This window comes from Akebia trifoliata, chromosome 7 (assembly GCF_017979445.1).
Source record: "Akebia trifoliata isolate Shusen 1 chromosome 7, ASM1797944v1, whole genome shotgun sequence".
Classification (NCBI taxonomy): domain Eukaryota; kingdom Viridiplantae; phylum Streptophyta; class Magnoliopsida; order Ranunculales; family Lardizabalaceae; genus Akebia; species Akebia trifoliata.
In genome coordinates, this window is record NC_141381.1 from 17993197 (window position 1) to 18065285 (window position 72089).

The following is a 72089-nucleotide window of genomic DNA, read 5'->3' on the forward strand; positions in this document are numbered from 1 at the left end:
TAAAGATTCACATATGTTTTCCATATTCTAGAAAATAACAAAATTTCCAATTAGATTTTGATTCATGTTACCAGTTGATGCAATAGTTCTTTGGGTGCTATGTTAGGGAATTGTTTTAACAACTCTTCAACTTCGCACGGAACCTTAGTGTCTTCACTGCAACAATCAGCCACAAGTGCGTAAATAATTTGTTCGGACTTGCAACACCTCTCAAATTATTTGCGGGACAGCAAGGCAACTGGATTCACTTCAATTTTTGATGGTTTATCTCTTTAAGGCTTTAACACATACTTAACACCACTCTTGAGGATTACATGTGTACTTCTTGCCATCATGTTGCACATTTCTATCAAATTGCCAAGGTCGGCCGAGTAGATGATGACATCCATCCATGGGTAGCACATCAAACCACACTTCATCCTCATATTTTCTAATGGAGAACTTAATCCAACATGGCTTAGTAACAAGCACTTCACTTCCATGTTTGAACCATGACACCTTATAGGACTGAGGGCGATTTTCACATTGCAATTTTAGCTCTTGATCATGACTTGTGAGACCATATTTTCACAGCTGCCTGAATCAACCATAATCTCACATTTTCTTCCACCCGACGTACCATAAGTGCAAAAAATGTTGGTTCACAACCAATGGTCATCATCTTCTTGTTTTGGGGCAGTCAAGACTTGTCTAATAACAAGGCTTTTCGCATCAAGTCAGGGTCACATTGTTCTTCATCAATACATTCTGATTTGGTATCATATTTAGGCTTTTTAAGCTATTCTTTGTCACTTTCTTCTTCAAGCAAATTAACTCGGGGTTCAGTCTTCTTCTTTGGGCATTCATAAGCCCTATGAGAGAGGTCACCACACCTGTAACATCCCGTGTTTGTTGGGTTTTCCTTTCCCCTGTAATTATTATCTCTCTTTTGTTGAGCAACCCATTTCATCTTTTCTTCAGCCTTGAGGGCCAATTGATAAGCCTCTTCAAGAGTATGTAATGTGAGCATCATCAATTCCGAATGCAACCCCGATTTCAGCCCACTAACATAACAGGCTAGCAATTGGTCATCAGACTTATTCGAATCAATCCAATTCAACAACTTGTAAAACATTGTAGTATAAATTTCCACAGATTGATCATGTTTTTGTTTTAATTGATGGAATTTTCGATAAAGATTTTGAACATAATCCAAGGGCAAAATCTTGTCACAAAGTTTAAGCTTCATTTCATCCCACGTTTGGATCTTTTCAATTCCTCTCCGCTCTCAATTCTTTTGGTATTGTCGCCACCAAATTTGAACATGGCCTTTTAACTTAGTTGTAACAAATCAGACTTTTTTTTTCTTCAGAAAATCTTTCCAATCGAAAAAAGCTTCAATGGAAGCAACCCAATCAACATGAACATCTGGGTTTAGGGTACCTTCAAAATCGAGGATGAAGACTTGTATGACATGAGCATTATTCTCTAGTGCACGAGCGAGTCTATCTAATGAATTTGCTTCAGGTGTTCTTCGTCTCATCGGGTCACCATAGTCACTATAGTGCTCAAAATCAGCACGCCCAGTTGCATTTCACGCAACATTTCTTCGAGCATCTCACGATCCTCTTGCTGTGAATGGCACATTTGTTCCATCTTTCTTCTCAATTCGTTCGTCTCCAAAGGTGTTTGTTGTCGTCCTCTGTTTTGTCTTCTTGGAGGCATATTCACAAACAAATTGCAAAGGTTGATAGGGCTGGATTTTATGATGAAAATACAGGCAGAATAGGTTGCTCTGATAAAAAAAACAGAAGAAAAATATGAAGAAAAGTAAAAGATGGATTTGAAGTTATTGTATAAGGGATTAAGATCTGGGAATCACTTAAGCGGAGGGTAGGATTCACTCAACAACCAAGAAGAGAAACACTCAACCTTCAATGGAGGTCTCCTCAATCCACGAGCTTGAAAACCAGGTGTTCAAGCAAGAAAATTTTCTTTATTTTTCCTAAAAGCCAAAAGTCCCTACTTCTCATTCATTTTTCTACATAAGTGGGTTAAGATAATTGGATTATTTTCAAGTTTTTAAAATCTTTAAAATCTTGTGGAGACTTTGGAAGGACTTCAGAGATTGGTGACGTATAAATAAAATTTCCACATTTGCTTTAAGTTGTGATGTTCTCAATCTTTTTGTTGGGCCTTCCTATTGGGCCTATTTGGGATGACTGCAAGGGACAAATAGTTTTCTGGGCTGCTGACTTTTTATATTAATCCTAACTGAGGTACTCATACCAAATTCATTATTATGTCTTAATGCTGAGTTATTTGATTGGTTATGTCATGTTGATGTTGGTATATGTCATCATAATCCAAGCTGTCTTTTATTTAGTGTATCAAGAAAGTAAAGATTGTGGCAGACTTTAGACGTTTTGCGCTCCCAGTGAAAAATGATTTGGCAAATAAAACTTCCCATCTGCTGTGCCTTGGAGATATTTCAGTTTTTGTCCATGAAGCTTTTTTATGGGATTTTTTTTTTTTTCATTTTATCTATGTATATATCTTTAATCATTTAATGGAATATATCCCTATGTAGAGTGGAATGGCTGAACAAGATTTGTGTGACAACCCCATTTGAGAGGCCAATTTGATATTTGACAGAAGGGGTGGCTGAGGTGGAAAGATGGCTTGGACATGCCATGTCTAGGTGGGAAACAAAGATCCACTGAAGCTGGCTCTTTCAGTTAGAGCCATGTTGCCGCATACTATCTATAGGATCATTGTGAAAAAGGAAGAAAGAGGCCAGTTTGTTTCAGTTATTCCAAACTCTGAAGAAGATCGATTCTTGCAAGAGTTTTTGTGACTTATGAACTTTGTAGGGTGTAGTGAGGTGGCACAAGAAGATCCTCCTCAGGTTGGGTAGTTCTTAGCAAGCTAAGAGATGAATCATTTTTAAAATAGGGGCATTTTAGTCTATGAAAGTTGGAAAGGAAGGGTTGTAATTCAAAAGGTTGAGAAGGGTGATGGCAAAAATAAAGGAAACTTTCAAGATATAGCAAATAAAAATTTCAAAACATAAACGATGATCGGGATCATTTTCTTTAGAAAGAAATAACTAGGACCTCATCCATTCTATGTTCAAAACCGATAGCCTGCTTGAATCTCATTGCACTAGGCATTGTTGCAACTTATTTAGTTGGCGATGATGCCCTACAACGAAAAGGATATGCATAAAACTCCACGTGGTTGGATTTAAGAAGGTATATTTATAGGATTATTCCTTTCTAGTGAGATGTTTGGGCTCCTTTTCTTTTGGTGTAAGTTATACTATGAGTTAAGGGGGGTTCCTATTTGAGGAACCTTTTTTTTTTTTTTCTTTTTTTGAGAGCATATGTGCTCTCTAATTGCCTTGAGAATTGGTTGTAAGTGCCTCTAGTCTGTATCTCTTTTCTCTTCTCGCCCTATTTTGGCCAATTCTCTCGATCGCCTTCCCATGGCTGTTTCTTCTTTCTTAATAAATTTTATTTTTCTAAAAAAATTTGGCCACGATAGTATGTAGGGATTTGTCCAACTGTGATGATAAAGATCCAAGTGAAAGCATATTCCACCCATATTTAAATGCATCGATCTTAGGAGGGAAAAATACAAGTTTCCTTTGCCGTTCTCCATATGCAAAGTGTCAAGTGAACTCCAGCATCTAACGAGCTGATGGAAGATGCCTACATTCTAAATGCAGCAACAAATTTTTATGTTTCTATGCTAGGGGAAATGCTCAAAGATCAACTCTTGATGGTCTTAATTCTGATATACTGAGTCATATAATGAGTGGTTTGAAAGGTTAGATCATATAGGAATAGGTTTCAACAACCATTAAGAGCTTAGGTAGAGACTAGACTCCTTGTCCTGATGAATTCCTTAGTTTGTTTGTTGAAAAAATATTGGCATATTGTGAGGAAAGACTTCATGGAAGTGATCCAGATTTTCTGTGAGAAAGGCTTTTTGGATTAGAGGAATAATTTTACTTTTATCAAAGTTAATTCCAACGATAAGGGAGTAAGGAGGTCGAGGAATTGAAAGACTTGAGACCTATTAGCCCTGTGGGTAGTGTATAAAAATTTATCGCCAATACTCTGTTGTCAAGACTCAAAGTAGTCGTTGGTTCGTTCATCTATAGCTTCCAAGGTGCATTCAGGTTCTAGATAGAGTGCTTAGAGTACACGGGTATATATGCTAGGATTTGAAACAAGATCCTAGGGATCATGTGTAAGCTAGACATCAGAAGGCTTACACTCATGCTATTGATCTTTCTTGGATTATAGGATGGGAAGATTTGTATTGGTGACTACTTCATTTAGGTTATTGTAGATGGGTTGCCTGCTATTTTTCTACTTGTTCTCGGGGGTCTTAGACAAGCGAACTCCGTTTCCTCCTTATTCATTATGGTGGTTGAAGTGTTGGACTAGAACAACCAATAGAGTTGTGAGTCTTGTATGATCAAAAGGTTCCAGGTTGCAGAGAGAGCCAATTATCTCTCATCTCCGATTTGTAGATGATACCATCTTCTTTCTAGAGGCTTTCACGAGTTAGTTATTACACCTCATATACCTATGAGATGTTTCGAAGCTGTATTTGAGAAAGAAATGGTGGTTTATGGAATTTCATGGTGGTTGGCCATTATGTCCCTAGATGTGTTCCTCATACATAATGGGTATTGAAAAGGTACTGTCAAGTCTATGCTTCTTGTCAATAATGATCGTTTCTTTGAAGTAGGATTGCGAAGTTCCATCAAATTTTAGAAGAATAGATGGCGCGAGGATTCAACCCTCATACTCAAAATCCCTATCATATTTTCCCAATTAGAATAGGGCTTAAAACATGTTGGATAAGGGCGTTTGTCCGTATCCATATCCAAATTTTTTATTCAGATCCGAATCCGACTTGGATCATACTAAGCTAAAATCGTATCCGAACCATTTTACTTTTATTCAAACCATATCCGGATTCAATCCAATCATATTAATTGGTTCAGGTCAGATAATGTCAAACCGTTTAAGATTATTTCAAATAAAATTATTAAAATGTGACTAAATGGTGATTGACTTCAATACCTATCCATTTTGGTGAGAAGCCTTGACCATTACACCCAATTGTTATTGGTTGATGAAAGATGACTAAAAAAAAATATGAGAATATAACTTGCAAAGTAATATATCATTCAGATCTTGGTGGATATAAGGATGGAACTATATCCGATCCGGATCCGACTCGGATCAAGGGACATCAATCCATATCCGAACAATATTTTAATTCGGATATACTTGATGAAACCAAACCTGCTAAATTCAAATTCGGATCACTTGTATTTTGGATAAAATCCTTACAATTTTAAGTCCTAAGTAAGAATGGAAAAATGTTGATATAAATCATGTGAGATTTGCTAAAGGATTTGGGTTTGTCTTGAAACCTTAATTTTGGAAGAGGCTTTAATGTTCGGGAGAAAGATATTTTTGCTTCCTTCCTCAAAATGATCAACTGGGTGCACTTCATCCTCATAAAGAGGACACAATGCTTTGGACTTGTCTTATAAGGGGAAGTTCTTGGTTTCATTCTACTACATGGCAATTTTCTTGTAAGGACCTCTAGCTCTTCTTGGCTAAATTCTTTTGGAAAACCCTGTCATGTCAAAGATGGTGCTTTTGTCTGGATGGTTATGGTAGAAAAAGTTCCCTCCATATGTCATCGCATTAATCATGGTCACATTATGCCAATAAGTGTCATGTTCAAATCTACAGCTTAATATGCAACTACCTACTTATTTGCTGTATATATGCTCTATTATTTGGGTTAAGTTGGCTTTTTCAATGGAACGATGGACGATGTGGTGGTAGAAAAGTGAGCTATTATATTCCAAGTCCTTTTCTAAGAAGGGCAAGATCTTATGGAGGACCCTTCCCTTCTGATTTTGTTGTCCCATATGCAAAAGAAATGAATAAGATCTTTACAAAAATGAGGGATCAATTGATAGAATGGTTATTGTGGAGAGTAATTCTCGAAGCTATTGACATGTGATAACCAAGAGAAATAATTACCGATCCACCGAGTTATGTGAAAAATGTACCGAGCTTAAAGTGCAGGTCGGATCACTTAGGGCTGACACAACAGGCATGACAGCGCTATCATTGCAGGACAGATGTGAACTCACAGCCTGACAGATCGGGTGCAACTACCCCATACCTGTTAGGGTAGTTGTAGCAACTCCTACAACGGTCAGATTAGAGAGCAGGTGCAACAACTCTAAGAAAAATCACTGAGAATATCTTGAGAAATCCATCAACCAGGACCCCTATAAATATTAAGTTGCAACTCATGTCAAAAGTTAGAAAAAATCTTCTCTGATAACTCTTTACTAATTTGGCATTAATTCTAACTTGATCTTCGGAGTGGTCTTGTTGCAAGCCGCCTACCGAGCTAAGAGCCTTTAAGGGAGATCTCAAGGTAGAGTGAAAAAATGCATCTACAATTATCAAGATTAAAACATCTTTCTTCCTCTGGTCATTAGTCACTCTAGACTTTAGGGGTTGTCACTTCGACGATTTCGTTTTCAGTTGGAATTTCTTTCTCTTGACTGCTATATAACGTCTTCTTTGTATTGGATAGTCATTTCAATAAATGACATTTACCACTAAACATTGGTTGATTTCAGTCTAGTCTTACTTTGTTAATGGATCTTTTATGTTTGTTGGTCAGTGCTTTCTTGAGGAACGTGGTCCATTTAACTGACTCTAAATCTTTGGGATTAGGCTTTGATGATAATGATCAATGCTTTTTGCCTGTATTACCTTTTTAAAGTTTTTTAATTTTTAAGTATTACCATGTTAAAAGATTATGCCTTCTACAATTATCATTAGAGTATCAGACAGGGATGTTGAACTCATTGTCGGGGTGAGAAGAAATGACGAACTGGTCAGTTTATATTAAAATATGAAGGAATGCCGCATTTGTGCGTCATATATTGGTTTTTAAGCAAGATAATGACAGCAATTGTATAACTTGTTGCTGCCTTGAACCGTCAGAAAGGTACTTGTTCCATTCCCTGGGCTCCGTATCTTGCAAAAGAACTTGAACTGATGATAATTTGACTTGATTGTTATTTAAGCACTGCAACTAGGATACAAGGCAAATGGTGCTGTTTATATCCTCAAACGATGCCATACACATTTACATTCTGATTCCCCGTGTGAGGTTATGGTGCGCCTCTTGGATCCATGTACTACTAAAAACCTTTACACGTAGATATCTATGCATACATACATTTTATATTCTAGGTTTATCCAGCAGTGAGCAATATTTGTGCTTCAGTTCCTTTCAGTGGTGCGGCTGTTCATTGTCATCGTAGCTGGCAGCTAGCATATGGAAGGTATCATCTAATTTTCTCTCAGACAGTTCATATGTTGTCAAGCTACTTCGGTTTGAAGAAATAATAAATCTTGAGTAATCAATTTTAATGCTATTGAATATATAAGAATGCCTAAAAGTGCTACAAAAGGTTAAGACAACACCACTCAAAAAATCAGGCAGAACGACGGTAATCCTCTTGTCTAGGGTCTTAGGAGTTTCTTGAACTCTCTGCATTTCTGATTGTTATTTTGGCTTCATAGACCAAGAAACCAGCTCAGAAGTAGGAAGATTGCTCTGGAAGAAGATTCATCTGCCTGAGAACCAAAGCAGCTTTCTTTTTTAGGGCATCTTCCGCAAGAAGTTGGATGAGGATCCTCTCAGACCGTTGACTATGTTGTCTAGTGATGGTGGTATTCTGTAAGATTGTTTGGAAGAGATCAAGGGCTTTGTCTTTGGTGGACAAAGTCCCCCTCTCCAACACCTCTAGAATGGCCGTCACACCTTGATTGTCCACTATGGCTGTAGCTGCGTGTGAGAGTGTGCTGTGGTCTGTCACAAGTGTGTTGAGAGCAATCAAAGCAGCCTCTGCGGCACCGGACTGGGTGTCGCTCAGGGTCTGCAATAGTGGTCTCACTGCGTCAGCCTTGACAAGGCAGAATGTGTATCTTGACGAACAAGCGGAGCCATGAATGGAGCATAGGCTCTTGCTCCGTGCTGTGGGTGAGCAGCACCAAGACATGTTTGAGAAGAGTCTGCTTAGCTGTAGTAATGAGACAGAGTTGTTTTCTTGATTGGATGCGATTGTTACATCCTTTATGGACATATTGCTGGATTGGGATAAATGGGCAAGTGCAATTGCTGTTCGTTGCTTAGCAAGTGAGCTGCCCCTAGAAAGGATACGGACTAGTGATGGGTACAGCTCAAGCTCGCCTACTTGCCTTTGAAGCTCTGGTTTGGTGGGTTGTGTATACAAAAGAAGCGCCGCTAAAGCATTCTCTAATAAGGACTCACCTGGGTCGATGAATGCCCTGATCCCATGGTGTTCATCATCTGTGGCACGGATCACCTCTTGAATGGCTTTCAAGGCTTCCGATTTGAGGAGTATCTCATCAACGATGATGTCATCAGAAGGAAGCCGGCTGATGATTGCTGCAGCACTGGATCTTTCCTTGATGTCGGTTGAACTTGTGAGTATGGACACCAGAGAATTGACGGCATTCTCTTTTGCTGGAGATTTCGGGAGTGGAACCCTAGAAGGATGGTCTTCAGAAATGCAGTATATGAGCTTCATCGCTTGTCGTCTCACCTTGGGTTGGTCCTCATTGAGGGAAGAGAAAAGGTTTGCTACTGCAACTTCATCGGATCGTACCAAGTTTCGAGCTATCTTAGATTTATGGCTTAGTACAAGTAGAAGATTCAAGAATAGTGGCTTTATTCGAGGATCTGAAGTGGCTGCAAGACGCAATAAGTGACTGACATTATGTTGGGATTGTAACTCTTGCAGGTCTGGATGTGTCTGGAAATCAGAGAGCTCGGTGGTTTCAATAAGTGAAATGAGGATCTCCGTGGCTTCCTGTTTCCAGAGTTCTTCGGATTGTACAAACGAGATGAGACCAATCAAGAATGGGATTGTGTTGGTGTCCAAGAACTTTTTGACCATCTCTCGGTAGACCAAAAGCTTCTTGATGCACTTGAGGCAAGCTGTTTTGCAGAATGGTGAGCTTGATGAGAGCATATTGACGAGGTTGTGTATAAATTGCTCATGTTTGAGGTCCTTAATGTTATTGTCACCGAGTTGCATTTCTACCAGAGCTGCTGCCATTGAAGCTCTGGTCTCTGAAGATCCTGTAGAGACTAAGCAACAAATATGATGGATCAGTTTAGGGAACAATTACTTAAGGGTCAGGTTCAAGAGCCAATAATGAAGCCAACAAAATAGTTAACGTGTTTGGTCCTATATGGACTAAAAGTTTCAGAATGAACTGATTTTTTGCAAGGATGATCTCTTCACCAAAGAGGTCATCATCACAAAAAACAGCCCATTCTGAAACTTCTAGCCTATATAGGTCACAATGGACTGGCTACGTTATTGGCTCTTGAACCCGACCCATTACATAAAGGATCGTATATGATTAAATAAATGTATCTTCTTTTTTTCACCTTCATTGAAGCGAGAGATGAATGGTTGGAAGTACCCGGCCTCAGCCATCTTGATGACATAGTGGGTGTTCCAAGATAGGTTGTGCAACACCTGTTGTGCTTTCGACGAGATGTTAGGTTTATTGTTTCGCATCAGGGAGGCCAAGAGAGGGATACAATCTTTGGCATTCCCTATTTTCTCTGCAAGTGCTTCTTTTGTTGACAGCTCCAATAAGATTGCAACTGCGTTTGGTTCTGCTTCAACTCTATATAAATGCTTCACAATGTATCGAATGGCTCCTTCTTTGACAATGGCTTCCTGCAATTACTCCCAAAAAGAAGAACTCACTGAAATTAACAAAACAACATAGAGACAAAAACACAAACTAGAATTTACATGGTTTGGCAGTGTGCCTACGTCCACGGATTAGAACAAGAACAATCACTGTTTTCTCTCAAGTTTTACAGCCCTAGAGATCTCTATTTACAAAACCGAGAGTTACTAAAACATGTAAATCTCCTCAAAATAGAAAACTATTAAAAAAACATTAAAGGATTGACCTTTTCATAACTCTTAAAAATTTGGGGGGCACTGCCCCTGCACCCCTGCAACTCTACGTAATGCACAACAGAATACAAGACATCTCATACACAACACACACAACTCTATGATTTTGAATTAGGGAAAAGAAGATATGTGATTTTGATTAGAAAATACCAATACCTTGTTGTCATCACTGAAGCAAGAGAGCTGGTAAAGACATTTCAGAGCTGCTGTGGTGTTTGGGCCATTATCCTTTAGGACTCTCACCATTCTCGGAATTATCTCTTTCTCTGAAACTAAAACCCTGTATTGGGTAACCTCCATTAGGATTTGCAAATCATCTAAGGCCTTACTCAGTATGTCGTGATCATTGGAGGTGGTGATATCAGAGATTGCACTTTGGAACTTCAAGTACATGTCCCTTTGCTTCCATTCCTCTATAGAGCTCCGAAGAGAAATGTTGGGCGTAAGGTCCATAGATGAAAGCTCCTGTTCACAGGTTGGGCATCTAATCTCACCTCTTATAAAATGCTCTTGGATTGCTTTCCTCTCAAAGCTATGGCCACAAACAATGGCGACGGGGTCTGTCATCAGTTGATGACACAAGGGACATGTAAACGAGGCAATCGAGTTCTGTGGGTAAGTGGGGATTTCCTCTTGTTGTGGACTTGGCACCATATCTGTACTATGCAGTAACTGTATCAGTTGAGATAACTGAAAGGCCTCGGATGCCTTCTTCTGCTCTTCCATATCCTCCTTTTCTTGTTTCAATAGTGCCAACTCGTTTCGTACGAGAGAAGAATTCGCTCTTTCCCCCACAACTTCTCCAATCTTATGAAGTAATTCGACGGTGTGTTCCCGATTTCTTTCATTTTGGTTCATTGATTTTTCAATCTCTGATGCAATGGCCTCGGTTGAAGCGGCAGATCGAAACTCAATCGACCTGAGATTGTTGATAATTTTGTCTGTCTTGGATTTCAAGTCCAAGGCTGTATCTAGATTGGATAACTCCAATAATGAAATGGTTTCGGCAATCTCCTTTGTTATTTCCTTCATCTGCTTGAGCTCAGACTGGGAGTTGAGTACAAGACGAAGTTTGCTCCCAGATTTGTAATCTTTGATGATCTTGGAGGCTTTCGTAAGCTGAGTATACAAAGTCTCTAATGCATCTCTTGTGGGTTTTGAATTCGTGGTGGCCTCCACCCTCTTGTCCTCCAACGCTCGAAAGAGGATATTCAACTCGGCGATGTGCTTCGAAAATTCTTTGAAGCTTTCCTTCTCAAACCCCACGTCTTCCGATTCCTTCACGAGTTTCATCGCCCCCAATGTCACTTTGTTCCATAATTCCTGCACAAGTCCTTGACCAAAATCTTCAAGAGTGACATTGAAAGCCATTGGTTTCTTAGGCCGCAGCTGAGACAGTAGAATTGCAGCAATTCTACTCGATGATGATCGAAGAGCTACCCAATCTGAATTATGAAATCATGTATGGAATTAGTGGTGAGGGGCTCCGATGGTTTTTGGATTGATGAAGGGTGTTGACAAAGATAAGTCTTTCGCTAGTCGCTACTCGTGTTGGCCGGTTTGGGGAGTTGGATGATGTTTTAGACTGAATAAAGACGAAGTCAAGTATTTAAAGAAGACCCAACCGAGTAAAATTAGTGGACCCGTAAGAAAGAATAAATAATAATAATAATAATAATAACCAATGGTAGCTCTTCATGGGACGCGTTCGCTTTTTTGGAAGTTGCTATTGCCATACAAATTTTTACTAACGCCACACCAACTGTGTGCAGATTCTTTCATGATTTATATAGGAATTGATGTGGCAATAGTAGCTCTTCTATTTTATTTGTTCTCTCTCTCTTCAATTACATTTTTTTTTTTTTTTTAATATTTGAAGCTGTTATGTAATGTGCCCAGCACTATAATATTAAAACACTAGACGGTATGGCACGATTGGATTTGCTCTTCGGGTTGTGACTTGGAGTCTCAATATGTCCCTCCACCTAAAGTGACTATTTACTTATTGTAACATGTGACAAGGTTGGATGATGCGTGCAACCCCAAGTAAACTAATCTCACCTAAGGGGGGATTATCCCTGGGCTAAACAAAAAAAAAAAAAAAAGAACTAGAAAGCAAGAAACTCGATCTAGACAAATAACGAGTTGATACGTCTAAGTCATTTCGTCTTGTATGAGATAAGTTGTATAACTTAATTCATAATTACTAATTAAATCTCATCTCATATGAAATAAATTTTATAATTATTATTTAACTAGTTGGTGGCATGTGCAAAGGCACGTGTAGTACAAAAGTTATGATTTAAAATACGATAGGGGCTTTTTAGTGAGTTATAATATTAAATAAAATATATATATATATATATATATACACACACACACACACATATATGGGTATGTTCGGCACCCTACTATTTACCCTACATTTTGCCTTATATATTTTGTCCTATATGGGTTAGAAGTTTTGGAATGAACTGATTTTTTGTGAGAATGATCTCTATGGTGAGGGGATCATCCTCACTAAAAAGCATCACATTCTGAAACTTCTAACCCCATCAAAAATGATTTACAAAAAATGGATGGTCCACGATTTTTTAACTTATAAACATGAGGTTAGAAGTTTTGGAATGGGCTGATTTTGGGTGAGGATGATCTTCTCACCATAAAGATCAACCTCATCAAAAATTAGCCAACTCCAAAACTTCTAACTCATGTAGGACAAAACATGTAGGGCAAATAGTACGGTGTCGAACATTTTTCATATATATATATATATATATATAGGGTGGCGTTTGGAGGCCCTAAAGAAAGCCAAACATTGTGTCAAACATTTTTTCAATGTATAGGTTAGAAGTTTCATAATGGTCTGATATTTTGGGCCCATTTGGTTTGGTTTTGGATATGACCCGTTTAACCTTTTTGTAACCCTAAGTATATAAATGGTAAAAGATGAAACCCTAAAGGATTGGTGAGAGATATACGAGAGATAAAGAGAAATTGTAACATAGTTCTTCTTTGGTTAATATAGTGAAATCGTCATTTTTGTCCGTGCACGTAGGTTAATGCTTTGACCGAATCACGTATATCGTGTGTCTTGTGAGATTCTTATATTCTTGTTGATTTATACTTTTGATCATAGGGTTATTTCTTACAAATTAGTATCAAAGTTATGGTTACGAATTATGATGTCGAGAAATTTGATGGAAGGAGTGATTTTAATCTATGGCGGGTTTGAATGAAAGCTTTGCTTGTTCAGCAAGATTTATTGAATGCGCTGTTGGGAAGCAATAATTTGCCTGAATCGTTGAAACCAAAAAAAAAAAAAGGAGATAATAGAGAAGGCACATAGTGCGATTTTATTGTCTTTGGGGAATGAGGTCCTGTGAGAGGTCGGTGATTCAAACATGGCAGATCTACTATAGACAAAACTAGAAACTTGGTACATGACAAAATCTCTCACAAATCGGTGGTATCTAGAAATGATTTTATACTCTGCGGATGCGAGAAGGTACTTTTATTCCTGATCATCTTGATGAATATAATAGTATTCTTTTGGATTTAAAGAATATTGGTGTTAAAATTGATAAAGAAGATCAGGCCATATTTTTTTTTTGTTCTCTACCACCCTCGTATGAGAATTTTGTTGATGCTCTAATGTATGGTAAAATTACTGTTTCGATTGAGGAGATTAAATTTACTTTAAATTCTAAGGAATTGAAGAAGAAAGTTGATGGAATTACATAAAGCTCAGGTGAAGGTTTGTTTGTTAGAGGGAGATCAAATCATAAAGGGAACCATAATGGAAGAGGACGATATAGATCAAAATAGAATACTAGAAAGTTAAAATGTTTCAATTATCATCAAGAAGGACATTTTAAAAGAGATTGTCTAGAACGTAAAAAGAATGGAAAACAAAATTATAATGACCATGACGCTGGCAATGCAGTAGTGGCAAATAGAAACAGTGATAACAATGATGTACTCTTAGTTTCTACCAATCTCTCATGTGAGGAGTGGATTATTAATTTGGCGTACACCTATTATATATGTCCCAATAAAGATTGGTTCACAACCTATCGGCCTTTTGATGGGGGTGAAGTTCTTAGGAGAAACAATGCTACTTGTAAGGTAGTAGGGATAGGCACAGTTCGGGTAAAGATGTTTGGTGGTATTGTAAGGACATTATCAGATGTCAAGCATGTTTCAGATTTGAAGAAAATTTTGATTTCTTTGGGTATGCTAAACTCAAATGGATGTTATTACAATGCTGGGGGTGAAGTTATTCGGGTTTCTAAGGGTGCTCTTGTGGTAATGAAAGCGCTGAAGAAGAATGGGTTGTATGCATTGCAAGGACAAACAATTACAGGTACGACATCAGTATCAACAGCAGATTTAGACACCACCAGATTGTGGCATATGCACCTCGGGCATATGAGTGAGAGAGGGATGATAATATTGAGCAAACAAGATTTGCTTGACGGAAAGAAAATTGGAAAATTAGACTTCTATAAACATTGTGTTTTCGGTAAGTAGTACAGAGTAAAGTTCAGTACGGTTATTCACAAAACCAAAAGTACTGTGGATTATATTCATTCTGATTTATAGGGTCCATCTCCAGTTATATCACATGGGGAAGGTAGATACATATTGACGTTCATCGATGACTTTTCGATAAAAGTCTGGATATTTATTTTGAAGAGCAAAGATAAAGTTTTTGTCAAATTTAAGTAATGGAAAATACTAATAGAAAAACAAACTGAAAAATAGATCAAGAGATTGAGGACTGATAATGAGGGTATTGTGCGACATCACACAATATAGAAGACACCACAATAGATGGGGTTACAGAAAAAATGAATAGGACTCTATTGAAAAAGGCTCCGTGCATGCAATCAAATTCTGGTTTGCCAAAGTAATTTTGGACTGAAGTTGTTAACACAGCTTGTTATCTGGTGAACAAGTCTCATAACAGTGCTATTGAGTTCAAAACTCCAGAGGATGTGTGGTCGGGGTCTCCTATTACATATTCTAGGTTTAGGATATTTGGGTGTCCAGCATATGCTCATATAAATGATGGTAAGCTTCAACCGAGGATAAAAAAATGCACATTTTTTGGATATCAGGCTGAAGTAAAAGGTTACAAATTATGGTGCCCAAATGCGATAAGGAAAAAATTTCTTATCAGTAGGGATGTGACATTCAATAAGTCTGTCATGTTTAGTGCGAATAAGGTACTCGATACTAAGAGACCTCCTGGTGTCATTGAACAAATAGAGTTAAAGGCTCATGTTTTGGAAAACAATGGTATAGATGATCTAAATTAAGAGGATGAAGAACCATGATAAGATCCTACCATCGGGGATGAGGTTCAGTTACAACAGTATAGCTTGGCTAGAGACAAACAAATGAGGCAGGTTAGGCCACCTCAGAGATTTGTTCATACAGATTTGGTGGCTTATACATTTAGTGTGGCAGAGATTATGGATGATGAGAAGCTATGTACCTATCAGGAGGCTATCACATATGAGGAGTCAACACAATGGTGTGTTGCCATAAGTGAGGAAATCGAGTCTCTTTAAAAGAATTGAACATGAGAGATTGTTAAGAAGCCAAAAGGTCAGAAGATTATGGGATACAAATGGGTTTCCAAGAAAAATGAAGGAATTCCATGTGTTGAAGATGCTAGGTTCAAAGCACGATTGGTGGCAAAGGGTATACGCAGTGGGAAGGTGTAGATTTCACCGAGGTTTTCTTACTTGTGGTGAAACATACTTTTATCAGGGTGTTCCTTGCCATAGTTGCCTTATATAATTTAGAGGTTGAACAACTTGATGTAAATACTACTGTTCTACATTGTGAGTTAGAAGAATAGATTTATATGCATCAGCTAGAGGGATTCATTATTCAAGAGAAGCTTTCATGTATACTTGTTGAAAAAATCTTTATATGACCTGAAGTACTCTCCTAGACAGTAGTATAAGGGATTTGATACTTTTATGGTAGGAAACAGTTATACCAAGAGTAAGTACGATAGTTGTGTTTATTATCGGAGGCTCACAGATGATTCATTTATATACTTACTATTATATATAGATGACATGTTGATTGCATGTAGAGATACATCTAAGATTAGAAGATTAAAGGCTCAACTCAGTAGTGAGTTTGAGATGAAAGACTTAAGAGTTGCAAAGAAGATTTTGGGTATGGAAATTCATAGGAATAAAGAAGTAGGTAGATTGTATGTATCACAAAGAAAATACATTGAGAAGATGTTGGATCACTTTGGGATGCAAGAGTCTAAGTCTATGAGTACTCCTTTAGCAACTCACTTAAGACTCTCAGCTCAAATGTCCCCGCAAACAGAGGAGGAGGTGAAGCACATGTCTCATAGTCCTTATGCTAGTATTGTTGGTAGTCTTATGTATGCCATGGTTTGTACTAAACCTAACATTTCACATGTGGTTATGTAGTCAATAAATACATTGATAAACTTCGAAAAATCCATTGACAAGCAATCAAATAGATATTGAGGTACTTAAAGGATACTGCAAGAGTTAGTTTGCTATATGATAGAAGTAGTGATACTTCTGAGAGTATTGTTGGGTTTGTCGATTCTGATTATACTGGTGATCTAGACAGGAAGATCTTTGACGAGTTACGTTTTCACTCTTTCTTGTAGTACCATCAGTTGGAAGGTAACTTTACAGTCAACAACCGTATTGTCTACCACAAATGCTGAGTATATGGCAGCTACAGAGGCAGTAAATGAAGTAATATGGTTGCAGGGCTTGGTTACTGATTTGGGTTTGGAACAAGGTGTTACTACGGTATTTTGTGACAGCCAGAGTGCCATACATTTGACCAAAAATTAGATGTATTATGAGAGGACCAAGCATATTAATGTTAAATTGCATTTCATCTGAGATGTGGTTGCTCAGGGTGCTATTGTAGTGGAAAAGATTGATACAACGAAGAATCCATCAGATTTAATAACTAAGATCATCATAAGTATTAAGTTTAGAGGTAGCCTAACCTTGATAGATGTTTGCAGTTCTTGAGCCCTTAGTGGGTCGAGGTGAAAGCAATTTTTTTTAAGAATTGAAGCCAAGATAGAGATTTGTTGGATTATGTCTTCTATTCTTATATATGGAGAGTTGTCGTGGATTCAACCTAAATCTTTTGATGATCTATTAACGACCTGCAAGACCCGTTTAATTGGCTTTGTTTAGTTTTGGATCTGGCCCATTTAACCTCTTTGTAACCCTAAGTATATAAAGGATAAAAGATGAAACCCTAAAGGATTGGTAAGAGATATACAAGAGACAGAGAGAAATTGTAACCTAGTTCTTCTTTGCTTAATATAGTGAAATCATCATTTTCGCCCATGAACGTAGGTCGATACTTTGACCAAACCAGTATATCTTGTGTTCTTGTTGATTTATACTTCGGATCATAGGGTTATTTCTTACATTAGGGTTAAAAGTTTTGGAATGAGCTGATTTTTAGTGAGGATGATCTCTTCACCGAAGAGATCATCCTCACAAAAAATCAACCCATTCTAAGACTTTTAACTCCTATTTTCAAAAATGTTTGACTTTCTTTAGGGCCTTAGAACGCTTTCCATATATTTATATATATAGAAAATTAAATAAGTGGGTGTATATGGGTCGTGGGAAAATAGTTTTATATTAGAAATGCATTTTTGAAATGTAAAACATTGATTGAGGAGACTTTTAAAATAACATAATAAAAAGATAGTTTTGTGGCCTTGATTCTGAGGGTTGTGGGAGTGTTATTTTATTGATTTTAACGAATACAAACTTAAAATTACAAGGTTAAATGCAATAGTCGTGATAATATGATTCACCAAGTGGCATGTTCAATCAACTCCCTGACATGGACAAGTTCGAGAACACTAGATCTGTACACCTTGGGATGCATGACACCCTTGAGATACACCTTTTTATGGGGAAGCACAATCATGTATGCCGAGGCATATAGATCTACGGCTCCCAAACTTGTCATGTCATGGAGTCGATTAAGTATGCCACCTGGCGAGTCATATTATCATGACTCTAAATTCAAAATGTGGGGACATTTTTGGTAGACCAAATTATGATCACAACAAACACCTATTTGGCCTTTATTAAACTATAATAGTAAAGAATATTTATGGTTAAGCAATAATAATTTTTTATATAAGGTGGATTAGAAAATGTTCAGATATAAGATCATATTTTTATGAGTGCTGATAATATGACGCAGATTTGGCGAACACCCTTGACGCCAACTGACATGTTTTCTCACAGCCCAACAAACGTTTGACATGTGGTGCGAAAGACATCAACAATAAAAGAGAGCTTCTTTCCCTTGCCCATTGTCCACATATTTATTTTTTTAGATTTCAAATCTTAAAGGGTTGCTAGGCCCACATTGATTACACCTGTACAATCCAACAACACAACCTTCTAGATTTCATGAGAATGTTCCTATTCAAATATATATATATATTTCTAGCTTGATCCAAGTTTCCAAGGTATTGAAAATGGACGGCCAACGAGCACCCAAATTTAAAAATAAAAATAATTTTGTCCTCTTCAACTCCATTGCACGGGATAATGTTTCTGAATGTCACAAGGTGATCATATCATAAAGTTTTCTTTTTTCACTATGGGATAGGAGAGAGAAAAAGGCGTTAGCCAAAAACTGCATCATATTATCAAAATTCTATTTTTATTAGAATATCAAAATTTTAAAATTAAAAAAATAGACATTTATTCTCAAAATATAAAATATATTTTTAAAACATCAGTTGACTCATCTTAGACAAGTAAATATGAACTGCATTTCACATTGATTCTCCCACTGACTCCCTCGAGTGCTCTCCATATTTTGTTATAAGCCCTATATATTATAGATAGATTTATCTCGCAGGCCCAATTGCTACACTTTTATTACAAAAACTCCCTTAAAATTCTAACAACTCGAAGGGAACCTTACTTCATAAAGTTTGTTACTCACAAAATCTCACTTTATCAAGCTTGTTACTGAGCAAATCCTGGAGTGGGGATCCACGACATAAAATTCAAATTTATTAATATACCTTCGAGTGATTCTAAAAGCGTAAATTTGTGGCATCTAAAAATGTGATCTACTGTCACAGGGTTATAAAGGACAAAATGTTAAGAATTTCACAAAAAATTTGAAAAAAAAAAAGTTAACTTTCATCGTTGTATTTTAATTTTAAATTTGGGAGTTCGGTAGCCATCCATTTTCAATACCTACAACTAAGCTTGAATAGATTTTTTTTTCCAATTTTTTCTTTTGAATTTAAGTTTTTTCATGAAACCTAGAAGACTGCGTATTGAATTGCTAATTTGATCATCCATGTGGGCCCAATGACCCTTAGTAAGATTTGAACTCTTACCAAGTTAGTCATGGTACCATGATTCATAAACTAAGGTTTGTTCAAGTAACAAACTTGATAGAGTAAGGGAGCTTTTGTAATAAAATTGGAGCAGATAGGTCTACCCAGTAAATCTCTTTATATTGTATTAAAAACATTACACAGAGGCCATATAAGTCATTTATGTTTGGATTAAGAGAAGTGGAGAGAAGAGAAAAGAAAGAAAATTCAATTTCTCTCCATTATGTTTGAATTGACCAAAGAGAATTTGGGATAATGTTAAAATTTTAAAATATCTTAAAAGTTGAAATTATAAAATATTTTAAAGGATTTTCTCTCTTTTTATCTCCACTTTTGGAGAGAGAAAATTTATTTTTTTCCTTTCTCTTCACATTTAACAATCCAAAGATGAGAAATGGAGAGAAACTGATTTATTTTGTCTTTTCTTCTCTCTATTTCTCGTTAATGTTTGAATGCGTCCAAGTCTTTAGGGTACCATCGTATGAGTGACTAAGTCTTGCGTAGTCACATCTTAGTTTTCACACATATTTCAAGTGGAAGAAAAGAGATTGTTTTCTTATTGTATTTCTAACGCGGCTGGTCTTTAATAACCACAGAAGAAAATAAAATAAAATTTTGACACAAGATACTCTTAAGATTCGACACATGTTGAGTGTTTTATGGTGGATTTAGATCATCATCCTTACCTCCAATGTTATACGCGTGTGTCTTATCAACTTATTCTTTTATACCGATAGAATGAAGAAAGGAAACACTAGCCTCATCCTAGGGTTGACAATCTCTAACAAATAAACGGTTCAGATGCCAGGGATTCTCGTGAAGGAAAAGTTTTCTAACTGTAGGAATCCCTCAAAGACGAGTATGAGCTGTCGCTGTTGGAAAAATATATTTTTTCTCTCGTCTAATTGACTGTTTGATGGAGAATCACGCCTGAAAATTTCTGTCAGTTTGAATTATAACGTTGTATACGAGAAAACGGCTTCATTTAAACGTTTCCGGGTGTACATATTTATGAGTCCGACTAACCTTACTAACTTAAGGAAGATTTTAGTTCTTATTAAGAGTTGTTGAGATCATCTCATGGAATAAATAAACATGATCCGATGCTATAGGATTGTAGAGAAAAAGATTTTATGAACTTTGATTTTTATTTTTCTTTAAAAACCTGTTATTTTTCACTTTTGGATTTTAATTTTAAACTTAGAAGCTTTGTGGAAGTTGGTAACCATCCATTTTCAAAATCACCGATCAAGCCAAAAGAAAAAATATATATTTTTTGAATTTTCCTTTTTTGAATCTGAATTTTCCCATGAAATCTAGAAGACTGTTATTCAATTGTCAATGTGGTAATCCATTTGAGATCAAGGGCCCTTAGTAAGATTTCATATCTTACAAAGTTAGTAAGAAAAATATTTTTCTATGTTTATTAAGACACTCTAATGCTCAAGTAAGCATCTAAATATGAGAACTCAAAGGCAAGAAAAATCATAAAGCAGTGATTGCCTGCACCATGTTCACAATCCTCTACCCATGGAAATAGGGCTCACATTTGATTTAGAAGTATGATTCTTATTAATTAACATCAATTGCTGATTTGAAGTCATTGGTGCAAATCCTTTTTGAATAGGAATCGTATTATCATCGATATGAGGAATTTTCTCATTGAGAGTCACATTAGTAATTTGACTTATGCCCATTAATGAAGAATAAGAACTGGAAATTTGTGGGTGTGATCATAGGATGTGTTTTGGGGATTTTTTCAGCTTCTCCTCTAGCCCTTGAACGATCAATGTTGGATGCTCCGACTACCCTTTGAAGAGAACTTTTTGATGCTCAAATCATTGAATAAATTGACAGAGTAATAATGTGAATAGTAAAAATTGTATACTTTGCCCTCCTTAGAGCTCTTATTTATAAACTCCGGCTCTCCAATCCTTGCAAATTCGGAATCCTTCGCTATGCTAGGAAAAAAAAATCAGTCAATGATCTTCTTTCCTAATTGGGGAGGATTTTCCCTTATCCTGACACGTAATTTATGTGTTGGAAAACGGTCTTTCCAATTTGGCATGCAATCATTCTATGAATTCTGTGATCTAGTATATTCAGAGCAATGGGTTGATGGGAATTTCTATTAATCCCGACAGCTTCCACGATATGTTTCCTTATTCGTTGTCGGGAATTTATTTTCTATCATTACAGCAGCCCCCCATCAAGTCTAGAGCCCTCCATATGCTCCAAGGTTGAGAGTAACTCTTTTAATTTCATAATTGACACATCATTAATTCCTTGGGTTTTCGTGCTGGTGTGATTGATGGATTCATCCTCTCTCACTATTAAGGACGTCCTTAATGTTCAACCTATTGAGTTCATACCTCCAATGATCCTCCCTGACTCTTCCTCTACTCCAATCAAGGGCCGAGGATTGATTTGTGAACAACTAGTACCTTTACACCCTTAATAGGCCCATTTTATGACATTAGATTACCGATTGTTCACCAATAGGGTCTAATATTAATGCTTAGATCTTTCATGACTATTACCTTCCTTAAGTCTAGTTGACGTCCGCTCGGGACCTGGTACTTAAACATTGAGAATTAATTTATTCCTCTCATGATTTTGGGTTAGTCATAGCTTTCCTAGTTACTAGGAGGTTATTTCATGTGATTCTTGAAGTTAATTAAATTAACTCCCTTGGGAGCTAGGGAGTTTATTTTCCTTATTTATTAGCTAGTCTGACCTTGGTTCCTCAAAAATCAGGGAGTTAGCCTTCCCTGATTAGACATTTAGCTTATTTTCTCTTCTGATAATCAGGGATCTTCTCTTTCCTAGTTATCAGGAAGCTTATCTCTTCTTCCTCGAAAATCAAAGAATGCTTCTTCCCTAGCAATTAGGAAGTTCAATTGTTTCCCTCCCGTGGTTAAGGGAGTTAACCAACAAATTTCTCTCCTGGTAGTCATAGAGATTTACTTACCTAGCAATTAGGAAGTCAAGATATTTCTCCCCTTGTAATCGAGGAGTTAATAGAATTTTCCTCTACTAGTCAGGGAGCTTTATGAACAATATGTACTATTAGTTGCATATGCATCGTGTAGATGAACAACAAATAATATAAACCTTAATTGCTTGGAAAATAAGGGTTGAATTCACAGGGACCGTGGGGAATCTCTTAAAATTGAAAACAATTGCAATTGAAGTTTCAAAGAATTTAAAGCCGATTTGAAGATGTTGTTGAGTTACAAACTACATAACAAAAATTAAAGTAGGAAAATAGGAAAATTAAGACATTAGAGAAAAAGAATCCACCAAGAACAATAGAATCCAAGTACCCAATCTCAATCTACTCCAATTTTTCATTTATTTCAATCTAATTAGCCAACAAATGTACCTGGATCGAGAGATAAATTGTCACACCTCAAAATCCAATATGATTCTCAAGGATTCCTATGTTAGATCTCAATGAATGATTAACCATCCTATCCCATGATAACATATAATAATAAGAGAATAGATCCTGATAAACAATTATAAGCAATGAAAATATATAAATAATATCAAAATTAATGGAGTGCGAAAGCTAATATGATCCAAAATCTTTAAATCTCAAAATTATGATCGTTCTGACTAAAACAAAACATAACTAGATGACTGTACTCCATATAAATTGGCACACAACCTAAACATAAGAGTTTCAATCTGAAACATAAAATAAACAACTATTAATACCCTAAGACCAATCAAATTGATGAAGGTAACTGCTCATCCACATATTCAGCCTTGAGTGCCTCCTCATAACCCTTATCCCCAATAAATGGCTCTTCGACAATTGTAAAATCTAAAAGGTAAATGCTAGGGTGAGTAACGGGAGTTATCCAGTAGGACATCTATCATTCTAACAACTAGTTACAACATGCAATTCATAATCATTCTGAAGTTTAAATCATGCAAATTTTTTATATAGTCTAACATTTAAATAAATACTAATTAAAGCAAGAAAAATTAAAGAAATATAATAAGTAATAATCTATCAGTCAAATTATTTAACTAAGTAACCATCTCATCATACTTTCAAAGTAAAATTATCCTTCATCGATATACAATAAGGAAATACATAATACATATACGACAATGTAATCGATAAGAGTGTTGAAGAACATGTTGATATTACCACCTAAGTTATGACAAATCAATATTCTAATACTTAACCCCAAGTGTGGAATCCCATTGTTTTTATCTAATTTTATGGTCGATTTAGCATACTATGGGTGGATGACCATTTATCTGGCTCAGATTGTCCATTGACCAACAATCAAATACTGAGTTCAACTAACGATAAGGTCGATTGTTTGATGACTATAGACTCTTAGTAATCACTAACTAGCTTAGGAGAAATTTTTCGTGTCTAAGCCTATCAAGAGGCAATACATGTGAACTTCATATTATCTCTACACTACACAAAGACTATCTTTATACACAAATGTTCCCTAAGAAAGAGGAGGAAAAATTCCTAGATCTCACGAGCTATACTACTTTCTAAGGTATCGCATGCTACCTAAGATAATAAAACATCAAGTGTTATCCTAAATTGACCCACCGCTTTACTCTTTCTAGGTTTTCTACAATCCTTTTCTAGTAAACAAAAATAATTATATATATATATAAATATATATAGTTTCTTTATATCGAAAATACATCTATCTGTCAATCAACCCATCCATCAATCATATCTCACGTAGTCGTAGGAACGTGAGATATCCATCTATCTATCTATCTTTCATGCACCATGTGACATAACCACTACATAAGTGTAGTAGCACTGTCCCATCAGTTAATCGAGAACATAGAATCTTTTTATCCCTCAATCAAATATATATCTTCCTACGTATCTATCAAAGTATATATTTTCTAGAAAGTGTTTGTGATTCTAAGGCATCAACCAATTCCATATGATGGACTTGGTTGAGTAGAAAAGACTAGAAAAAACGCAATAAGATCATCAATAGTGAAAAAATGTGAAAATTTAGTTAAGTGTTTGAAAAAGTGATTTTTCAAAATTCTCTAAACGTAAAAAGAGTTTTTAGAAATGAAAATCTTAAATAAATGTATTGACATCATGTAATTTTTGTAATTTAATTCAAAGTAATATAAAAGATAATGAATGAGATTTGAAAATCTTACAAAAATGTCATAAATTAAGTTTTATTCTTGGAACAAAAAATTAGATTTTGACAAGTGGAGATTTGAACTTTTAAATCATTCCCATTATTTTCAAATGGGCGGTAATCCCCAAATTTCATTAAAGAACTTAAAATACACATACTAGTAGAGAAAAAATTGTCTTGAAAACAAGCTAGATTGGGCATTTCTACATAAGGTCGGTCGATCGAGCTAGATTGGGCGACCGAACCTAAGAGTTGTTGGGGTGATAGCTTGGGCGACCAAAGTCAGTTGAGTGAATCTGAAAGGAATACATTCTACAATCCTTCGTGGGAACTGAGAGTAATAATTTTTTTCATCTTCTTCTTCGATTTCTCATCAAACTCATCCACAATCCTTTTCAACATTTTCTCAATTAATCATAGTCACAAACTATTCGATCTATTATTTTTAAAATTTTTAACACAAGATTTAGAATTTAAAAACAAAATCAAAAGTTGAAATCATCTAATTATACATAATTTTTTTAAAGAATGTGTCCCTAGATTGAAATCCAAATCTAGTTCTTGTTGGAAATATTAACGGGAGTAATTCGATGAAGGAAGAAAAATAACTTCTAGGCTCGAAAAGATTCAATCTCTTTTAGACAAATATTCTCCCCTACTGGTTGAACCAAAGTACACAAGGGATCGATGAACAAATGCCTTTAGGATACAAAGAAGCCTTACACTCAATTTACTAAATCAGATTATGTACAATCTGATTTAGCCTAGAACACTCGAAAAAATAAGAAACTGATGATGCATAGATCTTAAGCTTAGAGAGAGGAGAACACATAATTTTTCAGTGAAAATATCTGAATTCTGGTTGAGTTTTTATAATCATTTTTGTGTCTGTTGACCAAGAGTCATGATTTAATGTCTCTTGGTCTAATAGCTGTTAAATTGTGTCTTATATGAGATCTAATGATCTAGATTGCACTCTATTGAAGGTATGTATCTCATGCCTTTTAACTAACACCTTTTAGTTAAATATATTCAATCTAGTGGCTTTGATCTAACGGATCTGATCATTCCTGATCGGATACCAATCATGAACCAACACACCTGATCAATTATGATCGGGTACAATCATGAATCAACGCATCTGATCGTTTCTGATCAGGTACTATATCGATCCATCGCACCTGATCATTCTGATCAGGTACTACCTTGATCCAACGCATCGGATCGTTCTCGATCCGATATTATTTTGATCCATCATATCCGATCGATTCCTGATCGGATACTGACTTGATCGTGCGGTGCTGATCGCACCCGATCCATCACATGTGACGGATCAACCACAACCGTTGGATGGTTTCGTATTTTGAAAACTTTAAAGCTCCCCAGCTCCTCGCGACGATGTGTACATGCGAAGTGCAAAGTGCACCTCAAAGTGTCCAATGCGCCCTAAACACCCAATCGCCCTTTCGCACGTCGCACGTGCGCATGCGCGGGTGTTACTTCGCACCACCTCGAAGCACTGGATCAAAGCCTAAAGGTGTGACACAAATACAACTAACTATGTTGGCTATTATTTATAAGGTACACCACTTTCTTACTTGTGAGCGATGTGGGACTAAACCTTATATACATAAAAAACCTCAAAATCTAACTTAAGGAAAAATAAACCAAAAAAACCACAAGATACTTATTTTATTTTCAAAATATTCAACAAATCTCCCACTATTTCAAAATATAAATAGTTAAAAAAAAATATAATATTAAAAACAGCTGTACCACTTAAGTGGCTGCCTACGTACCCAAATAGGGATCAAGCTTCCGTAGTTTTTACAACTAAAAAACGATTAAACGATTACATCATTTTACAAAAATTTTAGGATCATCGTAAAAACTAGTACATAGATAAGAGGTATCTTTTGGATTTGAACATTCACTTAGTGTAAATATTCAGAGCTTTGTCAAGGTGCTATGGTGAACATATCTTGAACCAAGGACCCTTAGAGATGAGTTGGATTCTTCACACATACTTGTCTCCATGAGGTTGAGTGTTCTATATGCTTTGCATATTAATGGCCATGCGCTATATCCTATTTTCATGAGTGCTTTTAGAAACAGTCTAGTTTTCATAGGAAACGACCTGATTTCCTCACTCATATAGGTAAGTTCACTTGAAGTGATTCTGTGAGTCACTAGTCAAAATTTTAGAACTTATTAAGGATTTGCATCCATCATTTATCTTGCAGAAACCAACACTAGATTTAAAAAGTGGGGTAAATTAGTTCTAGTGTCCTACTAAACCACTTATTTGACTTGTTTGTACCCATTGAACCTTGTCCATCTATTTCAAGACAAAGGTTGGGTTCCCACCAAAAGTAATTGATTTATTTCATAGACCTTAGCCTCATTCCTTTAGAAGTTTTAGATATCATATCTCTTGGAAGTCCTTTAGTTAAAGGATCCGCTAAATTCCTATTGGATTCTACATAGTCGGCTGTAATTACTCCACTTTTGAGTAATTGTCTCACAAAATTGTGTCTAAAGCTTATGTCCCTTAATTTTTCATTGTACACTTTATTTTTAACTTTATACAACATTGTCTGGCTATCACAATTGATCATTATAACTGGAGTAGGCTTCTTCCATAATGGTATATCCATTAATAGATTTCTAAGCCACTCTGCCTCTTTACATGAATCTATCAATGCTATCATTTATGATATCATGGTAGAGTCCGAAATACAAGTCTACTTCTTAGATGGCCAAGAAATAGTAGCTCTACCTAACGTAAAGATCCAACCAGTTGTAGACTTTGAATTTGACTCGACATTATTCCAATTTGCATAACTGTACCCTTCAAGTACATTTGGATATCCTTGATAATATAGTCCATAGTCTAAAGTCCCCTTCAAGTACCTTAAAACTCTAGATACAGCATTCCAATGCTTGGTACTGTAGACACCCCATTTTTGCACTTGCCTGATTAATCAACTCGTCAACCTGATCGCAACGGTTCCCAATGATGGATGTTTATTCCAATGCTTTTTTTGTTACTAGATATGTTTCAGAAATCTGGATGAGGCATCTCGAATTGATAAAACTATAGAAACTACGCTACGCTAGGAAAATATGACCCTAGAAACATAGAAATCATCATCTTGTAGATAAAAAAAAGTTTTATGATAAAAATCACAAAAAAAAATGATCAAATTATTAAAATACCCCTAACATCAAAACAACCCTAGAGCCTACATTACGCTTAGAAAAATCCTTTCAAACACATAAAACAACAAATCGAAATCAAATAAATCATTTCGTCAATTTTCACAAAATTTGACAAAATTATGAAAATGCCACTCATAAAGTTCATGACCATTTCGCACGAAAAAAACTTCCTAAATGATACTAACCAATATTCCCATTGAATTCCTTACGAAAAATCAATTCTAAAATATCGTAGAACATCAAAATCGACTTAAAACGCAAAAGTTCTCTTCAGGGGCAAAACGATAATTTTTCAATTAAAAAATTTTAAAATTTCAATATTAATAAATAAAACATTAAATAATGTAAAGTGAAACATTAATAAAATTAATTTAAAATTTTGAATCAAAAAAATCGATCAATCAGGCTCTCAGACAAAATTATTGATGGTTGCCCGGATATTTATTAAAGGACCTCTCCATTTAGGGGCCAAAAGAATTAAAGATATAATAAAGGGGGATTCTCCAAAAAAAAAAATTAAAGTCAATCAAGTAAGATTAAAGTCAATTTTAAAGTCAATCAAGTAAGACTAAAATCAAGATATTAAAGTCAATCAAGTAAGACTAAAATCAAGATATTAAAGTCAACCAAGTAAGACTAAAGTCAAAATCTTAAAGTCAATTAAATGAGAATAAAAGTCAAAACCCTAATAGAGTTCTAATTAAATAATAATTTTATTTAATAGAATTCTAACTAAATAATAACTCTATTTAATAGAATTCTAACTAAATAATAAGTCTCTATAAAAGAATTATAATTAAACATTAACTCTATCTAAAAGGCACTTAAAAAAAATCTATAAATAGGGGTCCCTAAACCCTATTTTCGTATCCAAGAAAAAATCCCAAGAGAAGTAGGTCAAAAAACTTCCCTAGCCTCCCATAAACCCTAATTTTGAAGTCCTAACTCATTACCTAACACCCATTGAAAGTGCCATCGGATTATTACGGTCTAGGAACCAAACTAGGACTCTAAACGGATAAAAACAACTAATTTACTAAAAAATAACTGAGTTCAGAGATCAAGTTACGGGATTAGAAGGTGTTAGGCACCAACCCTGCCCGGCAAACGTCGATCTCTACTAATTTCCAAATAAACTACATTGCTAAAAGACCTAAGTAATAAAAAAATTAAGAAATTTATACCTTTCCGAAGACAACGTTCTCATTCTCTCAGATCTGACAGAGTAACTCTTTGTACAGTACTCCTCGTTTCGTTCTGTCTCCGGATCTGATTTCTGATCTCCGAGGTGAGGTATTTCTTTCTTAGATCTGGATTCTTCATATTTGTTTATGGATATCTGAATGTTTTTTAAGGGCTTCTAGGTATTTTTGGAGCTAAAATCGAAATATGGGTGTTAGGTAAGGAGTTAAGACTTCAAAATTAGGGTTTATGAGAGGTTAAGGAAGTGTTTTGACCTACTTCTCTTAAGGTTTTTTCTTGGATACAAAAATAGGGTATAGAGGCTCCTATTTATAGATTTTTTAAGTATTTGTTTAGATAGAATTAGTGTTTAATTATAATTCTTTTAGTTAGAGTAATATTTTAATTAGAATTATTTTAGGTAGAGTTATATTTTAGTTAAAATTCTATTAAATAGAGTTATTATTTAATTAAGATTGTTAAATAGAATTATTATTTAATTAGAATTCTATTAGGGTTTTGACTTTTGGTCTTATTTGATTGACTTTAAGATTTTGACTTTATTCTTACTTGATTGACTTTAATATCTTGACTTTAGTCTTACTTGATTGACTTTAATTTTGACTTTAATCTTACTTGATTGATTTTAATATCTTGACTTTAGTCTTACTTGATTGACTTTAATGTTTTGGAGAACCTTCCTCTATTATATCTTTAATTCTTTGGACCCCCAAATGGAGGGGTCCTTGAATAAATCTCTTGGTAACCATCAACAATTTTGCCTGAGAGCCTAATTGATCGATTTTTTTGGTACAAATTAATTTTATTAATGTTTCACTTTCATTATTTAATATTTTATTTATTAATTTCGAAATTTTAATTATAAAATTACCGTTTTGCCTTCAGAGAGGACTTTTTGTGTTTCAAGTCAGTTTTTGATGTTCTAAGATGTTTTATAATCGATTTTTCGTAAGAAATTCAATGAAAATATTGGTTTGTGTTATTTATGAAATTTTTTGTGTGGAATGGTCGTGAACTTTATGAGGGGCATTTTCGTAATTTTGTCAAATTCTATGAAAATTGGCGAAATGATTTATTTGATTTCAATTTGTTATTTTATGTGTTTGAATGAATTTTTCTAAGCGTAACGTAGGCTCTAGGGATATTTTAAGTTTAGGGGTATTTTGGTAATTTGATCATTTTTTAGTGATTTTTATCGTGAAGCTTCTTTTTGTTTGAAAAATGATGATTTCTAAGGTTTTGGGGTTATGTTTTCTTAACGTAGCGTGGTTTCTACAGTTTTGTTAATTTGAGATACCTCATTTGGATTTCTGAAACATATCTAGTAACAAATAAAGCATTGGAATGATCATCCATCATTGGGAACCGTTGCGATCAGGTTGACGAGTTGATTAATCAGGCGAATGTAAAAATGGGGTGTCTATACCCATACTTCAATTTTAGCTCGAAAAACACTTAGAAGCCCTTAAAAAACACCCAGAAATCTATAAACAAATCCGAAGAATCCAGATCTAAGAAAGAGATACCTTGCCTCGGAGATCAGAAATCAGATCTGGAGATAGAACGAAGTGAGGAGTACTATACAAGGAGTTACTATATCAGATCTGAGGGAACAAGACCGTTGTCTTCTGAAAGGTATACAAATTTTTTATTTTTTTTATTATTACTGAGGTCTTTTAGTAATGTAGTTTATTGGAAATTAGTAGAGACCGACGTTTGCCGGGTGGGGTTGGTACCTAACACCTTCCAACCCCGTAATTTGATCCCCGAACCTAGTTATTTTTTAAGTAGATTAGTTGTTTTTATCCGTTTAGAGTCGATATTCGATTCCTAGATCGTAATAACTAGGTAGCGACTCCCAAACCTCAAAAGTCAAAAACGGATCCACGCACCCCGCAGATCGAGGGCGCTTTCAGTGGCGACTCTACTGGGGACCATTGAGGATCAGACTTGAAAAACCCCAAGTATGGGAGCATTCTCAGGATGACCTAGTTTTTTTTTATTATTTAGTTCGATTTATTTTATTTGTTTATTTATTTATTTATTTTTGTGACTTGATTGTAGATGATTTTGGGTATTGTATTTTTTTCCAATTAAGGATCAATTTTTGATGATCCTCAAATTGACATATGAAAATGATGGAATGATGAAGGTTAGGATAGTAATGTTAAAATGTTTTTACAGAATATTCTAGTGAGAATTAAGTCTGGGCACCTATTAATAAAACAGATCTCATCGAGTAGATTAATTTAGAACCTGAGTTCACTCAATTTCGTTATCGAAAGCCTTAGATATCATTGATGCAAGTTCAATCTGTAAATCTGAAATTATTGTTGAATGAAGGTTGGGACAACAATGTTAAAACGTTTTTACAGAACATTCTAGTAAAAATTAAGTCTGGTCTACCTCTTAATAAAATATAGATCTCATCGAGTAGATTAATTTAGAACCTGGGTTCACTCAGTTTCATTATCGGGAGCCTTAGATATCATTGATGCAAGTTCAATCTGTAAATCTAGAATTGTTGCTGAATGAAGGTTGGGACAACAATGTTAAAATATTTTTACAGAATATTTCAGTGAGAATTAAGTCTAGAAACTTATTAATAAAATGTAGATCTCATCGATTAGATTAATTTAGAACATGAGTTCACTCAATTATTGGAAGCCTTAGATATCATCGATGTAAGTTCAATCTGTAAATCTGGAATTGTTGCTGAAAGAAGGTTGGGACAATAATGTTAAAACGTTTTTACAGAATATTCTATTGAGAATTAAGTCTAGGCACCTATTAGTAAAACGTAAATCTCATCGAGTAGATTAATTTAGAACCTGAGTTCATTCAATTTCGTTATCAGAAGTCTTAGATATCATCGATGCAAGTTTAATCTGTAAATGGAATTATTACTAAATGAAGGTTGGAATAACAATGTTAAAACGTTTTTGCAGAACATTCTAGTGAGAATTAAGTCTGGGCACCTATTAATAAAATGTATATCTCATCGATTATATTAATTTAGAATCTGATTTCACTCAATTTCGTTATCGAAAGCCTTAGATATCATCGATGCAAGTTCAATTTATAAATCTGGAATTGTTGCTGAATGAAGGTTGGAACAGTAATATTAAAACGTTTTTATAAAACATTCTAGTCAGAATTAGGTCTGGGAACCTATTAATAAAACGTAGATCCCATCGATTAGATTAATTTAGACCTGAATTTACTCAATTTCGTTATCGGGAGCCTTAGATATCATCGATGCAAGTTTAGATTGTATTTTCCTAATTCACCGAAAATCCGAATTTATCTAGTGTTAGCACAGTTAATGTTCCTGAGAGCGAGCTCATTTGGCACTAGGATATTTCTCTTTAATTTTTTTGGGATGTGTTCCTAGTTTTTTCTTTATAATTAAAAAAAAAGGGTTCATCGCTCCTCATCTCAATAATTATCATTTTATCATCAATGTAACATCTATTGGAATCTCGATTTATTTTGGATCACCCAAAAGTGATCATCGATTGGACCTTAAAAATTAGAAAAATTATGCCAATTGCAATGTTTGGGTTTTATCAATTATTATATGCCATGCTCATTAATTAATTTTCCATTGATCTTGAGCAGATATATAGTTGATGTGCTTATTGGTGATCTTAATGATACTATTGGATTGGTATTTATTTTGGTTAATATTCATATAGTATCAATGTGTGATGGTATAATCAGGCCCATGGGCCCATTTTTTTGAAAAGGCCCCGGGCACACCCCACCCTATTTTGCACACACCACATGCACGTTTATTGTTTTACACGTTTGCATGTCCCAATATAACCAACGTGGCACTAGTGAGTGGCCCGGTCTCTTTGGAGATATGACGTCATTCATGAAAACCACAACTCCAGTCACGTACCTGTAGACACCTCATTTTTGCACTCGCCTGATTAATCAACTCGTCAACCCGATCGCAATGATTCCCAATGATGGATGTGTATTCCATTGCTTTATTTTACTACCAGAAGTGTTTCAGAAATCCGGATGAGGTATCTCAAATTGATAAAACTGTAGAAACCACGATACGCTAGGAAAATACAACTCCAGAAACATAGAAATCATCATTTTGTAGACAAAAAAGAAGTTTTACGATAAAAATCATTAAAAAATGACTAAATTACAAAAATACCCTTAACATCAAAATATCCTTAGAGCCTATATTACGCTTAGGGAAACCCATTCAAACATATAAAACAAGAAATCGAAATCAAATAAATTATTTCGTCAATTTTAACAGAATTTGACAAAATTATGAAAATGCCCCTCAGAAAGTTCATGACCATTTCACACAAAAAATTTCATAAATGACACAAGCTAATATTTCCATTGAATTCCTTACGTAAAAATTGATTTTAAAACATCCTAGAACATTAAAAACTGACTTAAAACTTGAAAAGTCCTCTCCGGGGGTAAAACGGTAATTTCACAATTTTCATAATTAAAATTTCAAAATTAATAAATAAAATATTAAATAATTAAAGTTAAACATTAATGAAATTAATTTAAAAATTTGAACCAAAGAAATCGATTAATCAGGCTCTCAAGCAAAATTGTTGAGGGTTCGTGAGATATTTCTTTAAGGACCCTTCCATTTGGGGGTCCAAAGAATTAAAGATATAATAGGGGGGTTCTAAAAAAAATTAAAATTAATCAAGCAAGACTAAAATCAAGGTATTAAAGTCAATCAAGTAAGACTAAAGTCAAAATCTTAAAGTCAATCAATTAAGACTAAAGTCAAAATCTTAAAGTCAATCAAGTAAGACTAAAGTCAAAATCCTAAAGTCAATCAAATAAGACCAAAAGTCAAAATCCTAATAGAGTTCTAATTAAATAATAACTCTACCTAAAAGAATTCTAACTAAAATACAACTCAACCTAAAATAATTCTAACTAAAACATAACTCTATCTAAAATAATTCTAACTAAAACACAACTCTAACTAAAAGAATTTTAATTAAACACTAATTCTATCTAAATCAACCTTTAAAAAAATCTATAAATAGGGGTCCTCACACCCTATTTTCGTATCAAATTATAAATCCTAAGAGAAGTAGGTCAAAAAGCCTCTCTAGTCTCCCACAAACCCTAGTTTTGAAGTCCCAACTCCTTACCTAACACCCATACCTCAATTTTAACTCAAAAAACACCTAGAAGCCCTTCAAAAATACCCCAAAATCCATAGAAAAAATTTAAAGAATCTAGATCTAAGAAAGAGATACCTTGCCTCGGAGATCAAAAATCAGATCCGAAAACAGAACAAAGCGAGAAGTACTACACAAGGAGTTACTCAATCAGATCTGAGGGAACGATAAAGTTATTTTCGGAAAAGTATAATTTCTTAATTTTTTTCTTATCTAGGTTTTTTTTAGCAATGTAATTTATTTGGAAAATTAGTAGAGACCGGCTTTTGTCGGGCGGGGTTGGTGCCTAACACCTTCCAACCCAGTAACGTGATCCCCAGACCCTTTTTTCTTTCGTAGATTAGTAATGTTTGCCTTTTTTTAGAGTCAGTTTGATTCCTAGATCGTAATAACTAGGTGGGGACTCCCAAACCTCAAGGGTCAAAAGCGGATCCGCGCACCCCGCGGATTGAGGGCGCTTTCAGTGGCGACTCCACTGGGAACCTTTGAGGATCAAACTTGAAAAACCCCAAGTATGGGAGCATTGCTAAAACGATCTAGATTTTTTTTATTTTTTATTTTATTTTTAATTGTTAGTTTATTTGTTTATTTATTTGTTAGTTATTCCTATCATTCTTTCAATTATGGATCGTGTGTTTGGGTTGTGAATATTTTACTTTTGCTTGTCATTATTTGTTTATGATTTAATGAAAGATCAATTGAAATGACCTCAAATAATACGAGATTTCGAAAAGATAATTTTATTGAGGATGGAATATTGATTATTGGACCATGGAGATTGTAAAAAAATAAATAAAAAAGAAATAAAAGAAATCTTTTACTTTATTATCCATATTTTTTAGGTGTATGTCCATCCATTTTTGGATAGTAAGAGATTTGTTTTTTATTTATTTATTTATTTATTGATTATCAGTGTTTTTTATTTTGTTTTTCTCATGTGTGCAGTTTTTTTTAAAAGAAACAAGTTGTGTTATTCATTGACAGCAAGCATAAAAGCAAAATATAGTTTTTTTTTAATGCTGCTAGCGAACAGCACTCATAGGCAGCAACATTTTTTTTTTTTTTTAAAAGGGCTGGTGTGCCATAAAAAAATCATTTTTTATTTTCTGTTATCTTCTTCTCCAATAGACGAAGATAGAAAACAACGTGGAGAGGGGCAGCAACGTCCCTCCTTTCTCTCTTTCTCTCTCCCTCTCTCTCTCTAATGTTGTAGGGGACCATCTTCTGCTGAATTTTTTGTTTTGCTGAGAAAGAGCTATCTCTTTAACGTTGGCTGCTGCTCTTACTTAGAGATCAAGAGATTGATGGAGCCTCGTCCATGGATTTCTTGAAATCGTAATTGAAATTTTCTGATTTCAAATTTGAAATTGATTTAATTATATTTGGGACTGAATTATGAAGTTCCTGTTTGTTGATTCGATGGGAGAATCAATTTCATTTGTCATAAAGCAAAATTAGAATTCGTTTGTTTTGAAGCATTGATCGGACGAAAATTGTGGTTTTAATTATTGAGGAGGATTGGAGAACGATGATGAATGGGTTGAGATCGAATTATTTTGAAAGAGAGAAGGAAGTTGATCATTGCAACTCGTCGTCCATGGCGAGAACTTATAGATCCATCAATTTTTTATTCGACCGTACAGTTTGGGTGAAGCAACGGTTCGAGTTAATTACGCCATTATTGTGTTATTGATACTGTTTTTAAATCTTTTATGGCATCTAATATCAATGATCGCGTTCTTGGACGTGTTTGTTGGTCGTCTTTTCCTATACATCTTTCGTGATGAACCCCTTATGTTGTTTAATCAAACGTTAGATGATCGTTGTTTCTAATTGTGCTGAGTGTGATTACGATTGTTGCCCTGATTTCTTACTCATGTGCGGTTGAATGTTCTGATTTTGCCTATAGTTGGGGCTATAATAGTTGGCTTTCATGTGGCTTTTAGGATTACAAATGATCTGTTTTTCAATGAACAAAAAGGTTTTGCTTTTGGTTGTGGTGCCAAGTTATAGTCACGTGTGAATCTAATGATTTTAATTTTTGTTATCTAGACTTCGATTTGAATCAAGTGCAGTTCAGCCTTATTCATTCAATCTGACATTGGGGTCCTTCAATTGTGATGTAATGGACCTAGTTTGAAGAGGTGGAAATTTCTACAAACATTTCTTTTATATTTGCTTTATGGAAAGCTTAACATTTCTAAAGTTTGATTTGATTGGCATTGTTTATAATAGCTTTCCAATAATATATTTACATGGAGTCCAGATTTGATTTTACTATGGCTCGTTGAGCTCGCAATGGCATGATCCAATGCCAAGTCCATGAATTTTGAAAGAAATTTTTTTTAATATGTATATACTTTCCCCTTCAATTAGGACTTTAGTCAAAAGTCAATATTTTCACAAAGTTGGATCTAAGCATGTTATTTTTTAGTATTATTTTTTGATCCAAATATTTTCCTTGAAATCTAAAAGGCCATGGCATTGGATTATCAGTCACGTGGGCCCAACGACACTTTGTAACTTTCGAAATCTTAATGTGGTAGTCGAGGTAATCTAAGTTCTCACTGAGAAGTTTGTTGAATAACAAATTTGAAAAAAATCAAAAATCTCTTTATCTCAACAACTACCATCATATCCTCAATTCAATATTCTTTGAGAATCTCGATTTATTTAGGATTGCTTAAAGCGATCCTTGAAAGAAAAAAAAAAATTTTCTTGTGCCTATCTCAATGTTTATGTGCCATCTTTGATTGATCACTCTCGTTCTATTTGGCCATCATCTAGTTGATTGTCTATCTAATATGCCATGATTCGATTGATATACATTTTGATGTGCGTGTTTTAATCTTAATCTTGATGCTTTAGATATTTATGTTGTATGATCACATTTTCTAATATGCGTATTTTAGTGATGTGATTTGGCCCATGGGCCCATTTATTCGAAAAGGTCTTGGGCACACCCCACCTTGTTTTGCACACACCACTAGCACGTTTACTGTTTTGCACGTTTACACATCCCATTTAGCCAACGTGGCACTAGTGCGTGGCCTGGTCTCTTCGGAGATGCGACGCCATGCATGAAAATCACAACTCCAGTCACGTACCTTAGGGTATATCAAACTGGGGCATCAATACCGTCTGATCAAGTGATTCTGAGAAGTATATTGATGCACCTAGGCTGGAGCGACCTGAGCCTTTGACCTATTGTGAGCCACACAGTCACATGTCCCGATTGCCAATGTAGTATTAGTACGTGGTCGGTCCCCTCGTGGGATGCCAAACCATTTATGAAAGCTACAACTCTTGACTCGTACCCATAGGTATGTAAAAGATAATCTAAGTACATCAATTGCACTTCTTGGTCAAAACTAGTGCCTAAGCGAGATCCTGCCCTGTTGTACCCTACTGTACGAGGGGGATAGACTACGTCTATTCTAGACGAGTGGTATTTAAGTGGGCCCTTGCTCAGCATCGTGCGCTACCTCTCAACTAGGGATCAAACTGGCTGTTTTTGACTTCAGAGAAGTGAATTGAGGTTGTAGATTATCACCTGTATGGTATATCAAACTAAGTCACCACGTATCGAGAGGTATATAGGTGTATTTGGGCAAGGGTAGCCAGATAAAATGCATTGCACATAGTAGGCTTAGAGTTTAGAAACCTCCCTATAGGTCACGACCTTAACTGACTATGGGTGTTCCCAGGTTGCTCTATTTAATCCAACCAAAAGGTAAGTGGGTGGACCGGTCCACACCGCTCCAATCAAACTCGCAATATCGATCCAACCCAATAAACTTAATTGATGAGACATATTCGTCAATATCAAGTTAAACCAATTAGCCCCATTGGCAAATGGATCTTATGGATCAACATATGGACCGGTTGAACTAATTGATTTGAAAATATGAGATAAAGTGATGCAAGTGGAATATTCAGATCCATTGGGTCGAACAGGCCCAAACTCAAATGGGTACATAGTCCCAATCACCTTGCATTGGCCAATTTAATTCAATGGATTGAATATTTCATACTTCACAAGATCAGTAAATTATGTTCATGTAATATTTCTTGATCGAAATATTTCATTGGTTAAAGATTTTGAATCTAGGGGTAAACTTTACCCATGCTATCAAGAGAAACCTCTATTTATTAAAAGTCTACTCTAGGGTCCGTAACTAGTAATCCACCTTTGATGGGGTTTTCAGGGTTATCATTGCACCCAAACTCAAGCGTCTACATCCTAGTTGAAGTCGTAAGTCCAATCGGTTAGAGCAAACGTCAGTACTAAGTCAACAGACAGAAATGACTTCAGAATCTGAGCTCACAGAGATCCGTAAGATCTTGGCAGCTTTTGCCAATGATATCAACAGTATAAGAAGCAAAGTGGAAGTCTTAGAACAGATTTCAGAATCAACTGGCAATCCCATTGATGATCCTAAAGGAAAAAGGGTAGAAGAAAATACAGCGAGCCATGCCCATGAAGTCTTCGAACTCGATGGAAACGAAGAGTATGTTGATGAGAATCCAGTGTTAGCCAACAGAATGTCTCAACTGGAGTCAGCTATGAAGAGTATAAAGGGTATCGATGAAATTGCAACGGGCATTGAAGCCCTGAACCGTATCCCTAGAATTCATCTGCCAGAGAAGTTTGTGATGCCTGAAATGGACAAGTTCAGTGGGGTAGGTTGTGCAAAAACACATCTTAAAGTGTATGTTACTAACATGCGCACTATGGGGCTTGGTAACGAACATATGACATTACTGTTTCAACGAACTCTGTCAGGATCAGCTCTACGATGGCTGATGTCTGAAGATCCAGCTACAGTAGGTACATGAGAGAATATGTCAAAGACTTTCTGGCATCAGTACAAATACAGTACCGAAATTGAAACTTCAAGAAGGGACTTGGAGTCAACTAAACAGAAGAATGGGGAAACATTTACTGACTTCATCGGTCGTTGGAGGGCTAAGGCTGCACAAATGTGGGATAGACCTTCAGAGAAAGAACAAGTGGCTATTATCTTAAAAAACCTCTCGCAAGGGTATGCCCGACATCTAGTCTCCCAATACCTTCCTACATTCGAGTCTCTATTGCAAGCTGGTAGCCAATTGGAAGATGCTTTCGCTTCCGGAATCCTTTCCAATCCTTCGGACAACAAGTTCAAAAAGCCTTTCACCAATTCCAAGTCTAGCGCTGATCACGCCTATGTAGCCAATACGTCTACTACACCCGTCCAATCTACTATCTTGCCTAGTAACCAAGTTAATCCTAGTCAACCTCGACCACGTAGGAAATTTACCAGTCTTGGTATGCCTTTGAGCATTGTCTTTAAGAAACTATTAAGTAAATGGCTCATTGCACCTCTCCAACCTCGACCTTTACCAAATCCATTCCCCACTTCTCACAATCCCAACCTATTTTGTGATTTTCACCAAAATTCCGGTCATCTCACTGATCGTTGCGTAGCTCTTCGTCATACAGTTCAAGACCTCATTGACGCCAATAAAGTTACTGTTCGTACCCCTTAGCAGACACATGTTACTACCAACCCTCTACCCATTTACCAATCTCCTCAGACTTTGAACATGGTATCCAATACTCAACTCTCGTTTGACCCAATCCTCTCATCCGATTAGTTAATCATAAACCTCCTAGCCCCTTCTTACCAGAGTGACGGTTCCTAATGAGGTTTTTACCACCAAACGCAGTCTTGGCCAAGAGAGAAGAAGTAAGTCTGAAGAATGCAAAGAATCTGAAGAAGAAGACTCAGTCCAACCATTTAGAAATAGTTTCTCGAGTTCTCTTTCTGTAATCAAGTCCGTTATCGGTAATTGTCTTTAGTTGTTTATGAGTCTTGAGTCTAGTTCTTTCTATCAATTCAGTAATCAAGTTTGTCTTTTTATTTCTTATTTTGTTCTAGTCAAGTTAGTTTGTCGAGTCTGCAATGGTGTCAGTCGCCAATCTAAATTTAATTGAATAAAGAAAATTTTTGAATGCCTTGAGCGCATTAACGAGTTAACTAATAACTGGCTTCAAAGAGGAATTCCATTAATAAGGAACCCCCTCTTGAATGAGAAGATAAATGTCTTGCCCGACGAACTAAAGGTCATTGACCTCGGGACAAAAATAATTCCCGAGAAATTCTGATTGGAACTAACTTATCCCTAGAGGAGCACAAAGAGATGATGAATTTATTCAGAAAATTCAAAAGACTTGCTTACATTGTCCTATGAGGATATGTCGGTTAAATTTGGAGTGTTGTTTAACATGAAATATATACCCATCCTGTGAGAACACCACATATACAAACCAGAATTGACTGACATAGTCAGAGGAGGGATAATAAAATGTATCAGTGCTGGAATTTTAAAATCGATGGAATAGTTGAAGCAGTCAGTAAAAATCTCAAGATAATCATCGTGAAAATGTGTCAATCACACATCACACCGGGATTGGCCAGAGAAGTTACCATTCGCATTATGGACATATTACACTTCAATACAGTCTTCTACTAGAGTCACTCTAGTATGATATAGAAGCAATCTTACCGGTTAAAAGGGAAAATCCTGTATCTCAAGGTCTTGATGGAAGTTAATTGTTAGAAATAGATTGGGTCTGTCAATGGAGAGGAGTCACTAGCATGTTTGACAAGAAAGTCAAAGTTCATCACTTATAAGTCTAGGATCTAAGCATCAGACTACCCAAAAAAAATTTGAGTACTCTTCCTCGATCATAGAAAGTTTGAACTAAACTGGGTTGATTCAATCATTAAGGAAATATTATCTGGAAAAACTGTTAGACTTCAAGATCATGATGGAATCGAATTACCAGAGTCAACCAAACTTGACCGGATCAAATGGTACTACATTTAAGGAGGTCATCTTTGGTCGAATCAATTTTCCTGCTATCCAGTTCATTATCCCCTTTCTCAACCCTTTGCAGCCTTTTCAAAAAAAAAATGATGCCTTTTTCTTTCTCAGCTCGATCACCGAACCTAGGGGAGGGAAAATTCGAACTACGTTTTGGTCTAATCCCAAAATTCTGGGGTACGTAGGCAACCTGAGAAATTACTTCAGGCCCGACCACATCAAAATAAAAAAAAATAAAAATAGATTCCCCGACAAAGAAAAAAACTAAAAAGAAAAGAAAAAAATTGTCAAAGTGGGAAAGAAAATTCAAGGAAAAAGAAAATAATTTAAAAGGAAATGCCACACAAGAGGCATTTGGATTTTTGAGCCTCAAGATTCTTTTATTTTTATACCCAGTCCTAAGCTTATCAATGAAAGTCCTCCTAAGTACTGTGCGAAAAGTCAAGGAAGATAGCAAAGCATGATCAGACAGCAACTCTAGAAGTTCAGACAGGAAAAAAAAGGAGCCTGCTAGGTTGAAAACCCAAAAGGGCAATTTAGGCAAAAATTAAGGCAAGTTCGCGAGGTTAAAAATCTGAAAGGATGACCTTGGCAACAATCAAAGCAAGAAAAAAAGAAAAAATTATAAGCTCGCCAGATCGAAAACCTAAAAAGGTGATCTAGGCAAAAGTTAGAGCATGCTCGCTAGATTGAAATCCTGAATATGCAATCTAGGCAAAACTTAGAGCTATCAAAAAATAAAAGAAAATCTCCGTTGAGTTGAGAAGCTGAAAAGGTAGCCCATGCCAAAATATCAGAAGTCCGAATGATCAAGTTTCAATACCCAGTTTGAACCAAATATAGACTCAGTGGATACAAGTATCTCGTCTATGATTGATCTGAAGAGTTTCATGTCCCTAAGCGAACCGACGGGGAGAAAGAACAAATTCTTTGATGAATTTCAGAAAGAAATATTTTGTTCCAATTTCTTTGAGCCTGACTCAAAATCTTCAATATAAAAAGTAAAAATTAAAAATTAAACCATTATTGCGCTTGCAGTAATCAAGGATATCAAATTTTCATAACAAGGGCACTTCCTTTTTCTAAAGAGTAAAGTTTCCCCCCTTACACTAGGGGCATTTATTTTCAAATTATGTTCAATTATCCCCAGTGCAATGTTTCTTGTCAAACTAGAGGCATTTTTGTTCTGATGCCTAGTCAATTTCAACCCCAAAGGATAAGGTTAACTTTGAAAACTCCTCAGATTCAAAGAGAGTTAAAATATTTATCGGACCTTCATCAAATCCAACTTTTTATTATAAAAAAAAAATCAAATGCGAGGTTAATCCCCCGATTGTTCCCTCAAAGCTTAGTTCATCATTCTTGCACCCTGGGCAGGTAGAATAGAACTACCTAAAAAAGAAAAAAATTAGTTCATTACTCTTTCACCCTGGGCAGGTAGAGTAGGACTCCCAAAAAAACTAGTTCATTACTCTTTCACTCCGATTAGGTAGAGTAGAACTTCCCAAAATAATTAGTTTATTACTCTTTCACCCTAGGCAGGTAGAGTAGGACTCCCAAAAATCTTAGTTCATTACTCTTTCACTCCGAGTAGGTAGAGTAGAACTTTCCCAAAAACAAAAATTAGTTCATTACTCTTTCACCCTGGGCAGATAGAGTAGGACTCTCAAAAAACTTAGTTCATTACTCTTTCACTCTGAGTAGGTAGAGTAGAACTTTCCCAAAAATAAAAATTAGTTCATTACTCTTTCACCCTGGGCAGGTAGAGTAGGACTCCTAAAAAATTAGTTCATTACTCTTTCACTCCGAGTAAGTAGAGTAAAACTTCTAAAAAAAATTAGTTCATTACTCTTTCACCCTAGGCAGGTAGAGTAGGACTGTCAAAAAGCTTAGTTCATTACTCTTTCACTCCGAGTAGGTAGAGTAGAACTTTCCCAAAAACAAAAATTAGTTCATTACTCTTTCACCCTGGGCAGGTAGAGTAGGACTCCAAAAAAATTAGTTCATTACTCTTTCACTCCGAGTAGGTAGAGTAGAACTTCCCAAAAAAAATAGTTCATTACTCTTTCACCCTAGGAAGGTAGAGTAGGACTCTCAAAAAGCTTAGTTCATTACTCTTTCACTCAGAATAGGTAGAGTAGAATTTTTCAAAAAAAATAAAATTTGTTCATTACTCTTTTACCCTGGGCAGGTAGAGTAGGACTCCCAAAAAAATTAGTTCATTACTCTTTCACTCCAAGTAGGTAGAGTAGAACTTCCCAAAAAAATTAGTTCATTACTCTTTCACCCTAGGCAGGTAGAGTAGGACTTTCATAAAATTAGTTTATTACTCGTTCACCTAGGGTAGGTAGAGGAAGACATTCAAATTTTGCTCAGATTATGCTCACTTTGCTCAGATTATGCTCAGTTTATGCTCAGATTATGCTTAGTTTTTTTTTCTCAATCTTTGCTCAGTTTCACACAATACATATACTCACACTTGCACTTTTTAGTCAAGGAGAATTCTCTAAAATTCAAGAATATGACATTGTTAGTGAGAGCTCACGCTCAAGGACCTAACAACTTTTTAGTTCGGGGAGAGTTTTACGTTCAAGGATCCGAACATCCTGACGAATTGCTAAATCTGGCTGTAAAATGAACTGTCACTAGCTTTGGCATTCGGATATCACACTATCTACCAAAATAGATTTGCTATCTAGTTTGCTTCAACCCTCTGTCAAAGAAGGGCATCTGTAGACACCATATTTTTACACTCGCCTAATTAATCAATTCGTCAACCTGATCGCAATGATTCCCAATGATGGATGTGTATTCCATTGCTTTATTTTGTTACCAGAAGTGTTTCAAAAATCCGGATGAGGTATCTCGAATTGATAAAATTGTAGAAACCACGATACGCTACGAAAATACAACTACAGAAACATAGAAATCATCATTTTACAGACAAAAAAAAGTTTCAAGATAAAAATCACTAAAAAATGATCAAATTACCAAAATACCCCTAACATCAAAATATCCTTAGAGCCTACATTACGCTTAGGAAAACCCATTCAAACATATAAAACAACAAATCAAAATCAAATAAATCATTTCGCCAATTTTAACAGAATTTGACAAAATTACAAAAATACCCCTCATAAAGTTCATGACCATTTCACACAAAAAATTTCATAAATGACACAAACTAATATTTCCATTGAATTCCTTATGAAAAATCGATTCTAAAACATCCTAGAACATTAAAAACCGACTTAAAACGTGAAAAGTCCTCTCCGGGGGTAAAACGATAATTTCACAATTTTCATAATTAAAAATTTTGAAATTAATATATAAAACATTAAATAATTAAAGTGAAACATTAATGAAATTAATTTAAAATTTTGAACTAAAAAAATCGATCAATCGGGCTCTCATGAAAAATTGTTGAGGGTTCGTGAGATATTTCTTTAAGGACCCCTCCATTTGGGTGTCCAAAGAATTAAAGATATAATAGAGGGGGGTGTTCCAAAAATTTAAAGTCAATCAAGCAAGACTAAAGTCAAGATATTAAAGTCAATCAAGAAAGAATAAAGTCAAAATTAAAGTCAAAGTCAAGATATTAAAAGTCAATCAATTAAGACTAAAGTCAAAATATTAAAAGTCAATCAAATAAGACCAAAAGTCATAATAGAGTTCTAATTAAATAATAACTCAATCTAATAGAGTTCTAACTAAAACACAACTCCACCAAAAACAATTCTAATTAAAACACAACTCTATCTAAAACAAGTCTAACTAAAACACAATTCTATTTAAAAGAACTCTAATTAAACACTAACTCCATCAAAATCAACCCCTAAAAAATCTATAAATAGGGGTGCTCACACCTTATTTTCATATCAAATCATAAACCCTAAGAGAAGTAGGTCTAAAAGCCCCCCTAGCCTCCCATAAACCCTAGTTTTAGAGTTCCAACTCCTTACCTGACATCCTTCATTCAATTTTAGCCTAAAAAACACCTAAAAACCCTTCCAAAACACCCTAAAATCCATAACAAACTCGAAGAATCCAGATAAAAAAGGAGATACCTTGTCTCGAAGATCAGAAATTAAATTCGGAGACAGAACGAAGTAAGGAATACGGTACAAGGAACAATTTTTGTCGGATCTGAGGGAACAAGGTCTTTGCCATCAGAAAGGTATAATTTCTTACTTTTTATTATTATCTAGGTTTTTTTTTAGCAATGTAACTTATTTGAGAAATTAGTAGAGAACGGTTTGGCCGGGTGGGGTTGGTGCCTAACACCTTCCAACCCCGTAACATGATCCCCGAATTTAGTTTTTTTCTGTTATAGATTAATTTTTTTATCCGTTTAGAGTCATTGATCGGTTCCTAGACAGTAATAACTAGGTGGCGACTCCCAAACCTCAAGGGTCAAAAGCGGATCCGCGCACCCCGCGGATAGAGGGCGCTTTCAGTGGCGACTCCATTGGGGATCATTGAGGATCAAACTTGAAAACTCCCAAGTAAGGAAGCATTGCTAAAAAAAAAACCTAGACTGTTTCTATTTCTAGTTATTAGTTTGCCTATTTATTTTGTTTTTTTTTTTTCCTTTTCATTCAATTATTGATTGTGTATTTGGATTATAGATATTCTGCTTTTGCATATTATCAATTTTTTATGGTTCAATCAAAAGTCATTGGGAATGACCCTAAATAATACGAGATTTCAAAGGTATAGTCTTATTGAGGATGGGATAATGGTTATTGAACCATGATTTTTTTACACATGTAAGTATATTTTGATTAAAAATTTAGGTGCATGCTTGATTTGGCATTTGACAATTTTCCCTAAAAAAATTAATAAATAAATAAATTCATAAAATAATTGCTGTTAGGAACAACAACGATTTTTTTACTTGATGGTTGGTGTGTGACCACATTTTTAATTTGTTTTTTTAATTTTTGCTGTTGGGAACAGCAACATTTTTATTTGTTTAAAAAAATAAAAATAAAAAAAAATTGAAGTTCTGTCAACAGCAACAACATGTTGAGGTAAGTGGTGTGTGTGTATAAAATTTATCTATTTTTCTTCCCACACCATCTTCTTAAAAGGGTCTGCACTTGAGTTAATCGTCTTTAATAGAGACTAATTCGGTCTCTCTCCATTCGATCGGTTGGAAATCAGTCCAAATCGACTTGAAACTCCATCGTTTTCCTCGTGATTTAAATATAAGAATTGTCCTCTCCAATAGATTAATAAGAGTCCATTCGATTTGTTTCGGTCTCTTAGTGAAAATCCGATCTATGGGTTTCGAATCTGAACCAAGAACTTCGCTGCTTTTCGATCCAACATGGGAAATATCGTGGTCAGTAATAAGGGTGAACGAAAACGTAGCCAATGGAATGAGTTCCATGAGTGCTTCTGCATCGATTTCGAGCTCTAACCGAGCGGTAATGGCAGACGTTCTTTTTTTGTTTTTTTTTTTTTCAAAAAAATGGTTTTTGTTTCGATGTTTAGAAGAGGATCCCGTACCCCCAGCAAGAACCATCGTTTTTTGTTGAAATCACTGATTGTAGCCGATATTTACAGCCGCGCCTTGAGTTTTGCAAGTTTCTGTTGTAGTAGTCGAGCCCATCTGTCAGTCGAAAATCTGATCTAGAGTGTTGACGATGAAAAGAAAACGAGAGGATTAAGATACTTGAGATTAAAACTCTGAAATGTTTGCAGGCTTTGATGATCATTCTTCGTTTTTAAGGACTGATTGTTTCGGCTAACAAAAAAAAAAACTCGAGTTTCAATTTATTTGTTTTTTTAACGATTATCTTAGTAGTCCCTCGAAACTTCAGATTGCTCAACTCAAAAGACTAGAAGTAAATTAGGGAACTCTTAAGATTAATTTTTGGAAAACTGGTGTTGGCTCGATCATTAGGCTTGAATTTTGAGCTGATTGATTTGAGTCTAACTCGGTGAGTTTGATAATTGGATGGGGCAGCCGGCCAATTTGTATTGGATTAGTTTGCAGTTTTTTTTTAAAATTGTTGTGATTTCACGTGTTATGGAATCTTGCATATTTGTTTTTCTGGAGTATTCTCTATGGCTTGGTAGAGATTGATTTTTGGGTGTTTCGAGGGTTGTTATTAGCACACCAATCCTTACTTGTAACGCACGTATTCATACGAAATAATTCTCAAAAGGATTTGGTGTGCTATAAGTAAATAATGGGTATACCGATAATGTATCTTATCTGTTTCAATGGTGGTAGGGGATACAAGTCTCTCCCTCGTGTTAAGGATTTTTTTATTTATTTTATAAATATTATTTTTATTGTTACATCAACTTATAACAAATCATCCATATTTGTTATTTGATTGCAAACAAAGAAATTGGTGTGACAATAATAATAATAATAATAAAAAGGAGTTTCTTTAAAAAAAAAAAAAAATCAATTTGTTTAATTCGTTTATTAATAGGCTTCTTTAGGATTTTCTTTTATTGTTTAAAAAAAAAAAAGGGTCATTTGATTTTAAAAATTTCCGTTTACCCTCAATTCAATATGCTTTGAAATTTTGAATTATTTTGGGTCATCCAAAATAACCCTTGATTGGAACATATAAAGAAATATTTGGGATTAAATGTTTGCTTCTAACATTGATATATGTTTGATATGCTTATCTTTAATCATGTGATTAAAATGGTGTCGATTTTGATTAAATATTCATGTGATCGGAATGGTGTTTGTTTTGATTAAATATTCATGTGACTCATGTTATAATGATTGGTTTGATTGGACCTATGGGCCCATTTATCTGAAAAGGCCCCGGGCACACCCCACCCTATTTTGCACACACCACATGCACGTTTACTGTTTTGCACACTTACACGTCCCATATAGCCAACGTGGCACTAGTGCGTGGCCCAATCTCTTCGGAGATGCGAAGTCATTCATGAAAACCACAACTCCAGTCACGTACCTTAGAGTATATCAAACTGGGGCATCGATACCGTCTGATCAGGTGATTCTGAGAGGTATATTGATGCACCCAGGCTGGAGCGACCTGAGCCTTTGACCTATTGTGAGCCACACAGTCACATGTCCCGATTGCCAACGTAGTACTAGTACGTGGCCAGTCCCCTCGTGGGATGCCAAACCATTTATGAAAGCTACAACTCTTGACTCGTACCCGTAGGTACAAAAGATAATCTAAGTATATCAATTGCACTTCTTGGTCAAAACGGGTGCCTAAGCAAGATCTTGGCCCGCTGTACCCTACTGTACGAGGGGGATAGACTACGTCTATTCTAGACGAGAGGTATTTAAGTGGGCCCTTGCTCAGCATTGTACACCACCTCTTAACTGGAGATCAAACTGGCTGTTTTTGGCTTCAGAGAAGTGAATTGAGGTTTTGGATTATCACTTATACGGTATATCAAACCAAGTCACCACGTATCGAAAGGTATATAGGTGTGCTTGGGCAAGGGTGAACAGATAAAAATGCATTGCACGTAGTGAACTTAGAGTCTAGAAACCTTCCCTTGTAGGCCATGACTCGAATTTATCGTGGGTGTTCCCATGTTGCTCTATTTAATCCAATTAAAAGGTAAGTGGGTGGACCGGTTCACACCGCACCAATCAAACCCGCAGTATCGGTCCAACCCAATAAACTTAATTGATGAGACATACTGGTCAATATCAAGTTAAACTAATTAGCCCCATTGGTAAATGGATCTTATGGATCAACAGATGAAGTGATGCAAGTGGAATATTCAGATCTATTGGGTCGAACCGGCCCAAACTCAAATGGGTACATAGTCCCAATCACCTTGCATCAGCCAGTTTAATTCAATGGATTGAATATTTCATACTTCACAAGATCAGTAAATTATGTTCATGTAATATTTCTTAATCGAAATATTTCATTGGTTAAAGATTTTGAATCTAGGGGTTAACTTTACCAATGCTATCAAGAGAAACCTCTATTTATTAAAAGTCTACTCTAGGGTCCGTAACTAGTAATCCACCTTTGATGGGGTTTTCAGGGTTATCATTGCACCCAAACTCAAGCGTCCACCTCCTAGTTGGAGTCGTAAGTCCAGTCGGTTAGAGCGAACGTCAGTACTAAGTCAACAGACAGAAATGACTTCAGAATCTGACCTCACAGAGATCCGTAAGATCTTGGCAGCTTTTGCCAATGATATCAACAGTATAAGAAGCAAAGTGGAAGTCTTAGAACATATTTCAGAATCAACTGGCAATCCCATTAATGATCCTAAAGGAAAAAATGGTAGAAGAAAATACAGCGAGACGTGCCCATGAAGTCTTCGAACTCGATGGAAACGAAGAGTATGTTGATGAGAATCCAGTGTTAGCCAACAGAATGTCTCAACTGGAGTCAGCTATGAAGAGTATAAAGGGTATCGATGAAATTGCAGCGGGCATTTAAGCCCTGAACCGTATCCCTAGAATTCATCTGCCAGAGAAGTTTGTGATGCTTGAAATGGACAAGTTCAGTGGGGTAGGTTGTGCAAAAACACATCTTAAAGTGTATGTTACTAACATGCGCACTATGGGACTTTGTGACGAACATATGAAATTACTGTTTCAACGAACTCTGTCAGGATCAACTCTACGATGGCTGATGTCTGAAGATCCAGCTACAGTAGGTACATGGGAGAATATGTCAAAGGCTTTCTGGCATCAGTACAAATACAGTACCGAAATTGAAACTTCAAGAAGGGACTTGGAGTCAACTAAACAGAAGAATGGGGAAACATTTACTGACTTCATCGGTCGTTGGAGGGCTAAGGCTGCACAAATGTGGGATAGACCTTCAGAGAAAGAACAAGTGGCTATTATCTTAAAAAACCTCTCGCAAGGGTATGCCCGACATCTAGTCTCCCAATACCTTCCTACATTCGAGTCTCTATTGCAAGTTGGTAGCCAATTGGAAGATGCTTTCGCTTCCGGAATCCTTTCCAATCCTTTGGACAACAAGTTCAAAAAGCCTTTCACTAATTCCAAGTCTAGCGCTGATCACGCCTATGTAGCCAATACGTCTACTACACCCGTCCAATCTACTATCTTGCCTAGTAACCAAGTTAACCCTAGTCAACCTCGACCACGTAGGAAATTTACCAATCTTGGTATGCCTTTGAGCATTGTCTTTAAGAAACTATTAAGTAAATGACTCATTGCACCTCTCCAACCTCGACCTTTACCAAATCCATTCCCCACTTCTCACAATCCCAACCTATTTTGTGATTTTCACCAAAATTCCGGTCATCTCACTGATCGTTGCGTAGCTCTTCGTCATACAGTTCAAGACCTCATTGACGCCAATAAAGTTACTGTTCCTGCCCCTTAGCAGCCAAATGTTACTACCAACCCTCTACCCATTTACCAATCTCCTCAGACTTTGAACATGGTATCCAATACTCAACTCTCGTTTGACCCAATCCTCTCATCCGATTAGTTAATCATAAACCTCCTAGCCCTCTTTTACCAGAGTGACGGTTCCTAATGAGGTTTTCACGACCAAACGCAGTCTTGGCCAAGAGAGAAGAAGTAAGTCTGAAGAATGCAAAGAATCTGAAGAAGAAGACTCAGTCCAACCGCTTAGAAATAGTTTCTCGAGTTCTCTTTCTGTAATCAAGTCCGTTATCGGTAATTGTCTTTAGTTGTTTATGAGTCTTGAGTCTAGTTCTTTCTATCAATTCAGTAATCAAGTTTGTCTTTTTATTTCTTATTTTGTTCTAGTCAAGTTAGTTTGTCGAGTCTGCAATGGTGTCAGTCGCCAATCTAAATTTAATTGAATAAAGAAAATTTTTGAATACCTTGAGCGCATTAACGAGTTAACTAATAACTGGCTTCAAAGAGGAATTCCATTAATAAGGAACCCCCTCTTGAATGAGAAGATAAATGTCTTGCCCGACGAACTAAAGGTCATTGACCTCGGAACAAAAATAATTCCCGAGAAATTCTGATTGGAACTAACTTATCCCTAGAGGAGCACAAAGAGATGATGAATTTATTCAGAAAATTCAAAAGACTTGCTTACATGGTCTTAGAGGATATGTCGGTTAAATTTGGAGTGTTGTACAACATGAAATATATACCCATCCTGTGAGAACACCACATATACAAACCAGAATAGACTAAAATAGTCAGAGGAGGGATTATAAAATGTATCAATGCTGAAATTTTAAAATCGATGGAATAGTTGAAGTAGCCAGTAAAAATCTCAAGACAATCATCGTGAAAATGTGTCAATCACACATCACACCGGGATTGGCCAGAGAAGTTACCATTTGCATTATGGATATATTACACTTCAATACAGTCTTCTACTAGAGTCACTCTAGTATGATATGGAAGCAATCTTACCGATTAAAAGGGAAAATCCTGTATCTCAAGGTCTTGATGGAAGTTAATTGTTAGAAACAGATTGGGTCTGTCAATGGAGAGGAGTCACTCGCATGTTTGACAAGAAAGTCAAAGTTCATAACTTATAAGTCAAGGATCTAAGCATCAGACTACCCAAAAAAAATTTGAGTACTCTTCCTCGATCATAGAAAGTTTGAATTCAATTGGAGAGATTCAATTATTAAGGAAATATTATCTGGAAAAACTGTTAGACTTCAAGATCATGATGGAATCGAATTACCAGAGCCAACCAACCTTGACCGGATCAAATGGTACTACATTTAAGGAGGCCATTTTTGGCCGAATCAATTTTCCTACTATCCAGTTCAATATCTCCTTTCTCAGCTCTTTGCAGCTTTTTAAAAAAAAATGATGCCTTTTTCTTTCTCAGCCCGATCACCTAACCTAGGGGAGGGAAAATTCGAACTACGTTTTGGTCTAATCCCAAAATTCTGGGGTATGTAGGCAACCTGAGAAATTACTTCAGGCCCGACCACATCAAAATAAAAAAAAATAAAAATAGATTCCCCGACAAAGAAAAAATCTAAAAAGAAAAAAATTTAAAAGAAAAAAATTGTCAAAGTGGGGAAGAAAATTCAAAGAAAAGAAAATAATTTAAAAGGAAATGCCACACAAGGGGCATTTGGATTTTTGAGCCTCAAGATTCCTTTCATTTTATACTCAGTCCTAAGCTTACCCATGAAAGTCCTCATAAGTGCCGTGCGAAAAGTCAAGGAAGATAACAATGCATGATCAAACAACAACTCCAGAAGTTCAGACAGGAAAAAAAAAAGAGCCTGCTAGGTTGAAAACCCAAAAGGGCAACTTAGGCAAAAATTAAGGCAAGTTCGCGAGGTTAAAAATCTGAAAGGATGACCTTGACAACAATCAAAACAAGAAAAAAAGAAAAAATTATAAGCTCGCTAGATCGAAAACCTAAAAAGGCAATCTAGGCAAAAGCTAGAGCATGCTCACTAGATTGAAAACCTGAATAGGCAATCTAGGCAAAACGTAGAGCTATTAAAAAATAAAAGAAAATCTCAGTTGAGTTGAGAAGCTGAAAAGGTAACCCGTGCCGAAATATCAGAAGTCCGAATGATCAAGTTTCAATATCCAGTTTGAACCAAATATAGACTCAGTGGATACAAGTATGTCGTCTATGATTGATCTGAAGAGTTTCATGTCCCTAAGTGAACCGACGGGGAGAAAGAACAAATTCTATGATGAATTTCAGAAGGAAATATTTTGTTCCAATTTCTTTGAGCCTGACTCAAAATCTTCAATATAAAAAGTCAAAATTAAAAGTTAAATCTTTATTGCGCTTTAATTCAAAGAGAGTTAAAATGATTACCGGACCTTCATAAAATCTAACTTTTTATTAAAAAAAAAAAAATCAAATCCGAGGTTAATCCCCCGTTTGTTCCTTCAAAGCTTAGTTCATTATTCTTATACCCTGGGCAGGTAGAAAAGAATTTCCCAAAAAAATTAGTTCATTACTCTTTCACTCCGAGTAGGTAGAGTAGAACTTCCAAAAAAAAATTAGTTCATTACTCTTTCACCTTGGGCAAGTAGAGTAGGACTCCCAAAAAAATTAGTTCATTACTCTTTCACTCTGAGTAGGTAGAGTAGAACTTTCAAAAAAAAAATTAGTTCATTACTCTTTCACCCTGGGCAGGTAGAGTAGGACTCCCAAAAAAATTAGTTCATTACTCTTTCACTCCGAGTAGGTAGAGTAGAACTTGCAAAAATAATTAGTTCATTACTTTTTCACCCTGGGCAGGTAGAGTAGGACTCCCAAAATAATTAGTTCATTACTCTTTCACCCTGGGTAGGTAGAGTAGGACTCTCAAAAAGCTTAGTTCATTACTCTTTCACTCCGAGTAGGTAGAGTAGAACTTTCTCAAAAAAAAAAAATTAGTTCATTACTCTTTCACTATGAGTAGGTAGAGTAGGACTCCTAAAAAATTAATTCATTACTCTTTCACTTTGAGTAGGTAGAGTAGAACTTCCCAAAAAAATTAATTCATTACTCTTTCACCCTGGACAGGTAGAGTAGGACTCTCAAAAAGCATAGTTCATTACTCTTTCACTCAGAGTAGGTAGAGTAGAACTTTCCCAACAAAAAAAATTAGTTCATTACTCTTTCACCCTGGGCAGGTAGAGTAGAACTCCCAAAAAAATTAGTTCATTACTCTTTCACTCCGAGTAGGATAGAGTAGAACTTCCCAAAAAAATTAGTTCATTACTCTTTCACCCTGAGCAGGTAGAGTAGGACTTTCAAAAAATTAGTTTATTACTCGTTCACCTAGGGTAGGTAAAAGAAGACATTCAAATTTTACTCAGATTATGCTCACTTTGCTCAGATTATGCTTAGTTTTTTTTCTCAATCTTTAATCAGTTTCACACAATACATATACTCACACTTGTACTTTTTAGTCAGGGAGAATTCTCTAAAATTCAAGGATCTGACACTGCCAGTGAGAGCTCTGCACGAGGACCTGATCTTTTTTAGTTCGGGGAGAGTTTTACCCTCAAGGATCCGAACACCCCGACGAATTGCTAAATCAGGCTGCAAAATGAACTGTCATTAGCTTTGGCATTCAGATATCGCACTATCTACCAAAATAGATTTGCTATCTAGTTTGCTTCAACCATCTGCCAAAGAGGGGCATCTGTAGACACCTCATTTTTGCACTCGCCTGATTAATCAACTCGTCAACTCGATCGCAATGATTCCCAATGATGGATGTTTATTCCATTGTTTTATTTGTTATCAGATATGTTTCAGAAATTCGGATGAGGTATCTCGAACTGACAAAACTGTAGAAACCACGTTACGCTAGGAAAATGTAACCCCAGAAGCTTAGAAATCATCATTTTTCAGACAAAAAGAAGCTTTGCGATAAAAATCACTAAAAATAACCAAATTACCAAAATACCCTTAACATCAAAATGAGCCTAGAGCCTACGTTACGCTAAGGAAAACTCTTTCCAACACATAAAATAACAAATCGAAATCAAATAAATCATTTCACCAATTTTAACAAAATTTGACAAAATTACGAAAATGCCCCTCATGAACTTCATGACCATTTCACACAAAAAAATTTATAAATGACACAAACTAATATTTCCATTGAATTCCTTATGAAAAATCGATTCTAAAACATCCTAGAATATTAAAAACCGACTTAAAACGTGAAAAGTCCTCTCCGGGGGTAAAACGATAATTTCACAATTTTCATAATTAAAAATTTTGAAATTAATAAATAAAATATTAAATAATTAAAGTGAAACATTAATGAAATTAATTTAAAATTTTGAAAACTAAAAAAATCGATCAATCGGGCTCTCATGAAAAATTGTTGAGGGTTCGTGAGATATTTCTTTAAGGACCCCTCCATTTGGGGGTCCAAAGAATTAAAGATATAATAGAGGGGGGTGTTCCAAAAATTTAAAGTCAATCAAGAAAGACTAAAGTCAAGATATTAAAGTCAATCAAGCAAGACTAAAGTCAAAATTAAAGTCAAAGTCAAGATATTAAAAGTAAATCAATTAAGACTAAAGTCAAAATATTAAAAGTCAATCAAATAAGACCAAAAGTCATAATAGAGTTCTAATTAAATAATAACTCAATCTAATAGAGTTCTAACTAAAACATAACTCCACAAAAAATAATTCTAATTAAAACACAACTCTATCTAAAACAAGTCTAACTAAAACACAATTCTAATTAAAAGAACTCTAATTAAACACTAACTCCATCAAAATCAACCCCTAAAAAATCTATAAATAGGGGTGCTCACACCCTATTTTGGTATCAAATCATAAACCCTAAGAGAAATAGGTCTAAAAGCCCCCTAGCCTCCCATAAACCCTAGTTTTGGAGTCCCAACTCCTTACCTAACATCCCTCCTTCGATTTTAGCTTAAAAAATACCTAAAAGCCCTTCCAAAACACCCCAAAATCCATAACAAACTCGAAGAATCCAGATAAAAAAAGGAGATATCTTGCCTCGTAGATCAGAAATCAAATCCGGAGACAGAACGAAGCAAGGAATACGGTACAAGGAGTAATTTTTGTCGGATCTGAGGGAACAAGGTCTTTGCTATCAGAAAGGTATAATTTCTTACTTTTTATTATTATCTAGGTTTTTTTTAGCAATGTAACTTATTTGAAAATTTAGTAGAGGCCGATTTTGGCTGGGCGGGGTTGGTGTCTAACACCTTCCAACCCCGTAACATGATCCCCGAATTCAGTTTTTTTCTGTTATAGATTAATTTTTTTATCCGTTTAGAGTCATTGATCGGTTCCTAGACCGTAATAACTAGGTGGCGACTCCCAAACCTCAAGGGTCAAAAGCGGATCCGCGCACCCGCCGGATCGAGGGCGCTTTCAACTAGGTGGCGACTCCCAAACCTCAATAGTCAAAAGCGGATCCGTGCACCCTGCGGATTGAGGGCACTTTCAATACCTTAGGATATATTAAACTGGGGCATCAGTACCGTCTGATCAAGTGACTCTGAAAGGTATATCGATGCACCCAGGCTGGAGCGACCTGAACCTTTGACCTATTCTAAGCCACACAGTCACATGTCCCGTTTGCCAATATAGTACTAGTACCTGGTCGGTTCCCTCGTGGGATGCCAAACTATTTATGAAAGCTACAACTCTTGACTCGTACCCATAGGTATATATCAAAGATGATCCAAGTACATCAGTTGTACTTCTCTATCAAAATCAGTGCCTAAACAAGATCTTGCTTCGATGTACTATGGTACTAGGAGGATAGATTACGTCTATTCTAGAAAAAAGGTGATTTAAGAGTGCCTTTGCTCAAGCATCGCGTGCCACCTCTGATCTGAGGATTAAACTGGCTGCTTTTGGCTTCAGAGAAGTAAGTTGAAGTTTTAGATTATCACCTATATGGTATATCAACCAAGTCACCACGTACCGTATAATTGAGTACGCTCGAGAGGTATATAGGTACACTTGGGCAAGAATGGCTAGATAAATTGCATTGCACATAGTAATCCTAGAGTCTAGAATTATTCCTATAGGTCACGACTCGAACTTATCGTGAGTGTTCCCGGGTTGCTCTGTTTAATCCAACCAACAGGTAAGTGGGTGGACTGATTCAGACTGTTCAAACTAAACCCTCTATATCGATCCAACCCAATCGATGAAATGTACTAATCAATTTGAACCAATTAAACCAGTTGGCCCAATTGACAAATGGATCAAACTGATCAATGCCAAATCAGTTGGACTAATTGGTTACACTTTTAAAGATCTAGACCACTTTATATAGAAAGATTCGATCTTAAGATCAAATTAATTTGTCTGATCAAAGGTTCAATCCCAAATCAGGGGTAGATTCGTGTCTAACCTTTCTTACTTTCTTGGTTACCATAGACTTATAGTGCATTTGGATTCGATATTTCTCACTGGACTTAGGTTATTTTATATCAAAACTTTAATCATGTGGTTAAGAGTCAAACCTTTATAGTCAATGGTTGACCTTGGTTTACTTCCAATCAGGTGATAATTGATCCCAAACGTTCTAAACCTCCATCTGTACCACTTTGGGTCCGTGAAAAAAGTCGTTTTTCTAGAGTACCATTGCCAAGTAGTCAGTCTTTGCCACCAAAAGAAACTAGTACCATGGATGAAGCTGCGCTCCGTCAGATTTTAAAATCTTTTTAAGCACAGATTATTGCTTTAGTCTAAACACAAATTAAATCCCTGAAAATTGAAAAGGGAAAATATAAAGCTATAGAACCTCAGGATGTGTTTGATCTTGTCGAAAACCAAGAAGATTATCAATTACCTATTGACCCTCTTAGCTCATCGAATAACTCAGGTTGAAATTGCTTTGAAGAATATTAAAGACCCCGTCGATCTTACTCTTGGATTAGGGGCAATGACCTTGTTTCCTATGGTCCGTCTGCTAGAGAAATTTACAATGCCAGATATGGAGAAGTTTGACAATATTGGATACCCTAGGACTCACTTAAAAGTATATGTCGGCATAATGCAATCTCAGGACCTGGGTGAAGAACAGATGAATTAATTTTTTCAACAAACTCTTACAGGTTTTGCTCTACGTTGGTTAATGTCATTGGACTCATCTCGGGTAAGAACATGGCATGAATTGATGAAAGAGTTTATTGGTTGGTATTCATTCAACACGGATATTGAACTCACAAGAAGAGACCTAGCAACTACTAAACAAAAATCCAGGGAAACTTTTACTGAGTTCATTGTTTGATAGAGAGCTAAAGTCGCTCAATTGTGGGACCGACCTCAAGAGAAGGAACAAGTCAAGATAATTCTCAGGAATCTCACTCCAAATTATGCCAAGTACTTGATGCCTCAGTACCTTCCCACTTTTCAATCTCTCTTTGAAGCTGAAAATCAAGTTGAGGATGCCTACTTTTTAGAAATTTTTGGTAACCTATCTGATTCAAAACCCAAACATTTCAAACATAATCTCAATTATTTACAAGTGGCCAACACCTCCTTCGCACTATCTCCTCAAGCTACTCAGCCTTCACAAGTAAAGTCTAGGAGACAATTTGCCAACTTGGAATGTCCCTTAGTGTTGCTTATCAAAAATTGATGAAAAGGATATTGCTGACACCTTTACAACCCAAGCCTTTGCCTAATCCTCTTCCTCCAAACATGGATAATGGACAATTCTGTGAATCCCATCAGATGCTTGGTCATGTTCTTGACATGTGTATTACTCTCCGTCATGCTATCCAAGACTTGATTGAACAAGGAAATGTTACCATACCCACTCCTACCGCACCCACTGTTAAGATTAACCCTTTGCCTATTTTTCAAAATCAACCCCCTCCTACTCTAAACCTAATATCCATATCCAAATCCGAATCAGTTGACCCAGTTTCCTTCATTCACCCAATTGGTTTTAACAATGCATTCGCTCCAAGCCAGAATGAACTCAATTACCCTAAGACAATGACAGAACTAAAGAACATAAAGATTATTGAAGCAACGGGTTGTCTAGCATATGATAGACTTGAATCGGATATGAAGAAATAGTAAAAGCAAGCAAGTTCAAGTCATCCATTGAAGATGACCGAAGTGGCATAAACCCAAGAATTGTGTCCCTCCATTCAGAATGATGTTGTCTTTTTTTTAAGTCTTCTTAGTTTTTTTTTAGCTTCAGTTGCATCAGTCTTTGAGTTCAGTTAATCATTGTTAATTTTAGGCTTTAGTTAGGTATGTCAGTCTATGTTCTTTTTTATTTTAATAAATAAAGAAGCTTTTGATTATCCTGTGTGCAATAATGATGTGAATATAAAATCTAACATGAGAAAAGACTTAAAGCTCACTAATCAAATTTCATAAATATTGAAATTAAAGAGTACACTCAAGAAGTGCAAATTGGTGGTACATTATCCTCAGGAGAACATGAGAGGATAGTAAACTTACTTGAGAAATTCAACAATGTTTCTTGTATGGTCTCATAAGGATATATGGATGGATTGCATAAAAATATAGATCAAGACATAAAGTCAAGAGTGATTTCAAAATCAAAGATTATTAGTAAAAAATGATATAGTTGAAAGCATCGACAAAGACGCTAAGACTTACAAGTGGATCTACCCTGTTTCTCACTCAAAAGAAGAGAGTTTTCATTCATAAGAGAATACAAGATTTTCTCGAAGTTTTAGAAGAGTTGAATAGTCAGAAAACTCAATCATACTCGATTTCACAAAAGAAGACTAAAAAATATTCATTCTCAAAAGAAGACCTTACTCAACAGAGCAATCCAGATATCGAATTCTTAAAACTTTGACCAAGTCGAGCAGCATTCATCAAAAGAGGCCTCCTTTGGTCGAACCATTTCTCTGTCTTACCAAAAAAAAAAGAAACTTTCTTTAGCCCCTCGCAGTCTTTAAAAAAAATAAATAGCCTCTTCTTTCTAAATCACGCTGACCAACTTTGGGAGGGAATCTTAGTATGAACTACGTTTTTACTTAATCTCAAAAGAAAAAGAAATATTTGGGATACGTAGGCAACCTGAGAAGTTACTTCAGGCCCGGTCACGCAAAAAATAAGTGTATTTTATGAAGAAAAGTGTCATTTAAAAGGAAAATCCCCTATTGAAAGGTTCAAAAGGAAAGAATACCAAACTAAGGGTATTAGAAAAAAGAATTAAAAGAATTAGTAAAAAGAATAGAATGCCAAACTAGGGGCATCTAGAAAAAATCAAAAGAAAAGGGAGAATATCAAACTAGGGGCATTTTGGGAAGTTGAGCCTTATATCTTTTCTTTCTAAACCATATCCTAAGCCTACTTATTAAGTCCTCCTGAATGCTAATTGACTCGGTTAAGGTACAGGGAACCAAGAAGTTGTCGAGTTGGTTATTCAAGATCATCAAGAAAAAAAAAGAAGCCCGCTAAGTTGAAAATCTTAAAAGATGACTTAGGCAAAATTTAGGGTATAACCATAAAAAAGAAAGTCTGCTAGGTTGAAAACCTGAAAAGACGACCTAGGCAAAAATCAAGGCATCATCAGAAAAAGAAAAATAAAGTAAGCTAGATTAAAAATCTGAAGAGACAATCTAGGCAAAAATTAGGGCATCATCAAATGGGAGGAAATGTCCCATCAAGAAGAAAAATTCAGAAGGAAGTTTGTGCAGAAACTAGAAAATGCAAAACCATTCAAGTCACAATAATCATTTTTCAGCCAAGAGCTCACATCCGACGAAGACAATGTTGAAGTTAAAAAAATTAGAAGTCATCTTAAACATTGTAGGATTTTCAAATGTATGTTTACTTGTTCAAGTATTCGCTAATGGAAGATGTAGAATCATCAACCACTTTGAAGAGAGAGATCTTCTATTCTAATATTTATCAAGATTTTTTAAGTCCAGCTCAAGCATTTTTCAAAAGAAATTCGAAAGAAAATGATCAATCCTTTATTGCACATATGATAACCTTAAGAGTCTTAAATTTAAGGGAATGTCAGTTCTTCTATCTGTCATACATCAAAGTCCATATTTTTCAAGCGTAATCCATTCCATCAGTCTCTTAGTCAAGTTCCAGTTAAAGCCAACCTTGAAACTAGGGGCATTTTTTGAAAGTCATTTAATTCCAAAATTTTATTCTTAATTACATGATAAAAAGAAAAATCTTATTTAAAAGTCCGATGAAGTCCAATGATAATTATGAATCCAGATGCATGATAAGCCAATAAAGGCCCGATCTTTCAAACTTTGAGTTCAATTTTAAATCATAGAATGAATTAATAGGATTGTTTAAGTTCCCCTATAAATATAAGCCCGAGAAACGGGGCTTAGTAAGTTCGAGTTCGAGAAACGAGACTCCAACTTTTTTTGAATCATAAAATGAATTAATAGGATTGTTTAAGTTCCTATAAATTTAAGCCCGAGAAACGTGACTTAGTAAGTTCGAGTCCAAGAAACGAGATTCTAATTTTTTGAATCATAGAATGAGTAGGTTTTTTGAAGTGCCTACAAACCTAAGCTCGAGTCTGAGAAATGAGACTCCAACTTGTTGAATCATAGAATGAGTAGGCTTTTTGAAGTGCCTATAAACCTAAGTTCGAGTCTGAGAAATGAGACTCCAACTTTTTGAATCATAGAATGAGTAGACTTTTTGAAGTGCCTACAAACCTAAGTGCAAGTCCGAGAAATGAGACTCTAACTTTTTGAATCATAGAATGAATAGGTTTTTTGAAGTGCTTACAAGCCTAGGTTTGAGTCCGAGAAACGAGACTCCAACTTTTTGAATCATTGAATGAATAGATTTTTTAAAGTACCTATAAACCTTAGTTCAAGTCTGAGAAATGAGATTCCAATTTTAATTGGATTATTTAAGTTCCTGTAAACTTTAGTTAGAGTCTGAGAAACGAGACTTTAGTTTTGTTTGAATCATATTGAATTAACAAGATTGTTTAAGTTTTTTAGCCTGAGAAGCGTGGCTACAATAGGTTCGAGTCCGATAAATGAGACTCAAACTTTTTCGAACTCTAAAAAAGAATTTCAAATAGGATTTAACGAAGTTCCTACAATGTTATGACTCCAATTACCTCATTATTCAACCTTGCCATGATTGTTTTCGTTGCATAAGCACATTTCAATTTTGAATCATTATTGTCAGTGAGAGAAGATCTCTAGGACCTGACACATTTTTACTCAGTAATCATCACACCATTGCACACATGTGCAGTTTTGCATTAGTCAAGGAGAATTTTTTAAAATTCAAGGATCTAACACTGTCAGTGAGAGTTCTCGCTCGATGACCTGACAACCTTTTAGTTCGGGGAGAGTTTTACGCTCAAGGATCCAAACACCTTGACAAATTATTAAATCAAGTTGCAAAATGAACTGTCACTAGCGTTGACATTCAGATATCGCACTATCTATTAAAATAGATTTGCTATCTAGTTTGCTTCAACCCTCTGCCAAAGAGGGGCATCTGTAGACACCCCATTTTTGCACTTGCCTGATTAATCAACTCGTCAACCTGATCGCAACGGTTCCCAATGATGGATGTTTATTCCAATGCTTTATTTTGTTACCAGATATGTTTCAGAAATCCGGATGAGGTATCTCGAACTGACAAAACTATAGAAACTACGCTACGCTAGGAAATATGACCCCAGAAACATAGAAATCATCATCTTGCAAATAAAAAGAAACTTTATAATAAAAATCACCAAAAAATGATCAAATTATAAAAATACCCTAATATCAAAATAACCCTAGAGCCTACATTACGCTTAGAAAAATCCTTTCAAACACATAAAACAGCAAATCGAAATCAAATAAATCATTTCGCAAATTTTCACAAAATTTGACAAAATTATGAAAATGCCCCTCATAAAGTTCACGACCATTTCGCACAAGAAAAACTTCTTAAATGATACAAACTAATATTTCCATTGAATTCATTATGAAAAAGCAATTCTAAAATATCCTAGAACATCAAAAATCTACTTGAAACACAGAAGTTCTCTTTAGGGGCAAAATGGTAATTTTTCAATTAAAAAATTTTAAAATTTTAAAATTAATAAATAAAATATTAAATAATGTACAGTGAAACACTAACAAAATTAATTTAAAATTTTGAACCAAAAAAATCAATCAATCAGGCTCTTAGGCAAAATTGTTGATGGTTGCTCGGATATTTATTAAAGGACCCTCCATCTAGGGCCCCAAAAAATTAAAGATATAATAAAGAGGGGTTCTCCAAAAAAAAATTAAAGTCAATCAAGTAAGACTAAAGTCAATTAAGGAAGACTAAAAGTCAAGATCTTAAAGTCAATCAAGTAAGACTAAAATTAAGATATTAAAGTCAACCAAGTAAGACTAAAGTCAAAATCTTAAAGTCAATCAAATAAGAATAAAAGTCAAAATCCTAATTAATAGAATTCTAATTAAATAATAACTCTATTTAATAGAATTCTAACTAAATAATAACTCTCTCTAAAAGAATTATAATTAAACATTAACTCTATTTAAAAGACACTTAAAAAAATTTATAAATAGGGGTCCCTACACCCTATTTTCGTATACAAGAAAAACCTTAATAGAAGTAGGTTAAAAAGCTTCCCTAACCTCCTATAAACCCTAATTTTGAAGTCCTAACTCCTTACTTAATACCCACACTTCAATTTTAGCTTGAAAAATACTTAAAAGCCCTTAAAAATCACCTAGAAATCTATAAACAAATCCGAAGAATCCAGATCTAAGAAAGAGATACCTTGTCTCGAAGATCAGAAATCAGATCCAGTGACAAAATGAAATGAGGAGTACTATACAAGGAGTTACTCTATCAGATCTGAAGGAACAAGATCGTTGTCTTTATAAAGGTATACAAATTTCTTATTTTTTTATTATTACTTAGTCTTTTAGTAATGTAGTTTATTTGGGAGTTAGTAGAAACCGGCGTTTGTCGGACGAGGTTGGTGCCTAACACCTTCCAACTCATAATTTGATTCCCGAACTCAATTATTTTTTAAGTAGATTAGTTGTTTTTATCCGTTGAGAGTCGATATTCAGTTCCTAGACCGTAATAACTAGGTGGCGACTCTCAAACCTCAAAAGTCAAAAGCGGATCCGCGTATCCCGCGGATTGATGGTGCTTTCAGGTACTTGGATTACTAGTAAAACGATACAACACACCTACTACGTGTGCAATGTTAGGTCTTGTGCAATGTTTACCATACATAAGACTCCCAATAACACTGACATATTCTAATTGAACTTTAGCACGTGTAAAACCCTGAGTTTTTAATTCGTATCTCGAGAAAAAATAAATAATAGAATGTTGTGAAAATCTAGAAAGTGGGACTTAGGAATAAAATTTTAGGATATTTCTGATCATTTTTAATGGAATCTGACCTCACCATTGGATTTAAAATGATCAAAAAACATACTTTAGCCTATAAGCACCTTTAAGTGTGAGTTCGAATAGAAAAATTACAAAATCCTCAATTATCGAGTCGGACCAGACTAAAATAGTGATTTTTTGTTAGAGCAAGAATTATTAAGATTCGATTATATCATTGGGTTCGTAACGTAATAAAAAATTATTGAACAGAGACTATTTATTTGTCATTTTTGGAGATCAAGAAGTCGAATTATCATCAAAAACGAAAATGATGTCAATTTTAGGTGTCACCTCCAGTCAAAAATGTAAATTTTTGTTAGAGATAAAGTTTGTAGAAATTGACCATACCATTAGATTCAGAATGAAAAATTAGATAAAATAGAGTATTCATTTGTCAGTTTTGGAGTCTGGATGGTCAACTTATCGTCGATCAAAACAATAGGCAAAATATCGATTTCGTCCCAAATTTTATATAAATAAAATTTTTAAATTTTTTTTTGTTCTTTGTCTTCTCCAACCCGTCCAAACCAGCCAACCCTTTTTTAAAAAAAATTTCATTTTTTTCTTCGATTTGCAACCTCGGATTCGTCGTAAACCACTCACCGTTGACTTCTACAGTAGAAGGGAGAAAGGTCCGCAGCCTTGACATCTACAAAACCCACCCAAGATCCTTTTGTTTCATTTTCTCTTTCACCCCGTATCGTCAAAATCAGCCATATATATATACGGGAGTTTCAAAACTTCGACCTCGAATTTTACCTATTTCGAGGTCAAACCGTCTTCCGCTGTAGAAGGGAGAAAGGACGACGACATCAAGATCTTCAAAACCACCAGGTCAGATTCAAACATCAGTCGTTTTGATATTCGATCTATCTCGATTTTTGCACCGATCTCCTCGATATCCGTGCACATGTTTCAATTCCGTCGTCTAGAGATAATAAAGAACTCTCAATTTCTATTAGTAATCGTAAGTTGTGAAAATTACATTTAAGATTTTATAAAAAGAATTGTGGTGAATTTTCAAAAATATAGAATTCAATTAATTATTTCAAATTCACTTCAAAACTTGTATGTTTGATATGTTTAACTATATTTTATAACAAATTATACGTGGGTAGGATATTTCAACGGGTCATTTCCTTCAATTGGGTTCTATGCATCGCTCGAACCCCGTTTTGATCTAAGTTTTGTACTTTTTCAATGTTATTGATGAAAATGAATTTCATAATTGAAAAAATGATTTAATATTCAATGAACTCAAATTGAGTTGATAAATATCAAAAAATGGATATTTTATTTGAAAGATTGGAAACGGTAAAAATCAAAAAAAGGAAAAAATGGAATGAAATGATAAAATATCAGAGTCACACCTGAGGGGTGATATCTGCATTTTATATTGTTGTGTTGTGTGTAGGTTGGTGAATGGATATCCAGGGATAATGTTACTGGTTGCATGTTTATTTATTTTTTATTAGCGTGAGGCACTGTTTACTTTTTCGTTCTGTTATTTATTTTAGGCCGTGTGGCCACACTTGCATGGTAGGAAACTGGATATCCATTCTCAACCTTGTATTGTTAATTTCTCTTTTGTTTTCAAATGAAAATAATATATATATATATATGTAGCTATTTTGTGAGCTGTTAAAGAGTCTGTGAATGCCTAAAGGGATAGTGCATTATATCATCCAGAGTGGTTTACTATCCTGGGATGTGCAGTAGGGACTACCAAGCTCATACGTGGTATGGGACACATATGAAAGTGGAGTTACAACTGGAATCCGAGTTATTCCTTTCTATCTTTACCAGTGAACTTGTAATGTAAAGGTGGTCGTATACGAATGGTTAGTATATTTGGGAATCACATGCACGCCTGATAGACATAAATGAAGATGATTAGTCAGTGATCATTAACAATCTATAGTAGTCGAACGTTCTGACACATCAAAAAGAGACCCATTGCTTACGGTAACGTCAAACGGCTATCCTAAGCTGGATAAATAGTCCTATAAGTGTGGTAAATAGTGACCATCCACAAAATCAGGAACTAATACTTTATTATAAAACATCATGTTCCGACTGGGAACGATCCAGTTGTGAATCCCAACTCTCTAATTCTACTACTCCACCATTGTGTATTATGTATCTGTTGTCTTATTTTAACATATAAAATGAAATGTATGTTTAATGTGTTCATTTGATTAATTAGATTTATATAAGAAAAGAAAATGTTATAGTGAGTACTTCTGATCGATGTAATGTGAGTTTTAAAATGTTTAGTTACTCATCCCTGGCTATATGTACCAGTTAATCATAGTGCTTTTGTAAAATTTTACAGATTTTAAAATGATTTAGTATGCTTATTCGTTTATGTTAGAAGATATTAGTGGCAGAAATTGTGTTATTCCTTACTAGGTAATTATTTTTACTCACCTTTTCTTTTTCCATTTTTTTTAGTTTCAGATCGAAAGATTGACGAGGTAGGTGTAGAAAATGAGTGAGAATCATCTGGTGGGTCAGATAGACAGTCAGAGTTCGTCACTTAGTGAGTATTGGGGTTATAGCCCCTAATGGTGTCGATTGTCCAAAAGTAATAGAGTTTGTTATGAGCTTTAGGACTTTTGTTAGAGTAAGAAATTTGTGTATAATCCCGTGTATAAATTTCTTCTTCCGTACTCTAATTTATCATATATTATTAGACATATATAGACTTCCGCTAGTATTATATTTTATTTTGTTTATATGCATGATTGTATATTGTTTATCATGTGCAGGTTGAACGCCTTGGAATGCCAACATAAACAGAAGAGAACATGCCGAAATTTCAAGGTGCCACCTTGTAGCTCGAGATCTGACATAGGGATTTGTGTTAGCTTTGGACGGGATGCCATAGAGGGTATCAGACCTTCTTTGCCTTCTCCTTTGCCTTTCATCTTTCTATCCTCAGTGTCGGCTCTAACTCTTCCTTTGCATTCTCTTTTCACAATTGCTTTCCAATAGAGGAATTTATTATTCTCGTTCTCGTTATGTGATCAATGCCTTTTACAGACAAGGACTCACTTCGAGACTTCGATCGTGGCTCATTTTCACTCCTCGAAACGAAAGCGCTATAAGTAAAGATTATGACTCCGTAGAAGCAGTAGCTACCACCTGTCTATGCCCTCATCCATCCTAAAGAGAGAAGGTCTACAATCAAGACATACCCTTCTTATAAGGTAAGGTCCATTTGTTTATACGAGCAATTTTTAGACGAGAAGAAAAAAAAAACACACACACGCGTGGTCGGTTAAATATTGACTCTTCATAAGCGAGTCACAAAATGCCCTTGGTTATATGGTAAACTATGCATTGAGTAGTAAAATTCATGCGATTAGGGGTAAAACATAATAGATGGTGTAATAGGTGAGAGAATTAAAGATAAAAAATAGAGAAGATGTGAAAGGACTGTTGTTGATAGACATTGGTAGGGAAGTAATGCAAGTTGAATTGATTGTTACCGTAGGGTTATACTGTAGACACCCCATTTTTGCACTTGCCTGATTAATCAACTCGTCAACCCGATCGCAACGGTTCCCAATGATGGATGCTTATTCCAATGTTTTATTTTGTTACCAGATATGTTTTAAAAATTCGGATGAGGTATCTCGAACTGATAAAACTGTAGAAACCACGCTACGCTAGGAAAATATGACCCTAGAAACATAGAAATTATCATTTTGTAGACAAAAAGAAGCTTCACGATAAAAATCACTAAAAAATGACTAAATTATCAAAATACCCCTAACCTTAAAACATCCTTAGAGCCTACATTACGCTTAAGAAAATCCTTTCAAACACATAAAACAACAAATCAAAACTAATTAAATCATTTCGTCAATTTTCGTAAAATTTGATAAAATTACGAAAATTCCCCTCATAAAGTTCACGATCATTTCATACAAAAAACTTCATAAATGATAAAAACCAACATTTTTATGAAATTCCTTATGAAAAACCGATTCCAAAACATCCTGGAACATTGAAAAATGACTTAAAACGCAAAACATCTTCTCCGAGGGTAAAACGATAATTTTATAATTTTAATAATTAAAATTTTTAAAATTAATAAATAAAATATTAAATAATGTAAAGTGAAACATTAATAAAATTAATTTAAAAATTTAAACAAAAAAATCGATCAATCAGGCTCTCAGGCAAAATTATTGATGGTTGCCAAGATATTTATTCAAGGACCCCTCCATTTAGGGGCCTAAAAAATTAAAGATATAATAAAGGGGTTCTCCAAAAAATTAAAGTCAATCAAGTAAGATTAAAGTCAATCTTAAACTCAATCAAGTAAGACTAAAAGTCAAGATCTTAAAGTTAATCAAATAAGACTTAAGTCAAGATATTAAAGTCAACCAAGTGAGACTAAAGTCAAAATCTTTAAGTCAATCAAATGAGACTAAAAGTCAAAATCCTAATAGAGTTCTAATTAAATAATAATTCTATTTAATAGAATTCTAACTAAATAATAACTTTTTCTAATAGAATTTTAATAGAATTCTAACTAAATAATAACTCTTTCTAAAAGAATTATAATTAAATAATAATTCTCTCTAAAAGAATTATAATTAAACGTTAACCCTATCTAAAAGGCGGTTAAAAAAATTTATAAATAGGAGCCTCCACAACCTATTTTCGTATCCAACAATAAACCCTAAGAGAAGTAGGTCAAAAAACTTCTCTAGCCTCCCAAAAATCATAATTTTGAAGTCCCAACTCCTTACCTAACACCTATACTTCGATTTTAGCTCGAAAAATACTTAGAAGCCCTTAAAAAACATCCAGAAATTCATAAACAAATCCGGAGAATCCAGATCTAAGAAAGAGATACCTCGCCTCGGAGATCAAAAATCAGATCTGAAGACAGAATGAAACGAAGAGTACTGTACGAGGAGTTACTCTATCAGATCTGAGGGAATGAGAATGTTGTCTTCGGAAATATATAAATTTTTTAATTTTTTTTATTACTTAGGTCTTTTAACAATGTAGTTTATTTGAGAATTAGTAGAGACCAGCGTTTGTCGGGCGGGGTTGGTACCTAACACCTTCCAACCCCGTAATTTGATCCCTGAATTCAGTTATTTTTTAAGTAGATTAGTTATTTTTATTCGTTTAGAGTTGATATTCGATTCCAAGACTGTAATAATTAGGTGGCGACTCCCAAACCTCAAGGGTCAAGCAGATCCGCGCATCCCGCGGTTCGAGGGCACTTTCATATACAAATAATGGATTGGTTGGAGTATGAGTTTGAATTAGAGTGATTAATGAATGAATGTGTTGGATTGACGGAATATGGGAAACATAAGTTTACGAGTTATGAATGAGATTGGCTTGGGACTAAGAATAAATGGTAATCGAAAATAGGTGTTGTTTATTATATATGTCATGTTAGTGGAATCGCGACAAAGCTTGATAAGATACCATTTTGATTTCGAGGACGAAATTTTTATTTTGGGGGGAGAATGTAATACCCTGAGTTTTCATTTGTATCTCGAAGAAAAATAAATAGTGGGATTTTGAGAAAATCTTGAAAGTGGGAGTTAGGGGTAAAATTTTAGGATATTTTTAATCATTTTTAATAGAATCTAACCTCACCATTGGATTTAAAATGATCGAAAAACATACTTTAGCCTATAAGCACGCTTAAGTGCGAGTCCAAATAGAAAAGTTATAAAATCCTCGATTATCGAGTCAAACCAAACTAAAATAGTAACTTTTTGTTAAAGAAAAAATTATTAAGATTTGATTATACCATTGGGTTCATAACAAAAAATTATTGAACAAGGACTATTTATTTTTCATTTTTAGAGATCAAGAAGTCAAATTATCATGAAAAACGAAAATAACATCAATTTTAGGGGTCATCTCAGGCCAAAAATGTAAATTTTTATTAGAGACAAAGTTTGTAGAAATTGACTATACCATTAGATCCAGAATGAAAAATTAGATAAAATAGAGCATTCATTTGTCAGTTTTGGAGTCCGGATGGTCAAGTTAGCGTCGATCAAAACAATAGGTAAAATACCGATTTCGTCCCAAATTTTATATAAATAAAATTTTTAATTTTTTTTTTATTCTTTGCCTTGTCCAACCCATCCAAACTAGCCAACTCATTTAAAAAAAAATCATTTTTTTCTTCGATTTTCAACCTCGGATTCTTCGCAAACCGCTCGCCGTTGACTTCCGTCGTAGAAGAGAAAAAGGTCCGCAGCCTTGACATTTACAAAACCCACCTGTAGACACCTCATTTTTGCACTCGCCTGATTAATCAACTCGTCAATCCGATCACAATGGTTTCTAATGATGGATGTCTATTCCAACGTTTTATTTTGTTACCAGATATGTTTCAGAAATCTAGATAAGGTATCTCGAACTGACAAAACTTTAGAAATCACGTTACGCTAGGAAAATACGACTCTAGAAATATAGAAATCATCATCTTGCAGACCAAAAAGAAGCTTCACGATAAAAATCACTAAAAATGATCAAATTACCAAAATACCCCTAACATCAAAACAACCCTAGAGCCTACGTTATGATTAGGAAAACTCATTCAAACACATAAAATAATAAATCGAAACCAAATAAATCATTTCGCCAATTTTCACAGAATTTAACAAAATTACGAAAATGCCCCTCATAAAGTTCACGACCATTTCATAAAAAAACTTCATAACTGACAAAAACCAATATTCCCATCAAATTCCTTACGAAAAACTGATTCCAAAACATCTTGGAACATTAAAAAATGACTTAAAACGTAAAAAATCCTCTCCGAGGGCAAAACGATAATTTTATAATTTTAATAATTAAAATTTTTAAAATTAATAAGTAAACCATTAAATAATGTAAAGTGAAATATTAATAAAATTAATTTAAAAATTTTAACTTAAAAATCAACCAATCAGGCTTTTAGGCAAAATTATTGATGGTTGCCAGGATATTTATTCAAGGACTCCTTCTTTTGGGGGCCTAAAGAATTAAAGATATAATAAAAGAGGGTTCTCCAAAAATTGAAGTCAATCAAGTAAGACTAAAGTCAATCTTAAAGTCAATCAAGTAAGACTAAAGTCAAGATATTAATAGTCAACCAAGAAAGACTAAAGTCAAAGTATTAAAGTCAATCTCATAAGACTAAAGTCAAAACCCTAAATCAAAACCCTAATTTAAACTACTCAAGTCAATCTCATAAGACTAAAGTCAAAACTCTAATTAAAACTCTAAAAGAAACCCTAATCAAACCCTAATGCTTCTAAAAAAACTTTATAAATAGGAACCTCCACACCCTATTTTCGTATAAAAAAAACCCTAGAAAAAATAGGTGAAGAAGCCTCCACAACCTTCCCAAAACCCTAATTTTGAATCTCCAACTCCTTACCTAACACCCATACTTCGATTTTAGCCTGAAAAACACTTAGAAACCTTTCAAAAACACCCCAAAAATCCATAACAAATTCGAAACATCCAGATCCAAGAAGGAGATACCTTACCTCGGATATCAGAAATCAGATCCGGAGATAAAACGAAGCAAGGAGTACGGTACAAGGAGCAGTTTCACCAGATCTGAGGGAATAAAACCTTTGCATATCGAATGTAATATTTTTATTATTTTTTTTATGTAGGTTTCGTCATTAGCAATGTAGTCTTATTTGGGATAAGTAGAGACCGGCATTGGCCGGATGGGGTTCGTGCCTAACACGTTCCAACCCCGTAATGTGATCCCCGGATTCAGTTTTTTTTTTCTATAGTAGATTAGTTTTTTATCCGTTTTAGACTCAGTTTGGTTCCTAGACCATAATAACTAGGTGGCGACTCCCAAACCTCAAGGGTCAAAAGCGGATCCGCACACACCGCGGATCGAGGGCGCTTTCACCACCCAAGATCCTTTTGTTTCATTTTATCTTTCACCCCAAATCATCATAAATTAGCTGTATATATATACGAGAGTTTTAAAATTTTGACCTCGGATTTCGCCTATTTCGATGTCAAACCGTCTTCCGTCGCAGAAGGGAGAAATGATGACCGCATCAAGATTTTCAAATCACTAGGTCAGATTCAAAAATTAGTTGCTTTGAAATCCAATCCATCTTGATTTTCGCAC

General features: G+C 35.2%; 1 protein-coding gene across 2 annotated transcripts; it reads right to left on the reverse strand.

Moving 5' to 3' along the window:
* Positions 1 to 7098: 7098 nt before the first annotated feature.
* On the reverse strand, positions 7099 to 11660 carry LOC147398306 (U-box domain-containing protein 43-like). 2 transcript variants are annotated; one of them, XM_086447463.1, is made up of 3 exons: positions 10235 to 11660; positions 9532 to 9829; positions 7099 to 9216 (listed from the first exon to the last, which is right to left on the reverse strand). In XM_086447463.1, the coding sequence occupies exons 1-3, from the start codon at positions 11447 to 11449 to the stop codon at positions 7646 to 7648; spliced, it is 3084 nt and encodes a 1027-aa protein (XP_086303589.1). In that variant the 5' UTR covers positions 11450 to 11660; the 3' UTR covers positions 7099 to 7645. The 2 variants fall into 2 exon arrangements, with proteins under 2 accessions (XP_086303589.1, XP_086303588.1); XM_086447462.1 differs by having other exon boundaries at positions 7099 to 9225.
* Between the last annotated feature and the right edge of the window lie 60429 nt (positions 11661 to 72089).

What these genes read in the sequence shown, in the direction of transcription:
- LOC147398306 (XM_086447462.1), bottom strand. Translation starts at nt 11,449, where the DNA reads ATGGCTTTCAATGTCACTCTTGAAGATTTTGGTCAAGGACTTGTGCAG. An exon ending in GCTTCAGTGATGACAACAAG is followed by an intron (nt 9,830 to 10,234) that starts GTATTGGTATTT and finishes GAGTAATTGCAG; the next exon opens with GAAGCCATTGTCAAAGAAGG. An exon ending in CATCTCTCGCTTCAATGAAG is followed by an intron (nt 9,226 to 9,531) that starts GTGAAAAAAAGA and finishes TTTGTTGCTTAG; the next exon opens with TCTCTACAGGATCTTCAGAG.